The 72,089-nt window shown below is 45.1% G+C and overlaps 1 protein-coding gene, 1 long non-coding RNA gene and 1 pseudogene across 4 annotated transcripts in view; 1 reads left to right on the top strand and 2 right to left on the bottom strand.

The window, feature by feature from the left end:
- Positions 1–58,115: 58,115 nt before the first annotated feature.
- On the top strand, positions 58,116–61,003 carry LOC125529855 (uncharacterized). 3 transcript variants are annotated; one of them, XR_015599152.1, is made up of 6 exons: positions 58,116–58,510; positions 58,602–58,653; positions 58,909–59,026; positions 59,153–59,311; positions 59,437–59,641; positions 60,768–61,003. It is a non-coding gene; the product is annotated as an uncharacterized LOC125529855 (long non-coding RNA). The 3 variants fall into 3 exon arrangements; XR_015599147.1 differs by lacking the exon at positions 58,602–58,653; XR_015599183.1 differs by lacking the exons at positions 58,602–58,653; positions 58,909–59,026.
- A 361-nt stretch (positions 61,004–61,364) lies between these two features.
- LOC125529854 (uncharacterized) lies at positions 61,365–69,400 on the bottom strand (annotated as a pseudogene).
- Positions 69,401–71,966: 2,566 nt separating this feature from the next.
- Positions 71,967–72,089, bottom strand: part of LOC125529853 (uncharacterized) — a 3,095-nt gene continuing 2,972 nt past the window's right edge. Inside the window, exon 3 of the mRNA XM_048694282.2 lies at positions 71,967–72,089. This exon is cut by the window's right edge and continues 696 nt beyond it. The gene's annotated coding sequence lies outside the window, so the exon portion shown is untranslated.

Raw genomic sequence — 72,089 nt, 5'->3', positions numbered from 1 at the left:
TATGTTGTAGCTGTATGATTCTATCGGCAATTAAGCTGTGACGATGAAACATGCTCTATGTACCAATATGTGACACTAGTAGAAAAAGGGCCTGTTGTCCCGGTTCGTAAGGGCCTTTTGTCCCGGTTCCTGAACTGGGACTAAAGGGTCGGTACTAATGCCCTGTCCCTTTAGTCCTGGTTCAATCCAGAACCGGGACAGATGGGCTTCCACGTGGCCTATGCGCGGAGCCCAGGCAGGAGGGCCTTTGGTCCCGGTTGGTGGCACCAACCGGGACCAATAGGCATCCACGCGTCAGCATTTCTGTGGCTGGGGTTTTTGTTTTTTTTGAAAGGGGGGGGGGGTTGGGGGTTTGGGGGGTTAATTTAGGTGTTTCATATATTGTGTTAGCTAGCTATAATTAATAGAGAGAAGTGTCCTCTCTTATGTCCGTGCTTGGTTGACGCTACGTACTATACATACGTATAGAGAGGACTAGACATGCTAGCTAGCTAGTAAGCAAACGAAGGAAACAGAAGATCGTCATGAACATATATGCATACAGAGAGAAATGATATCGACCACCTCTCCTTCTCCGAGAGATTGGCCGAACAACAAGTTCTCGTATATCTATCCGACACTACCGGCTACATATATACAATAATTATCTCTTACAAATATAATCTCCTAACATACGGACTCATGGTCCACATAGTATTCTCCGTCTTCAGCGATCACGTGGTCAAGAAAGAATGCCGCCAATTCCTCTTGAATTGCTTGCATACGAGCTGGTGCTAGGAGTTCATCCCGCTTCCGAAACATCTAATTTGAAGAAGGGGGTCAATACATATATATATATATATATATATATATATATATATATATATGAATGAATGAAACTCAACATAAATGATGGTAATAAAATAAAATTGTGAATGTTGTTATTTACGCACTTCATATTGTTCGTCAGAGTAGCCCCGCTCACAGGTCGTGTGGCGGATGGACTCGCAAACGTGGTATCCACAGAAATTATTCCCTTGTTCCTGCCACAACCACTTTACAAGAAATAGAGGTTAATCAAACTGATAAGAAAGAATGCCAAATGGTATTGATGAAACTAGCGCTTGAATCAATAGGAGATGCACGGAACATGCTACTATAGTACTTACTTTCGGGTGTCTAAATTGCAGCTTCTTTGGGAGTCCCGGAGCTTTTTTGGTGAATTTTTTCCAAACCCTGCCAGACAAAGAAAACAATTACTTGATATATCAGGAAATGAACAAAATTGTATGGTGGATAATGATCGATTTAACTTACTTCTCGAGCATTTGAGTCATGTCCGCATAGTCCTGGGGATCTTTTCGTCTTGAGTCTAAGACGGTTACTAGTCCCTGCTCAAGCTTAATCTCTAGGAGAATATAGTGGAAACTGCACACGCATGCATAACTCATCAATTACATTACTATAACCTTGACTAATATATAAGGAAAACCGAATACGCACAAGACAGTAACACTCACTTGAAGTTGTAAGGAAAGAGTATTATATCTTTGTTTTCATTTATTACCAACGATCGTAGCAAGTTGGCCTCGGTATCTGCGGCATGAAATTTAACCTCAGTTTCATCTACGAGATATGTGTTAATGAACCCAATATCACCGACTTGTCTTTTCTTCAATTCGGCGATCTTCAATTTGCATAATATAGTGAGGATAATTATAAATACATGCAATGAAAGAGCTGAGCTATATAGAGAGACTTAATGACAGAAGTAGTACTACTTACAGACAGTAGCAGGTGACCGTTGCTTTATCGAGGGCCAATTGATTGAAAAACTGATAGAACTCCTCAAATGGAACAGGCAACAGATCAATTCCAACGAGGTCATGCTCCTTTTTAACTCTCACATACAAAGTACTCCTTCCCCTAGACCCTCTGCAGATTTTCAAGTACCAATCATGCAATCTTCGCATCATCGTTGATAGAGATCTTTCATCTTTGACGAGAGGCTTCCTGTACTCGTATCTTTGTATCTGCACCTCCATGAAATCATAATGTACATCGTCGGGCAGGTAATCTCCAAGATTGCTATAACCGGGCACTATCCTTGGATCATTAGCGACGATGTCGCTAGGCACCTTGAGCGGGGGGCACGATTGCTTCGCTTGTTCGCCGAGCTGTGCAATTTGTTTCCCAGCTCGTTGTTCTTTCAGCCTTTGATCACCGACAGTACTTCCCGACCGCTCCGCTTCGACAAATTCCTTTCCAATAATGCACTCATAGTTTCCTTTCGGCGGAGACTTGGGTGGTTTTGTCAGGGCAGCCAGAGTGCGCTTCGCTTTCACCAGATCTACCTTCTCCTCCGGAGGTGGATGTTTCTTTGCTTTCACCCCTTCAAAGAAGTTCCTCACTTCTTCTCGCGCGATCTCGGCATTCTCCTCCAGGGTCCTCTCGTATGGTAACTTCTCTGGAGTCTTTAGAGAAGGACCGAATCTGTATGTCCTCCCGCCTCTGGCTGTACTGCTAGACGCCGGCAGAGCAGACGGAGCGGTTGTCTTCTTTACTTGCTTACGAGGTGGAGGAGAAGGACTATGACGCGCCAGAGCAGCCGGAGCGGCGGCAGGTCTCTTCCGCCCTTGCTGACGAGGCGGAGAAGGAGGAGGCTGGCTGCTCTGGCGCGCCGACACAGGCGGAGAAGGAGGCGGAGTGCCGCCACGCGCCGGAGAAGGAGCCGGCCGAGTGCCCTGATCGTCACTCGCCGGAGGAGGAGGTGGTGGAGGAGGTGGAGTGCCCTGACTCGCCGGAGGAGGAGGAGGAGGCGGAGGCGTCCAGTTCGGAAGGTTAATGAGCTCCTTCCGCCATAGGCATGGAGTCTTCAGAGCAGAACCCAGCCTAGTCTACCCTTCACCGGTAGGGTGGTCAAGCTGGAGGTCCTCAAATCCCTCCGTTATTTCATCCACCATCACCCTAGCATATCCTTCTGGAATCGGCCGGCAGTGAAAAGTTGCGCCGGGTTCAGTAGGATAAACAGAGCCAGCAGCCGCCTTGACCTTCAAATTCATCCATTGCATCATAAGGTGGCAATTTTGAGACTCCGTGATAGCATCCACGGGATAGCTGGCAGGAGCCGTCAAGACATGCTCCGGCTGAAGCAGCTCGGTGGAAGCCACGCTGCTTCTCCGCTAAGATGGTGGGGTAGCTTCGGGGGAAGCTTCGGCAATTCGTTTGCTGCGATTTGCTTCCCGTTCCTCTATCGCTTGTACCCTTGCTTGCAGCGCCTGCATTTGGGTCTGCTGCACTTTTTTCCTCCTCTCCTGGCATTTGTAACCGCCTGCGTCCGGAAACCCAACCTTCCACGGAATGGAGCCTAGCGTGCCTCGTATCCGTCCAGGGTGCTCAGGATTCCCGAGGGCCATTGTGAGCTCGTCGTTCTCTCTGTCTGGAACGAACGTCCCTTGCTGCGCTGCTTCGATATACTGCTGAAGCTTCTTGACTGGTATGTCCATTTGATCGTTCGTCCAAATGCACTTCCCTGATACATGGTCCAAGGTTCTGCCAGCCCCGAAGAACCAAGTCCTGCAACGGTCTGGCCAGTTAATTGTCTCTGGTTCGATCCCTTTATCAGCCAGATCATTCTCAATCTTGGCCCACTTAGGCCGGGCTACGAGGTAGCCAGCTGACCCCGTGCGATGGTGATGCTTCTTCTTTGCAGCATTTTGCTTGTTTGTCGCCGACATCTTCTTACTCTTTTCCGATGTCTTGTGGGCCACAAATGCGGGCCAGTGATCTCTGATCTTCTCATATCTACCCTTGAATTCTGGTGTCTCTTTATTTTCGACAAACTTATTCAGCTCTTTCTTCCACCTCCTGAATAGTTCTGCCATCCTCTTAAGAGCAAAAGACTTGATTAATTGCTCTTTAACTGGCTTCTCCGGATCATCCTCTTGCGGTAGGGTGAAATTTGACTTCAGCTCAGTCCAAAGAACATTTTTCTGCATATCATTTACATAAGACACCTCAGGGTCTTCTGTAGCCGGCTTTAACCATTGCTGGATGCTGATCGGGATCTTGTCCCTAACCAAAACCCCGCACTGAGCAACAAATGCGCTCTTTGTCCGGAGGGGTTCAATCGGTTGGCCGTCGGGCGCGATTGCTATGATCTCAAACTTTTCATCCGAGCTCAAATTTTTCTTCGGGCCTCGTCTCTTTACCGAAGTTGTGCTGGATCCGGAGGGCTAGAAAAAAGAAAAAAGACTTAATTAATATGTGTACATACCAAAACAATGAATGCATCAATTAGCTAGTGAGCAGAAGCTTAACTAATATATATACCTGAAGGAAATATGCCCTAGAGGCAATAATAAAGTTATTATTTATTTCCTTATTTCATGATAAATGTTTATTATTCATGCTAGAATTGTATTAACCGGAAACATAATACATGTGTGAATACATAGACAAACAGAGTGTCACTAGTATGCCTCTACTAGACTAGCTCGTTAATCAAAGATGGTTATGTTTCCTAACCATAGACAAAGAGTTGTTATTTGATTAACGGGATCACATCATTAGGAGAATGATGTGATTGACATGACCCATTCCATTAGCTCAGCACCCGATCGTTTAGTATGTTGCTATTGCTTTCTTCATGACTTATACATGTTCCTATGACTATGAGATTATGCAACTCCCGTTTGCCGGAGGAACACTTTGTGTGCTACCAAACATCACAACGTAACTGGGTGATTATAAAGGAGCTCTACAGGTGTCTCCAAAGGTACATGTTGGGTTGGCGTATTTCGAGATTAGGATTTGTCACTCCGATTGTCGGAGAGGTATCTCTGGGCCCTCTCGGTAATGTACATCACATAAGCCTTGCAAGCATTGCAACTAATGAGTTAGTTGCGAGATGATGTATTACGGAACGAGCAAAGAGACTTGCCGGTAACGAGATTGAACTAGGTATTGAGATACCGACGATCGAATCTTGGGCAAGTAACATACCGATGACAAAGGGAACAACGTATGTTGTTATGCGGTCTGACCGATAAATATCTTCGTAGAATATGTAGGAGCCAATATGAGCATCCAGGTTCCGCTATTGGTTATTGATCGGAGACATGTCTCTATCATGTCTACATTGTTCTCGAACCCATAGGGTCCGCACGCTTAAGGTTTCGATGACAGTTATATTATGAGTTTATGAGTTTTGATGTACCGAAGGAGTTCGGAGTCCCGGATGAGATCGGGGACATGACGAGGAGTCTCGAAATGGTCGAGACGTAAAGATCAATATATTGGACGACTATATTCGGACATCGGAAAGGTTCCGAGTGGTTCGGGTATTTTTCGGAGTACCGGGGAGTTACGGGAATACAGGAGAAGAAGTATATGGGCCTTATTGGGCTTTAGGGGAGAGGGAGAGGCAGGCCGCGCGTGTTGGGTTTCGTAGTAATTTCAAAAAAATTCCTACGCACACGCAAGATCATGGTGATGCATAGCAACGAGGGGGAGAGTATGATCTACGTACCCTTGTAGATCGCAACGGAAGCGTTGACACAACGTAGAGGAAGTAGTCGTACGTCTTCTTCCCAATCCAACCGATCCAAGCACCGTTACTCCGGCACCTCCGAGTTCTTAGCACATGTACAGCTCGATGACGATCCCCGGGCTCCGATCCAGCAAAGCTTCGGGGAGGAGTTCCGTCAGCACGACGGCGTGGTGACGATCTTGATGTTCTACCGACGCAGGGCTTCGCCTAAGCACTACAACGATATGATCGAGGTGGAATATGGTGGCAGGGGGCACCGCACACGGCTAAGGAACGATCTCAATGATCAACTTGTGTGTCCTAGGGTGCCCCTTGCCTCAGTATATAAAGGATCCAAGGGGGAGGGGCTGGCCGGCCAAGGAGGGCGCGCCAGGAGAGTCCTACTCCCTCTGGGAGTAGGATTCCCCCCCAATCCTAGTTGGAATAGGATTCCTCGAGGGGGGGAAGAGAGAGAGGGGGGCCGGCCACCTCTCCTAGTCCTAATAGGACTAGGGGAGGGGGGAGGCGCGCGGCCACCTTGGGCTGCCCCTTTCTCCTTTCCACTAAAGCCCACTAAGGCCCATATAGTTCCCGAGGGGTTCCGGTAACCTCCCGGTACTCCGGTAAAATCCCGATTTCACCCGGAACACTTCCGATATCCAAACATAGGCTTCCAATATATCAATCTTTATGTCTCGACCATTTCGAGACTCCTCGTCATGTCCGTGATCACATCCGGGACTCCGAACAACCTTCGGTACATCAAAATGCATAAACTCATAACAACAGTCATCATAACATTAAGCGTGCGGACCCTACGGTTCGAGAACAATGTAGACATGACCGAGACACGTCTCTGGTCAATAACCAATAGCGGGATCTGGATGCCTATATTGGCTCCTACATATTCTATGAAGATCTTTATCGGTCAGACCGCATAACAACATACGTTGTTCCCTTTGTCATCGGTATGTTTCTTGCCCGAGATTCGATCGTCGGTATCCAATACCTAGTTCAATCTCGTTACCGGCAAGTCTCTTTACTCGTTCCGTAATACATCATCTCACAACTAACATATTAGTTGCAGTGCTTGCAAGGCTTATGTGATGTGCATTACCGAGAGGGCCCAGAGATACCTCCCCGACAATCGGAGTGACAAATCCTAATCTCGAAATACGCAAACCCAACATCTACCTTTGGAGACACCTGTAGTACTCCTTTATAATCACCCAGTTATGTTGTGACGTTTGGTAGTACCCAAAGTGTTCCTCCGGCAAACGGGAGTTGCATAATCTCATAGTCATAGGAACATGTATAAGTCATGAAGAAAGCAATAGCAACATACTAAACGATCAGGTGCTAAGCTAATGGAATGGGTCATGTCAATCAGATCATTCAACTAATGATGTGATCCCGTTAATCAAATAACAACTCTTTGTTCATGGTTAGGAAACATAACCATCTTTGATTAATGAGCTAGTCAAGTAGAGGCATACTAGTGACACTCTGTTTGTCTATGTATTCACACATGTATTATGTTTCCAGTTAATACAATTCTAGCATGAATAATAAACATTTATCATGATATAAGGAAATAAATAATAACTTTATTATTGCCTCTAGGGCATATTTCCTTCAGTCTCCCACTTGCACTAGAGTCAATAATCTAGTTTACACAGTAATGATTCTTACACCCATGGAGTCTTGGTGCTGATCATGTTTTGCTCGTGGAAGAGGCTTAGTCAACGGGTCTGCAACATTCAGATCCGTATGTATCTTGCAAATCTCTATGTCTCCCACCTGGACTAGATCCTGGATGGAATTGAAGCGTCTCTTGATGTGCTTGGTTCTCTTGTGAAATCTGGATTCCTTTGCCAAGGCAATTGCACCAGTATTGTCACAAAAGATTTTCATTGGACCCGATGCACTAGGTATGACACCTAGATCGGATATGAACTCCTTCATCCAGACTCCTTCATTTGCTGCTTCCGAAGCAGCTATGTACTCCGCTTCACATGTAGATCCCGCTACGACGCTTTGTTTCGAACTGCACCAACTGACAGCTCCACCGTTTAATGTAAACACGTATCCGGTTTGCGATTTAGAATCGTCCAGATCAGTGTCAAAGCTTGCATCAACGTAACCTTTTACGATGAGCTCTTTGTCACCTCCATATATGAGAAACATATCCTTAGTCCTTTTCAGGTATTTCAGGATGTTCTTGACCGCTGTCCAGTGATCCACTCCTGGATTACTTTGGTACCTCCCTGCCAGACTTATAGCAAGGCACACATCAGGTCTGGTACACAGCATTGCATACATGATAGAGCCTATGGCTGAAGCATAGGGAACATCTTTCATTTTCTCTCTATCTTCTACAGTGGTCGGGCTTTGAGTCTTACTCAATCTTACACCTTGTAACACAGGCAAGAACCCTTTCTTTGCTTGATCCATTTTGAACTTTTTCAAAACTTTGTCAAGGTATGTGCTTTGTGAAAGTCCAATTAAGCGTCTCGATCTATCTCTATAGATCTTAATGCCCAATATGTAAGCAGCTTCACCAAGGTCTTTCATTGAAAAACTCTTATTCAAGTATCCCTTTATGCTATCCAGAAATTCTATATTATTTCCAATCAGTAATATGTCATCCACATATAATATCAGAAATGCTACAGAGCTCCCACTCACTTTCTTGTAAATACAGGCTTCTCCAAAAGTCTGTATAAAACCAAATGCTTTGATCACACTATCAAAGCGTTTATTCCAACTCTGAGAGGCTTGCACCAGTCCATAAATGGATCACTGGAGCTTGCACACTTTGTTAGCTCCCTTTGGATCGACAAAACCTTCTGGTTGCATCATATACAACTCTTCTTCCAGAAATCCATTCAGGAATGCAGTTTTGACATCCATCTGCCAAATTTCATAATCATAAAATGCGGCAATTGCTAACATGATTCGGACAGACTTAAGCATCGCTACGGGTGAGAAGGTCTCATCGTAGTCAACCCCTTGAACTTGTCAAAAACCTTTCGCGACAAGTCAAGCTTTGTAGACAGTAACATTACCATCAGCGTCAGTCTTCTTCTTGAAGATCCATTTATTCTCAATTGCTTGCCGATCATCGGGCAAGTCAACCAAAGTCCATACTTTGTTCTCATACATGGATCCCATCTCAGATTTCATGGGTTCAAGCCATTTTGCGGAATCTGGGCTCACCATCGCTTCTTCATAGTTCGTAGGTTCATCATGATCTAGTAGCATGACTTCCAGAACAGGATTACCGTACCACTCTGGTGCGGATCTCACTCTGGTTGATCTACGAGGTTCAGTAGTATCTTGATCTAAAGTTTCATGATCATCATCATTAGCTTCCTCACTTATTGGTGTAGGTGTCGCAGAAACAGTTTTCTGTGATGTACTACTTTCCAATAAGGGAGTAGGTACAGTTACCTCATCAAGTTCTACTTTCCTCCCACTCACTTCTTTCGAGAGAAACTCCTTCTCCAGAAAGTTTCCGAATTTAGCAACAGAAGTCTTGCCTTCGGATCTGTGATAGAAGGTGTATCCAATAGTTTCCTCTGGATATCCTATGAAGACACATTTCTCCGATTTGGGTTCGAGCTTATCAGGTTGAAGCTTTTTCACATAAGCATCGCAGCCCCAAACTTTCAGAAACGACAAGTTTGGTTTCTTGCCAAACCACAGTTCATAAGGCGTCGTCTCAACGGATTTTGATGGTGCCCTATTTAACGTGAATGCGGCCGTCTCTAGAGCGTATCCCCAAAACGATAGTGGTAAATCAGTAAGAGACATCATAGATCGCACCATATCTAGTAAAGTACGATTACGACGTTCGGACACACCATTACGCTGTGGTGTTCCGGGTGGCGTGAGTTGCGAAACTATTCCACAATTTTTCAAATGTACACCAAACTCGTAACTCAAATATTCTCCTCCACGATCAGATCGTAGAAACTTTATTTTCTTATTACGATGATTTTCAACTTCACTCTGAAATTCTTTGAACTTTTCAAATGTTTCAGACTTATGTTTCATTAAGTAGATATACCCATATCTGCTTAAGTCATCTGTGAAGGTGAGAAAATAACGATATCCGCCACGAGCCTCAATATTCATTGGACCACATACATCTGTATGTATGATCTCCAACAAACCTGTTGCTCTCTCCATAGTACCAGAGAACGGTGTTTTAGTCATCTTGCCCATGAGGCACGGTTCGCAAGTACCAAGCAATTCATAATCAAGTGGTTCCAAAAGCCCATCAGTATGGAGTTTCTTCATGCGCTTTATACCGATATGACCTAAACGGCAGTGCCACAAATAAGTTGCACCATCATTATCAACTCTGCATCTTTTGGCTTCAACATTATGAATATGTGTATTACTACTCTCGAGATTTAATAAGAATAGACCACTCTTCAAGGGTGCATGACCATAAAAGATATTACTCATATAAATAGAACAACCATTATTCTCTAATTTAAATGAATAACTGTCTCGCATTAAACAAGATCCAGATATAATGTTCATGCTCAACGCTGGCACCAAATAACAATTATTTAGGTCTAATACTAATCCCGAAGGTAGATGTAGAGGTAGCGTGCCGACCGTGATCACATCGACTTTGGGACCATTTCCCACGCGCATCGTCACCTCGTCCTTAGCCAATCTTCGCTTAATCCGTAGTCCCTGTTTCGAGTTGCAAATATTAGCAACAGAACCAGTATCAAATACCCAGGTGCTACTGCGAGCATTAGTAAGGTACACATCAATAACATGTATATCACATATACCTTTGTTCACCTTGCCATCCTTCTTATCCGCCAAATACTTGGGGCAGTTCCGCTTCCAGTGACCAGTCTGCTTGCAGTAGAAGCACTCAGTTTCAGGCTTAGGTCCATACTTGGGTTTCTTCTCTTGAGCAGCAACTTGCTTGCCGTTCTTCTTGAAGTTCCCCTTCTTTTTCCCGTTGCCCTTTTTCTTGAAACTAGTGGTCTTGTTGACCATCAACACTTGATGCTCCTTCTTGATTTCTACCTCCGCAGCTTTCAGCATTGCGAAGAGCTCGGGAATAGTCTTTCATCCCTTGCATATTATAGTTCATCACGAAGCTCTTGTAGCTTGGTGGCAGTGATTGGAGAATTCTGTCAATGACGCAATCATCCGGAAGATTAACTCCCAATTGAATCAAGTGATTATTATACCCAGACATTTTGAGTATATGCTCACTGACAGAACTGTTCTCCTCCATCTTGCAGCTATAGAACTTATTGGAGACTTCATATCTCTCAATCCGGGCATTTGCTTGAAATATTAACTTCAACTCCTGGAACATCTCATATGCTCCATGACGTTCAAAACCACAACGATAGTTTGTCAAATAGACTCCGTTTTAACCTTCGCAAGGACCGGGCATAGCCACACTTGGTTCAACTAAAGTTGGAGAGACAGTCGCCCGCAAGCCACCTGTGTGCAAAGCACGTCGGGGGAACCGGTCTCGCGTAAGCGTACGCGTAATGTTGGTCCGGGTCGTCTCGTCCAACAATACCGCCGAACCAAAGTATGACATGCTGGTAGGCAGTATGACTTATATCGCCCACAACTCACTTGTGTTCTACTCGTGCAAATAACATCAAACCATAAAACCTAGGCTCGGATGCCACTGTTGGGTTTCGTAGTAATTTCAAAAAATTTCCTATGCACACGCAAGATCATGGTGATGCATAGCAACGAGGGGGAGAGTATGATCTACGTACCCTTGTAGATTGCAACGGAAGCGTTGACACAACGTAGAGGAAGTAGTCGTACGTCTTCTTCCCTATCCAACCGATCCAAGCACCGTTACTCCGGCACCTCCGAGTTCTTAGCACACGTACAGCTCGATGACGATCCCCGGGCTCCGATCCAGCAAAGCTTCGGGGAGGAGTTCCGTCAGCATGACGGCGTGGTGACGATCTTGATGTTCTACCGACGCAGGGCTTCGCCTAAGCACTACAACGATATGATCGAGGTGGAATATGGTGGCAGGGGGCACCGCACACGGCTAAGGAACGATCTCAATGATCAACTTGTGTGTCCTAGGGTGCCCCTTGCCTCAGTATATAAAGGATCCAAGGGGGAGGGGCTGGCCGGCCAAGGAGGGCGTGCCAGGAGAGTCCTACTCCCTCTGGGAGTAGGATCCCCCCCCAATCCTAGTTGGAATAGGATTCCTCGAGGGGGGGAAGAGAGAGAGGGGGGCCGGCCACCTCTCCTAGTCCTAATAGGACTAGGGGAGGGGGGAGGCGCGCGGCCACCTTGGGCTGCCCCTTTCTCCTTTCCACTAAAGCCCACTAAGGCCCATATAGTTCCCAGGGGGTTCCGGTAACCTCCCGGTACTCTGGTAAAATCCCGATTTCACCCGGAACACTTCCGGTATCCAAACATAGGCTTCCAATATATCATTCTTTATGTCTCGACCATTTCGAGACTCCTCGTCATGTCCGTGATCACATCTGGGACTCCGAACAACCTTCGGTACATCAAAATTCATAAACTCATAACAACAGTCATCGTAACGTTAAGCGTGCGGACCCTACGGTTCGAGAACAATGTAGACATGACTGAGACACGTCTCTGGTCAATAACCAATAGCGGGACCTGGATGCCCATATTGGCTCCTACATATTCTATGAACATCTTTATCGGTCAGACCGCATAACAACATACGTTGTTCCCTTTGTCATCGGTATGTTACTTGCCCGAGATTCGATCGTCGGTATCCAATACCTAGTTCAATCTCGTTACCGGCAAGTCTCTTTACTCGTTCCGTAATACATCATCTCACAACTAACATATTAGTTGCAGTGCTTGCAAGGCTTATGTGATGTGCATTACCGAGAGGGCCCAGAAATACCTCTCTGACAATCGGAGTGACAAATCCTAATCTCGAAATACGCCAACCCAACATCTACCTTTGGAGACACCTGTAGTACTCCTTTATAATCACCCAGTTGCGTTGTGACGTTTGGTAGTACCCAAAGTGTTCCTCCGGCAAACGGGAGTTGCATAATCTCATAGTCATAGGAACATGTATAAGTCATGAAGAAAGCAATAGCAACATACTAAACGATCGGGTGCTAAGCTAATGGAATGGGTCATGTCAATCAGATCATTCAACTAATGATGTGATCCCGTTAATCAAATAACAACTCTTTGTTCATGGTTAGGAAACATAACCATCTTTGATTAACGAGCTAGTCAAGTAGAGGCATACTAGTGACACTCTGTTTGTCTATGTATTCACACATGTATTATGTTTCCGGTTAATACAATTCTAGCATGAATAATAAACATTTATCATGATATAAGGAAATAAATAATAACTTTATTATTGCCTCTAGGGCATATTTCCTTCAGCGCCCCCCCAAGGCCTAGTCCGAATTGGACTAGGGGGAGGGGCTGCGCCCCCTCCTTCCTTCTCTTCCCTCTTCCCCTTCCTTGTCTCCTACTCCTACTACTTGGAAGGACTCCTAGTTGGACTAGGAAAGGGGGAATCCTACTCCCGGTTGGAGTAGGACTCCCCTAGGGCACGCCATAGAGAGGGCCGGCCCTCTCCTCCTCCACTCCTTTATATACGGGGCAGGGGGCACCCCATAGACACACAAGTTGATCTTCATGATCGTTCCTTAGCCGTCTGCAGTGCCCCCCTCCACCATATTCCACCTCGGTCATATTGTAGCGGTGCTTAGGCGAAGCCCTGCGACGGTTGAACATCAAGATCGTCACCACGCCGTCGTGCTGACGGAACTCCTCCCTAAAGCTTTGCTGTGGTGGAGCCCGGGGAGCGTCATCGAGCTGAACGTGTGCTAAGAACTCGGAGGTGCCGGAGTAACGGTGCTTGGATCGGTTGGACCGGGAAGACGTACGACTACTTCCTCTACGTTGCGTCAACGCTTCCGCTTCGGTCTACAAGGGTACGTAGACAACACTCTCCCCTCTCGTTGCTATGAATCACCATGATCTTGCGTGTGCGTAGGAATTTTTTTGAAATTACTACATTCCCCAACAGTGGCATCCGAGCCTAGGTTTTATGTGTTGATGTTATATGCACGAGTAGAACACAAGTGAGTTGTGGGCGATATAAGTCATACTGCTTACCAGCATGTCATACATTGGTTCGGCGGTATTGTTGGATGAAGCGGCCCGGACCGACTTTACGCGTATGCTTACGCGAGACTGGTTCTACTGACGTGCTTTGCACACAGGTGGCAGGCAGGTGTCAGTTTCTCCAACTTTAGTTGAACCGAGTGTGGATATGCCTGGTCCTTGCGAAGGTTAAAACAGCACCAACTTGACAAACTATCCTTGTGGTTTTGATGCGTAGGTAAGATTGGTTCTTGCTTAGCCCATAGCAGCCATGTAAAACTTGCAACAACAAAGTAGAGGACATCTAACTTGTTTTTGCAGGGCATGTTGTGATGTGATATGGTCAAGACGTGATGAGATATAAGTTGTTGTATGAGATGATCATGTTTTGTTGAAGTTATCGGCAACTGGCAAAAGCCTTATGGTCGTCTCTTTATTGCATAAGATGCAAGCGCCAAATAATTGCTTTACTTTATCGCTATGCAATAGCAATAGTTGCAAGAGCAATAGTTGGCGAGACGTCCACGTGACGACACATTGATATAGATCAAGATGATGGAGATCATGGTGTCATTGTGACACCCCAAAATTTTGACCTTGTTTTATTAATTAAAATTTTGCCAGGAATTAAAAACTTTTATTTTCGGGGCCCCCTTTTGATTTTTGAACCATTTTCTCCCTTGTTATTATGAAGCTTTCCCCTAAGTGAAAACTTTTCAAATATGTTGTTGGACTTGTTTAACCTCTCAAGAAAAACTTTTCTTTTATCAGTAGAGCTAATTACATAATTAATTTGCTTAATCTTTATTTTCTTGAAAAATGGATTTTTTTCCATGGTTTTATGGCCATATTTGAACTACAACCAATTGATAAATTCATTCAAGATTTCAACCAAAAATTTGGAAATGTCAGGTGATGTTTTTAAATCACTCTTGTGCAAAAACATCTTTATTTCATGAAATATTTTGAGCTCTACACCAAATATTCTTCCCTGGTCCAGTGGGCAATTTTGCACTACAACCCACTTAAATATTTCATTCTAGCTTCCACCAAAATTATGGTATGATAGTAGTAGCATATGATTCAACTTTATGCAAAAACCCAGTGATGTCCTTTGAAAAATTTGAGTGAATCAACCTCTTTTGCATTCTGGTCCTACTTGATGGTTTGTACAGCAACCATATTTTTGCTTGCTCTTTTGCCCTTGATTCTTTCTCCTTCTCATAGACCACCCTACAAAACCCCTAAGTCCAGGAGCATGCAACCATTGGAATAATTTTGGTTCATGAGATGATACCATTTACCTCCTGTCCAGAATTGAAGTTTTGAAAAACTTGCGCTAACAAGTTTGTGCTTTTTACAAACTAACCTCACCACCCTCTTGTGCATCCAAAGAGACCTCAATCTGGAAGAGTTGGCCACACCAAGAAATGCCTAGGTGCCTGTGGCATTTTGCCAAACACCCTGAGAGCATGGACAGAATTGGCATCAGTTTTTATTTGCATTATAAACTTGAACACCTGACCTAACCACCATGTCCATTTACCTTCTTGCTAACTCTAACCTAGCCCTGTTTCTTGCCAGCCTCAACCGTGACCTCTAGCATGCACTGGCAATTCGTCGAACACATCCCGGGCGTGCTCTGGGCGCGCCCAGAGCGTGCGTTTTGCACGCACGTGCACCCGAGCCGCCGCGTCGTGCCCACTTCGCGCCACCAACCCCTGCTCGCCTGCAGAGCCGCCCCCGACCTCATCCACTCGCAGGAAACGCCCAAGCTCTTCCCTGGAGCCGCACAGGGCCACCGTCAGGTCGGCCACGACGGCTAGCGGCCGGCCACAGTGGCTCCTGCCCCGGTCGGCGCCACCCGAGCCACCCCGGCTCGCCACCTGCCCCCGGGAGCCGTGCAAGCTTATCCCCTCGCTCGTCAGCAAGCTCTCGTCGCCGCCACGTCGCCCTGACCACTACAGAGAGGCAGTTCGCCGGCGACCTTATCCTCGACCGCAGAACCGCCATGGATGCACTATAAATAGTACCCCCGAGCTCGTCCAGGCCTCACGCAGCCTCTCTCACTCCCTCACCGACCCACCCGTAGCAGTAGGAAGACTAGGGGGTCGTCTTCTTCCTCTCCGGCAACTCCTGCCGCCGCCACTGCCCCGGCCATTCCGGCGCCACCAGGGCCTCCCCCTCTCCACTCTCTTCACCAGGAGCTTCCTCTCCCTCTCGTGAGTCCAACCCCCTACTCAATTTTTCTTGGGACTCGCCGCAGGCGAAAACTCACTTTGCCCGACGGCCACCACCCGCTGCGGAGCTCGCCGCCGGCAGCTCCGACCACCCCAGGGACCGTGACGACCATCGGAGGGACCGCCTCGCCCCCCTGAGCCCGCGGGTGGCCTCCGTTTCTCGAGAGGTGCCGCCGTTCGCCGGCGAGCGTCACCGGAGCCCCGCCTCCCGCTCGGGCAAAGGAAGAAGAGGGGAAGGGGCCTGGTCAAACCTGACCAGTGGGCCCCCTAGACCCACTGTCAGTGACCCCCGCACCGGTCCACGTGTTTAAGTGAAAACGTAAACCACCCCAGTACGTTTCCTCCGCTCCGAAAACGTATTCCTGTCTGAAGCGTTTTCTTTTATATCTTTATTTAAAAACAGATTTTGACCAAATCTTTGACTGGCTATAACTTTTTAAATATAACTCCAAATGAATTGATTCTTTTTCCTACATCTCTCAAATGCTGTCTAGTTTATTTTAAGATTTATTTGAATAAAATTTCAAACAACTTTTTTCCGCTGTTTTGAAATTGTGTGTTAATTCCAATATTTTCAAAATAGGATTTTTGGAAGAGAAGAAAACTTTCAAAAAGTTTTGGACAGCACCCCCACCTCTCCACAACTTGAAGGCAAGCATTTTGAACCCTGGCGTAATATTTTGGGGACTGTTTGATGCGGTTAAATACCACCTCGACATGGAGCATTAATTATTTTTATAACGACATGATCATACACATTGAGTGCATAATGAAAATACTTGCTGTTGGAAATGGATATGCTTATGATAGCAATCACCCCCATATGCCTCTCATGCCTACCGGGAAGGACCCCGGAAAGCCTTTGTCTTGGGTAGACCCGAGCTTGTCCCTAGTCGAGACGGTTATGACCGGTAGGGCAGGGGAAGGTATGATGAGTGGTGGTGGTGTCTGATGGATGTGAAATATTATTCTTGAGCTAATCATGCAGGAAATACTTAAGCCTCCTGAGTCGTCCGTAGATCGAGTCTTGTTCCGGTAACCCCCATACTTGTTTCGTGCTGCCACTTGTCCCTGCCGTAGGTAGTGTTGGGGAACGTAGCAGAATTCAAAAATTTTCCTACGTGTCACCAAGATCTATCTATGGAGAGACCAGCAATGAGGGGAAGGAGAGTGCCTCTACATACCCTTGTAGATCGCTAAGCGGAAGCGTTCAAGTGAACGGGGTTGATGGAGTCGTACTCGTCGTGATTCAAATCACCGGAGATCCTAGTGCCGAACGGACGGCACCTCCGCGTTCAACACACGTACAGCCCGACGATGTCTCCCACGCCTTGATCCAGCAAGGAGAGAGGGAGAGGTTGAGGAAGACTCCATCCAGCAGCAGCACAACGGCGTGGTGGTGATGGAGGAGTGTGGCTATCCTGCAGGGCTTCGCCAAGCACCGCGGGAGAGGAGGAGGTGTTGGAGAAGGGAGAAGGAGGCAACCAAAGGCATGGATGAAAAAGCCCTCCTTCCCCCACTATATATAGGAGGGCCTAGGGGGGGGGCGCCGGCCCTAGGAGATCCAATCTCCTAGGGGTGCGGCGGCCAAGGGAGGTTTCCCTCCCCCCCAAGGCACCTAGGGGGTGCCTTCCACTAGTGGGACTCTTCCCCTTTGGAAACCCTAGGCGCATGGGCCCCTTGGGGCTGGTGCCCTTGGCCCATGTAGGCCAAGGCACACCCCCTACAGCCCATGTGGCCCCCCGGGGCAGGTGGACCCACCCGGTGGACCCCCGGGACCCTTCCGGTGGTCCCGGTACAATACCGATGACCCCGAAACTTGTCCCGATGGCCGAAACAGGATTTCCTATATATAAATCTTTACCTCCGGACCATTCCGGAACTCCTCGTGACGTCCGAGATCTCATCCGGGACTCCGGATAACATTCAGTAACCACATACAAACTTCCTTTATAACCCTAGCGTCATCGAACCTTAAGTGTGTAGACCCTACGGGTTCGGGAACCATCCAGACATGACCGAGACGTTCTCCGGTCAATAACCAACAGCGGGATCTGGATACCCATGTTGGCTCCTACATGTTCCACGATGATCTCATCGGATGAACAACGATGTCAAGGACTTAATCAATCCCGTATACAATTCCCTTTGTCTATCGGTACGATACTTGCCCGAGATTCGATCGTCGGTATCCCGATACCTTGTTCAATCTCGTTACCGGCAGGTCTCTTTACTCGTTCCATAACACATCATCCCGTGATCAACTCCTTGGTCACATTGTGCACATTTATGATGATGTCCTAACGAGTGGGCCCAGAGATACCTCTTCGTCACACGGAGTGACAAATCCCAGTCTCGATTCGTGCCAACCCAACAGACACTTTCGGAGATACCCGTAGTGTACCTTTATAGCCACCCAGTTACGTTGTGACGTTTGGCACACCCAAAGCACTCCTACGGTATCCGGGAGTTGCACAATCTCATGGTCTAAGGAAATGATACTTGACATTAGAAAAGCTTCAGCATACGAACTACACAATCTTTGCTATGCTTAGGATTGGGTCTTGTCCATCACATCATTCTCCTAATGATGTGATCCCGTTATCAACGACATCCAATGTCCATGGTCAGGAAACCGTAACCATCTATTGATCAACGAGCTAGTCAACTAGAGGCTTACTAGGGACATGGTGTTGTCTATGTATCCACACATGTATCTGAGTTTCCTATCAATACAATTCCAGCATGGATAATAAACAATTATCATGAACTAGGAAATATAATAATAACCAATTTATTATTGCCTCTAGGGCATATTTCCAACAGTCTCCCACTTGCACTAGAGTCAATAATCTAGTTCACATCGCCATGTGATTAACACTCACAGGTCACGTCGCCATGTAACCAACATCCAAAGAGTTTACTAGAGTCAATAATATAGTTCACATCACTATGAGATTAACACTCAATGAGTTCTGGGTTTGATCATGTTGCTTGTGAGAGAGGTTTTAGTCAACGGGTCTGCAACATTCAGATCCGTATGTACTTCGCAAATCTCTATGTCATCTCCTAGATGTAGCTACCACGTTCTATTTGGAGCTATTCCAAATAACTGTTCTACTTGGAGCTATTCTAAATTGTTGCTCCATTATACGTATCCGGTATCTCTACTCAGAGCTATCCGGATAGGTGTTAAGCTTGCATTGACGTAACCCTTTACGACGAACTCTTTTACCACCTCCATAATCGAGAAAATTCCTTAGTCCACTAGTTACTAAGGATAACTTTGACCGCTGTCCTGTGATCCATTCTTGGACCACTCTTGTACCCCTTGACTGACTCATGGCAAGGCACACTTCAGGTGCGGTACACAGCATAGCATACTGTAGAGCCTACGTCTTAAGTATAGGGGACGACCTTCGTCCTTTCTCTCTATTCTGCCATGGTCGAGCTTTTAAGTCTTAACTTCATACCTTACAACTCAGGCAAGAACTCCTTCTTTGACTGATCCATCTTGAACACCTTCAAGATCATGTCAAGGTATGTGCTAATTTGAAAGTACCATTAAGCGTTTTGATCTATCCTTATAGATCTTGATGCTCAATGTTCAAGTAGCTTAATCCAGGCTTTCCATTGAAAAACACTTTCCAAATAACCCTATATGCTTTCCAGAAATTCTACGTCATTTCTGATCAACAATATGTCAACAACATATACTCATCAGAAATTCTATAGTGCTCCCACTCACTTCTTTGGAAATACAAGTTTCTCATAAACTTTGTATACACCCAAAATCTTTGATCATCTCATCAAAGCATACATTCCAACTCCGAGATGCTTACTCCAATCCTCAGAAGGATTGCTGGAGCTTTGCATACTTATTAGCATATTTCAGGATTGACAAAACCTTCCGGTTGTATCACATACAACCTTTCCTCAAAAATCGTCGAGGAAACAATGTTTTGATATCCTATCTGCAAGATTTCATAAATGATGCAGTAATTGCTAATATAATTCCAACAGATTCTTAGCATCGCTACGGGTGAGAAAGTCTCATTGTAGTCAACTCCTTGAACTTGTCGGAAAACATCTTAATGACAAGTCGAGCTTTCTTAATGGTGACATTTACCATCATTGTCCGTCTTCCTTTTAAATCCATCTGTACCCAACAGCCTTACGACCATCAAGTAGTTCTTCCAAAGTCTACACTTTGTTTTCATATATGGATCCTCTCTCGGATTATATGGCCTCGAGCCATTTATCGGAATCCAGGCCCACCACCGCTTCTCCATAGCTCGTAGGTTCATTGTTGTCTAGAAACATGACTTCCAAAACAGGATTACGTACCACTCTGAAGTAGTACGCATCCTTGTCATGCCACGAGGTTTGGGAGTGACTTGATCCGAAGTCTCATGATCAATATCATAAGCTTCCACTTCAATTGGTGTAGGTGCCACAGGAACAACTTCCTGTGCCCTGCTACACACCAGTTGTAGTGACGGTTCAATAACCTCATCAAGTCTCCACCATCCTCCCACTCAATTCTCGAGACAAACTTTTCCTCGAGAAAGGACCCGATTCTAGAAACAATCCCTATTGCTTTCGGATCTGAGACAGGAGGTATACCCAACTATTTTGGGTGTCCTATGAAGATGCATTTATCCGCTTTGGGTTCGAGCTTATCAGCCTGAAACATTTTCACATAAGCGTCGCAGCCCCAAACTTTTAAGAAATGACAGCTTAGGTTTCTCTAAACCATAGTTCATACGGTGTCATCTCATCGGAATTACGTGGTGCCCTATTTAAAGTGAATGTGGTTGTCTCTAATGCCTAACCCATAAACTATCGTGGTAATTCGATAAGAGACATCATGGCATGCATCATATCCAATAGGGTGCAGTTATGATGTTCGGACACACCATCACACTATGGTGTTCCAGGCTGTATCAGTTGTGAAACAATTTCCACAATGTCTTAATTCTGTGCCAAACTCGTAATTCAGATATTCATCTCTATGATCATATCATAGATACTTTATCCTGTTGTCACGACGATCTTTCAACTTCACCCTGAAATTATTTGAACCTTTCAATAATTCAGACTCATGATTCATCAAGTAAATATACTCAACATCTACTCAAATCACCTGTGAAGTAAGAACATAACGATATCCACTACATGCCTCAGCACTCATTGGACTGCACACATCAAAATGTATTACTTCCAACAAGTTGCTTTCTGGTTCCATTTTACTGAAAACGAGGCTTTCAGTCATCTTGCCCATGTGGTATGATTTGCATGTCTCAAGTGATTCAAAACCAAGTGAGTCCAAATGGTCCATTTGCATGGAGTTTCTTCATGCATATACACCAATAGACACGGTTCGCATGTCTCAAACTTTTCAAAAACGAGTGAGCCCAAAGATCCATCAACATGGAGCTTCTTCATGCGTTTTATACCGATATGACTTACGTGGCAGTGCCACAAGTAGGTGGTACTATCATTACTATCTTTTGGCATGAACATGTGTATCACTACGATCGAGATTCAATAAACCATTCATCTTAGGTGCAAGACCATTGAAGGTATTATTCAAATAAACAGAGTAACCATTATTCTCCTTAAATGAATAACCGTATTGCGATAGGCATAATCCAATCATGTCTATGCTCAACGCAAACACCAATCTCGATGGTAGAGGGAGCGTGCGATGCTTGATCATATCAACATTGGAAACACTTCCAACACATATCGACAGCTCACCTTTAGCTAGTCTCCGTTTATTCCGTACCTTTTATTTCGAGTTACTAACACTTAGCAACCGAACCGGTATCTAATACCCTGGTGCTACTAGGAGTACTCGTAAAGTACACATCAACACAATGTATATCCAATATACTTCTATCGACCTTGCCAGCCTTCTAATCTACCAAGTATCTAGGGTAATTCTGCTCCAGTGGCTGTTCCCCTTATTACAGAAGCACTTAGTCTCGGGTTTGGGTTCAACCTTGGGTTTCTTCACTAGAGCAGCAGCTGATTTGCCGTTTCATGAAGTATCCCTTCTTGCCCTTGCCCTTCTTGAAACTAGTGGTTTCACCAACCATCAACAATTGATGCTCCTTCTTGATTTCTACTTTTGTGGTGTCAAACATCGCAAATATCTCAAGGATCATCATATATGTCCCCGACATTTTATAGTTCATCACGAAGCTCTAGCAGCTTGGTGGTAATGACTTTGGAGAAACATCACTATCTCATTTGGAAGATCAACTCCCACTTGATTCAAATGATTGTTGTACTCAGACAATATGAGCACAAGCTCAACAATTGAGCTTTTCTCCCTTAGTTTGTAGGTTAAGAAAATCGTCAGAGGTCTTATACCTCTTGACGTGGGCATGAGCCTGAAATCCCAATTTTAGCCCTTGAAACATCTCATATGTTTCGCGACGTTTCAAAACGTCTTTGGTGCCTCAACTCTAAACCGTTTAACTGAACTATCACGTAGTTATCAAAACGTGTATGTCAGATGTTCGCAACATCCACAGACGCCGTTCGAGGTTCAGCACACTGAGCGGTGCATTAAGGACATAAGCCTTCTATGAAGCAATGAGGACAATCCTCAGTTTACGGACCTAGTCCGCATAATTGCTACTATCAACTTTCAACTAATTTTTCTCTAGGAACATATCTAAACAGTAGAACTATAGCGTGAGCTACGACATAATTTGCAAAATCCTTTTGACTATGTTCAGGATAATTAAGTTCATCTTATGAACTCCCACTTAGATAGACATCCCTCTAGTCATCTAAGTGATTACATGATCCGAGTTAACTAGGCCGTGTCCGATCATCACGTGAGACGGACTAGTCAACATCGGTGAACATCTTCATGCTGATCGTATCTACCATACGACTAATGCTCGACCTTTCGGTCTTCTGTGTTCCGAGGCCATGTCTGTACACATGCTAGGCTCGTCAAGTCAACCTAAGTGTTTGCACGTGTAAATCTGTCTTACACCCATTGTATGTGAACGTTTGGATCAAACACCCGATCATCTCGTGGTGCATTGAAACAACGAACTGTCGCAACGGTGCACAGTTAGGGGGAACACTTTCTTGAAATTTTAATGAGGGATCATCTTATTTACTACCGTCGTTCTAAGCAAATAAGATGTATAAACATGATAAACATCACATGCAATCAAATAGTGACATGATATGGCCAATATCACATTGCTCCTTTTGATCTCCATCTTCGGGGCTCCATGATCATCATCGTCACCGGCATGACACCATAATCTCCATCATCATGATCTCCATCATCGTGTCTTCATGAAGTTGTCTCGCCAACTATTACTTCTACTACTACAGCTAACGGTTAGCAATAAAGTAAAGTAATTACATGATGTTTATGTTGACACGCAGGTCATAAATAAATTAAGACAACTCCTATGGCTCCTGCCGGTTGTCATACTCATCGACATGCAAGTCATGATTCCTATTACAAGAACATGATCAATCTCATACATCACATATATCATTCATCACATCCTTTGGCCATATCACATCACATAGCATACCCTGCAAAAACAAGTTAGACGTCCTCTAATTGTTGTTTGCATGTTTTACGTGGCTGCTATGGGTTTCTAGCAAGAACGTTTCTTACCTACGCAAAAACCACAACATGATATGCCAATTGCTATTTACCCTTCATAAGGACCCTTTTCATCGAATCCGATCCGACTAAAGTGGGAGAGACAGACACCCGCTAGCCACCTTATGCAACTAGTGCATGTTAGTCGGTGGAACCTGTCTCACGTAAGCGTACGTGTAAGGTTGGTCCGGGCCGCTTCATCCCACAATGCGGCCGAATCAAGATTGGACTAGTAACGGTAAGCATATTGAACAAAATCAACGCCCACAACTACTTTGTGTTCTACTCGTGCATAGAATCTACGCAATAGACCTAGCTCATGATGCCACTGTTGGGGAACGTAGCAGAATTCAAAAATTTTCCTACGTGCCACCAAGATCTATCTATGGAGAGACCAGCAACAAGGGGAAGGAGAGTGCATCTACATACCCTTGTACATCGCTAAGCGGAAGCATTCAAGTGAACGGGGTTGATGGAGTCGTACTCGTCGTGATTCAAATCACCGGAGATCCTAGTGCTGAACGGACGGCACCTCCGCGTTCAACACACGTACAGCCCGACGATGTCTCCCACGCCTTGATCCAGCAAGGAGAGAGGGAGAGGTTGAGGAAGACTCCATCCAGCAGCAGCACAACGGCGTGGTGGTGATGGAGGAGCGTGGCTATCCTGCAGGGCTTCGCCAAGCACCGCGGGAGAGGAGGAGGTGTTGGAGAAGGGAGAAGGAGGCAACCAAAGGCATGGATGAAAAAGCCCTCCTTCCCCCACTATATATAGGAGGGCCTGGGGGGGGGCGCCGGCCCTAGGAGATCCAATCTCCTAGGGGGGCGGCGGCCAAGGGAGGTTTCCCTCCCCCCCAAGGCACCTAGGGGGTGCCTTCCACTAGCGGGACTCTTCCCCTTTGGAAACCCTAGGCGCATGGGCCCCTTTGGGCTGGTGCCCTTGGCCCATGTAGGCCAAGGTGCACCCCCTACAGCCCATGTGGCCCCCGGGGCAGGTGGACCCACCCGGTGGACTCCCGGGACCCTTCCGGTGGTCCCGGTACAATACCGATGACCCCGAAACTTGTCCCGATGGCCGAAACAGGATTTCCTATATATAAATCTTTACCTCCGGACCATTCCGGAACTCCTCGTGACGTCCGGGATCTCATACGGTACTCCAAACAACATTCGGTAACCACATACGAACTTCCTTTATAACCCTAGTGTAGCGACCTGACCCGAATGGATCAAGTCTCTGTGCTTAAGTGTCATCCCTGGATCGGTATGCTGACACACACAGTACTCGAGGATTTATAACAGAGGTAAATCACATGTAAAAGTAACGTAAATACTATTACCTCAATCCAAAATAGCGGAAGCAACAAGGTTGTGGATTCCCATCAACACCAACGGCAAAGTTGAGTGTAGAAATTGTAACCCTAACGTATCACTTACTCGTCGTAAGAAACCTGCAACATGAGATGTTGCAGCCCGAAACGGGTCAGTACATTGAATGTACTGGCAAATTCACACCATAGAGAATGATGAACAATGGCTATAACTACATGCATATTTGGCTGATGGAAAAGCTCTATGGTTATAGTTTTGCGTAAAGCCAATTTTTCCCTACTGCAAAGGAATAAATTTTATTTAACTATCATGGTGGTTGTTGAACATTGAGAATGGTTGACAGCATTCTCAATCCCAATTAAGTAACATCATTAAAATCCCACAAAATTAATTTAGGGTAACATGTTGAGATTCACATAATAATCCAGGTACTAGATACTCAAGATGTCCATAACCGGGGACACGGCTAATCATGATTAGTTTATACACTCTGCAGAGGTTTGCGCACTTTCCCCCACAAGACTCGATCGCCTCCGTTGGATTTCTCGCACTACATGGTGTTTGAGAAACGGATGACCGAGACACAGTCTTTCAGAAGCGCTAGCACCTTACGACGGATAGACCGGTACACCTACTTTCCCCTACATCTGCTAGTCTACCCTGTAAGAGTTCGCACAACTTAGTCAACTATGCCAGAGCCCATAATGGCTTGTGGCTGCACACAGAAGTTTCTAGTATGAATAATCTCATGATCCCTTTGAGCCTGGGTGGCGGTCCAAAATAAAAACAGGCAAGTCCTGGAATCCCCAGGTGCCTCAATCCACCCAGATGTGTGTTAGGTTGCCACCTTAGATAAACCCTTAATTATGAATCTCACATCTGTCATGGATATCACTCACCCAATCCACGTCTACTGGCATAGCATGGCATAATAAGCAAACGTAGAAGTAACTCCCAAAGGTTTGATAATAAACAGGTAATAGGTACTACCTCATCTACTTCCCATCCCACAGTTTAATTAGATCCTAATCATGCAATGTGTGAGGATTGATCTAATGCAATAAAACTGGGTTGTAGAAAAGTATGATCAAAGTGTGAACTTGCCTTGCAGATGATCCGCGAGACCTAGGGTTTCGAAGTAACAAGCGGCGCAATCCGGGTGATCTATCGCAGACAACAACAAGCACACAATAAGTACTCATCTAATGCACAAGTAAAACTCGAACAAGAGATCGAACCAGAAAGTTCAACTTAAGAACTCCGGTTGCAAAGAAAGAACGAACCGAACAAAGGAACGGAAAACAAACGGCGGAAGAAAACAACTCGGTTCTAGCAAGTTGAAACTAGGTCAAATTTTACCGGGGCAAAAGCTTGTTTAAGTTGATTAGACGGAACGGCGGTTTCGAAACGAAACTCCAGGCGTTTGAATCACCTGATTCCGATAAACGAGCGAGAAGAAAGACTAGAACGAAGGTCGGATCTGAGATCGCGTTCGCGAAATAAATCCGACGAGAAGAAAAAGATGAACGGTTATACGAATGGACGTTCATTAACCTAGAAGAATCTGGTGATTACGTTCGTTGAGACGAACGGTCCGAAAGAAAAACGAAAACTGATCTAGGTTTTTTTTCCGGAAAAGAAACCGAAAAAGAAACAAAAAACCGATCTAGAAAACAGGAACGGTTTAGAAAAGAACCGGAAAGAAAACGAATCGGAAGAGAAGAAAAGAATCGGAACGATTAGAAGAAAATGATCCGAGGAAAAGAAACGCGGGGCAACCTCCGGCGAGGTCTCCGGCGAGAGGCTCCGGCGGCGTGGCGTAGGGCGGCGGCGGCGTGGGCAAGGTGCGGCGGTGGCGTGGGCAAGGTGCGGCGGCGCGGGTGTGGGGTGGCGCGGTGGCGGCGACTTGGGGCGCGGCGCGGGTGTGGGGTGCGGTGGAGGGCTTGGGGTTTGATTTGATGGGTTTAGAGGGGGGGTGTTGGGGTATTTATATAGGTGAGGGGAGAGGAGACTTGGGGTAGGGGACAAGAAAAAGAAAGGAAAAAGGAAAACGAAACAAAGGAAAGGGGAGGGGGCTAACCGGCCAGAGTCCTTTTAGGACTCGGCTTGAGCAAGAGGCGGCGGCGGCTGGCGCCTGCCTTGCCTGGCGCGCGTGACGGGGAGGCTGGGGCCTGGCCGGCTGGCTGGGCCTTGGCCCGGCTGGCCTGCTGAATTTTTTTTAAACGGTTTCGCGCGCAGAAAAACACAGAAAAGAAAATCTAAACGGGCTCCAAAATTTCTAAAGTAAACTTTCCCCGACTCCTAAAAATGAGCCGAACAAAACGAACTTTTCTCCGGACCTAAAATGCAATTTTGAAAACACGCATTTTTCCCTATCCAAATAAAATGCAAATAAAACTCCGGCAAACAAAAATTTGATCTATTTATTAAATCTTCATTTTTCCTCAATTTTGGGAAAGTCATATTATTCCCTCTCTTATATTTTTGATATCGGAAAAATTATTGAAGATGAAATAAATAAATCAAATGATCCTCTTTTTCAAATTCGAGAAAACTCTCAAATATGAAAATAACAAAATCTCCAACTCTCTCCGAAGGTCCTTGAGTTGCGTGAAATTTCTAGGATCGACCAAAATGCAAGAAAATAAGATATGCATGATGATCTAATGTATAACATTCCAAATTGAAAATTTGGGATGTTACAAACCTACCACCCTTAAAAGGAATCTCGTCCTCGAGATTCGGAGAGGCTATCAAGAAAAGGTTAGGGTTTGGGGGTCTTCTCAAAATCCATCGATCATCACACGGTGTCTGGGGTGCTACCACCCTTAGAATCATTGTTACGGTTCCATCAAAACTCATATACTCCATCCTTATTCTTGACAGTGCCGTCTTCTCAGATCGTAAGGATAATTCCTTCTCTAGGCGCTTCAGGTAGTGGCATGACCTTTTACTCAATTCTTCTGTACTTTCATCCTGGTAAGGTTATTCCGAGACTGGGTCTTCTTAGATGACGGTCTGGCGCCAATTCTAAATAACTATCGATATCTCATGGTGGTTAACAATTTATGGCTTCTCCTGTAGGAAATGAGTCCGGGTTGATCCTCACCGTATAACCTACGGTTGGCAAAAGCTGCCTTGTACAAGGGAAAAATACCTATACCATTCTAAGGTTTAAACAAGGTTTAATATCGCCGTCTCTCTACTATAGGTAAGTCACTCAGATTTACCATCCCATATAGCAAGGCGAATAATAAGAGTAAGTCGGTATGGTGATCAATCCATCCCGCACCCAAATCATTACCTTGTATACGGTTTAGCGAATCTCGCATTGTAACACTCGGTCATCCTCACAAGCATTGCAGAATTTCTCTCGTCGACGAACTAAGTTCGGATAATTCCATGGATTCTGCAAGCCAAACAAACATCTATCGTTCCTTCACAACTCTCAGGTTTTGCGTTACTCCTATAAAATCGTCTGTCGACAAAGGTATATCCACTTCCAGGTTTTTCCTTTAGCAAGAGTGTGCTTGCTTCTTGGCAGGTCCTGGGGCCTGTGGGTTATGGCCCATCTCATCACTTGTAGTCCTTGAACTTATCATCAGGCAACGGATCATTATTCCAACTTCCAACTTTCTAGTATTCTTAAATCCATCCAATTGTATTGTCTTCCTTCCTTCTATTGGCACCAAACTAGGACATGATTACTTAGACTCATCATGGAATTTCCATTGATCCATATTTCCAACATCATACCTCCTTTATATCCAATGGTAACTCATCTCTTCATCCGCGTGGGGTATCCCTCATACCGAGATAAAAACTTATACTTATGAAGTCCATATTCCACTTTGTGGTACATCATTATCCTTTCTGCGGTCACGCGTGCTTACAGGGGAATATTGGCCATCTCTGCATGGCATTTCTTCAACTGGGAAACGTGAAACACATCCTGAACTCCTGACAGTACATCGGGTAATTCCAACTTGTAGGCCACTTCTCTCATACGCTCCAAAACTCGGTATGGTCCTAAAAATCTCGGGGCTAACTGTCCCTTAACTCCAAATCGTTTAACTCCTCGCAGAGGGGTCACACGAAGACATGCTCTGTCTCCAATTTCATAGACTACCTCCTTGAGTCTACATAACTCTTCTGCCTGGACTGAGCTACCTTCAGTCTATCTCGAATCAACTTAACATTCTCTTCTGACTCCTTGATCACATTTGGTCCAAACAACTGTCGGTCTCCAACTTCATCCCACATACTCTTGGGGCATCACACATATCGAGACAAAACTCGTATTTATTTTGTCCGAAATCCATTATAGGGTACTACCACCCTTAAAATGCACAAATCTTCCATAGACCATATTTCTTTTATCCTCAAAAATGGTCAAAATCCTTCTTCATAGAGTAACAACTCATGAAATCCATATCAGTACCAATGATGCTAACTTTATTCACTCTCAATTAATTACAATCTCTCGCTTCTCCATTACATGTCTCAACTCAACACCTCAATATAAAAGAAAAATGTTCTCACTTCTACTACTCCATTTCTTTTGTTGCAAACTCAACTATCTAGCACAGGTTTCCTTCTCCTTGGGGCATTCTCTGGCAAAGTGCCCTGCTTCATTACAACGGAAACATATTACTTCTAGGAAGATTCGAGGTTTCCTTGTGATTATATAGCCTACTTGGGTCCTTGGCTTCCTTTTTGGGCAATTGTTGTGGTAGTGCCCTGACTCCTTGCACCTATAACAGGTGATATGACTCAGGTTCCTCCTGGGATCCAATCGGTTTCTCTTCCTGGACTTTTTCCATTCCAATCAGGGCTTCTATTTCCTGTGGGTCATATTCTACTTCCTCTGTCGGGAATTCTACTAGATCCCCATTCATGCAATTCTGGGAGATGTGACCTTCTTCTCCACATGAATAGCATGACTTGGTGTAGGGTTTAATTGGTTCTTCTTTGGGCATGTCCTCCACCTCTTCCTTCATCACAATTTCTTCTAAAATTTCCATGAGGGCTCCTTTCATTACTTCTTTCTTCTGCTGGATGGTTCGTTGTACCATGGGGTAAATGTGACACTGAGCAGGATAGTGGGTAGTCCCTTCACACAAGAAACAAGAAATCTGCCTAGTTGGGCATTCTTCAACTGGGTGACTTCCTTCACAATTAGGGCATTCATCCTTGTGTTCTTTATGGGTGTGTCCTATTTCTCCACAAATCTTGCATGCACAAGATTTCTTCATATCCTTTCCATAAGGCTTCAACTTCTAGGACACAAGTCGAGACTTTGGCAAAGTCAACTTAAATTCTTTCCAAGTGGTTACGCCTTGCCATCCATTGATGGTTTGATACATCCTCCACCAAGTAGCAGCACCTCTTTCAAAGCATTGTAGAGCATGCTGGGCCATATCCTTTCCGACTATAGGGTTGTTCTCCATATGATCCTCCATGTTCTGAATCCATCGGTCTGCCTCCAACTGACTCATCGGTCCAGAAAATACAAGCTCATCTCCATTCATCCTCTATTGGGTCCATGTGGGTTTGGGGTAAGATAAGAGAGATAGAGGGGGATGCACACAATACAAACAAAAGTTTTGAAAAAGACAGATTATTGTTGTGGCTGTTGAAAAACATCAAACAAATGACAGCTCACAATCGTCGCATCTAACGTAGGTATATAACAGGGGTTTGGTCTTCTAAGGTCAATAAATCTTTAACGTCTCCAAACTCTTCAAGCCTTGTTCATGCCTCCAATGGCTTCTTCCGATCGTGTTTATCCTTCTCAATTTCTTTTGCCAGATCCTCTGTTGACAAAAAGTTTCTCGTGACGTCCTTTAATATTTCTGGAGTGGCATTCCAAACTTCTGGGTTTCAACATTGGCATGAACCATGGTACTAATGACCTTCAGTTCCTGATGAATCTCCTGTATCTCGAGGTTTTGCTCCTCCAGCTGGGCTACTTTCAGCTTTTGGATCCTGAGTTCCTCATGAAATACTTCCTTGTCTAATACGACTTCCTGGAGCTCCATTTTAAACTTCTTGATGTACTACTCCAGATCCTGGTGATACACTAGCTAAGTTTAAAACTACATCCTTTGCTGATAGATGCTCCATCAGCCTTCTACCATCCAATCCTTCCGAAGGAATGCATGCTTAGCTCAGCTCGGTGACCACAGCATTAGCGGGTGATGACATCACGGATAACCGTGTTTCTGCTCTTGTCATTTCCATGAGCTATCTCTCCACAGTTGATATCTCCTGCCTTAGGGTTTTCTTGACAAAACTTTGAGTTCTCAACTCTCCATGTTTTGGTCTTTCTCCGATACACCTTGATCTCGGGTATTGACAACTTCCATAGTCTGCCAAGTTCCATAAGGGTAGCCTTCCTAGGTCTTATAAATCCGGGAATTCTTCAGAGCCTTCAAATTCTCCTAGTCTTTAGAGTCTTCAACAGCTGTAGTTTCCATTATCATATTGTATGGTAAAATCCTCTTCATTCCGAATGGTCTTACTAGTCTGATATCCTGTACTTCTTGGAGTGGTCTCATCAGTCGAATCTTCGTGGTCAAAAGGGAAAAGGGGCATGGTCTCACTAAAAAAGGAATTTTTGAATAAGCTCAGAAGAGAAGAGAGGTAAAAGATCTTTTTGAAAGGGAAAGTTGTAGAGAAAAGTCTTTGCTATGGGCTTGGCAGTTTCTAGGGTCACGTCCTACAGTCAACATGTGCTCTGATACCATCTTGTAGCGACCTGACCCAAATGGATCAAGTCTCTGTGCTTAAGTGTCATCCCTGGATCGGTATGCTGACACACACAGTACTCGAGGATTTATAACAGAGGTAAATCACATGTAAAAGTAACGTAAATACTATTACCTCAATCCAAAATAGCGGAAGCAACAAGGTTGTGGATTCCCATCAACACCAACGGCAAAGTTGAGTGTAGAAATCGTAACCCTAACGTATCACTTGCTCGTCGTAAGAAACCTTCAACATGAGACGTTGCAGCCCGAAACGGGTCAGTACATTGAATGTACTAGCAAATTCACACCATAGAGAATGATGAACAATGGCTATAACTACATGCATATTTGGCTGATGAAAAAGCTCTATGGTTATAGTTTTGCGTAAAGCCAATTTTTCCCTACTGCAAAGGAATAAATTTTATTTAACTATCATGGTGGTTGTTGAACATTGAGAATGGTTGACAGCATTCTCAATCCCAATTAAGTAACATCATTAAAATCCCACAAAATTAATTTAGGGTAACATGTTGAGATTCACATAATAATCCAGGTACTAGATACTCAAGATGTCCATAACCGGGGACACGGCTAATCATGATTAGTTTATACACTCTGCAGAGGTTTGCGCACTTTCCCCCACAAGACTTGATCGCCTCCGTTGGATTTCTCGCACTACATGGTGTTTGAGAAACGGATGACCGAGACACAGTCTTTCAGAAGCGCTAGCACCTTACGACGGATAGACCGGTACACCTACTTTCCCCTACATCTGCTAGTCTACCCTGTAAGAGTTCGCACAACTTAGTCAACTATGCCAGAGCCCATAATGGCTTGTGGCTGCACACAGAAGTTTCTAGTATGAATAATCTCATGATCCCTTTGAGCCTGGGTGGCGGTCCAAAATAAAAACAGGCAAGTCCTGGAATCCCCAGGTGCCTCAATCCACCCAGATGTGTGTTAGGTTGCCACCTTAGATAAACCCTTAATTATCAATCTCACATCTGTCATGGATATCACTCACCCAATCCACGTCTACTGGCATAGCATGGCATAATAAGCAAACGTAGAAGTAACTCCCAAAGGTTTGATAATAAACAGGTAATAGGTACTACCTCATCTACTTCCCATCCCACAGTTTAATTAGATCCTAATCATGCAATGTGTGAGGATTGATCTAATGCAATAAAACTGGGTTGTAGAAAAGTATGATCAAAGTGTGAACTTGCCTTGCTGATGATCCGCGAGACCTAGGGTTTCGAAGTAACAAGCGGCGCAATCCGGGTGATCTATCGCAAACAACAACAAGCACACAATAAGTACTCATCTAATGCACAGGTAAAACTCGAACAAGAGATCGAACCAGAAAGTTCAACTTAAGAACTCCGGTTGCAAAGAAAGAACGAACCGAACAAAGGAACGGAAAACAAACGGCGGAAGAAAACAACTCGGTTTTAGCAAGTTGAAACTAGGTCAAATTTTACCGGGGCAAAAGCTTGTTTAAGTTGATTAGACGGAACGGCGGTTTCGAAACGAAACTCCAGGCGTTTGAATCACCTGATTCCGATAAACGAGCGAGAAGAAAGACTAGAACGAAGGTCGGATCTGAGATCGCGTTCGCGAAATAAATCCGACGAGAAGAAAAAGATGAACGGTTATACGAACGGATGTTCATTAACCTAGAAGAATCCGGTGATCACGTTCGTTGAGATGAACGGTCCGAAAGAAAAACGAAAACCGATCTAGGTTTTTTTCGGAAAAGAAACTGAAAAAGAAACGAAAAACCAATCTAGAAAACAGGAACGGTTTAGAAAAGAACCGGAAAGAAAACGAATCGGAAGAGAAGAAAAGAATCGGAACGATTAGAAGAAAACGATCCGAGGAAAAGAGACGCGGGGCAACCTCCGGCGAGAGGCTCCGGCGGCATGGCGTAGGGCGGCGGTGGCGTGGGCAAGGTGCCGCGGTGGCGTCGGCAAGGTGCGGCGGCGCGGGTGTGGGGTGGCGCGGTGGTGGCGACTTGTGGCGGGAAGGATCCGGGAAAGCCTCTGTCTTGGGTAGACCCGAGCTTGTCCCTAGTCGAGACGGTTATGACCGGTAGGGCAGGGGAAGGTATGATGAGTGGTGGTGGTGTCTGATGGATGTGAAATATTATTCTTGAGCTAATCATGCAGGAAATACTTAAGCCTCCTGAGTCGGCCGTAGATCGAGTCTTGTTCCGGTAACCCCCATACTTGTTTCGTGCTGCCACTTGTCCCTGCCGTAGGTAGTGTTGGGGAACGTAGCAGAATTCAAAAATTTTCCTACGTGTCACAAAGATCTATCTATGGAGAGACCAGCAACGAGGGGAAGGAGAGTGCATCTACATACCCTTGTAGATCGCTAAGCGGAAGCGTTCAAGTGAACGGGGTTGATGGAGTCGTACTCGTCGTGATTCAAATCACCGGAGATCCTAGTGCCGAACGGACGGCACCTCCGCATTCAACACACGTACAGACCGACGATGTCTCCCACGCCTTGATCCAGCAAGGAGAGAGGGAGAGGTTGAGGAAGACTCCATCCAGCAGCAGCACAACGGCGTGGTGGTGATGGAGGAGCGTGGCTATCCTGCAGGGCTTCGCCAAGCACCGCGGGAGAGGAGGAGGTGTTGGAGAAGGGAGAAGGAGGCAACCAAAGGCATGGATGAAAAAGCCCTCCTTCCCCCACTATATATAGGAGGGCCTAGGGGGGGGCGCCGGCCCTAGGAGATCCAATCTCCTAGGGGGGCGGCGGCCAAGGGAGGTTTCCCTCCCCCCCAAGGCACCTAGGGGGTGCCTTCCACTAGTGGGACTCTTCCCCTTTGGAAACCCTAGGCGCATGGGCCCCTTGGGGCTGGTGCCCTTGGCCCATGTAGGCCAAGGCGCACCCCCTACAGCCCGTGTGGCCCCTCGGGGCAGGTGGACCCACCCGGTGGACCCCCGGGACCCTTCCGGTGGTCCCGGTACAATACCGATGACCCTGAAACTTGTCCCGATGGCCGAAACAGGATTTCCTATATATAGATCTTTACCTCCGGACCATTACGGAACTCCTCGTGACGTCCGGGATCTCATCCGGGACTCCGAACAACATTCGGTAACCACATACAAACTTCCTTTATAACCCTAGCGTCATCGAACCTTAAGTGTGTAGACCCTACGGGTTCGGGAGTCATGCAGACATGGCCGAGACAACTCTCCAGTCAATAACCAACAGCGGGATCTGGATACCCATGTTGGCTCCCACATGCTCCACGATGATCTCATCGGATGAACCATGATGTCAAGGACTTAATCAATCACGTATACAATTCCCTTTGTCTATCGGTACGATACTTGCCCGAGATTCGATCGTCGGTATCCCGATACCTTGTTCAATCTCGTTACCGGCAAGTCTCTTTACTCGTTCCGTAACACATCATCCCGTGATCAACTCCTTGGTCACATTGTGCACATTTATGATGATGTCCTACCGAGTGGGCCCAGAGATACCTCTCCGTCACACGAAGTGACAAATCCCAGTCTCGATTCGTGCCAACCCAACAGACACTTTCGGAGATACCCGTAGTGTACCTTTATAGCCACCCAGTTACGTTGTGACGGTTGGCACACCCAAAGCACTCCTACGGTATCCGGTAGTTGCACAATCTCATGGTCTAAGGAAATGATACTTGACATTAGAAAAGCTTCAGCATACGAACTACACGATCTTTGCTATGCTTAGGATTGGGTCTTGTCCATCACATCATTCTCCTAATGATGTGATCCCGTTATCAACGACATCAAATGTCCATGGTCAGGAAACCGTAACCATCTATTGATCAATGAGCTAGTCAACTAGAGGCTTACTAGGGACATGGTGTTGTCTATGTATCCACACATGTATCTGAGTTTCCTATCAATACAATTCCAGCATGGATAATAAACAATTATCATGAACTAGGAAATATAATAATAACCAATTTATTATTGCCTCTAGGGCATATTTCCAACAGGTAGGGTACGGTTCAGTAAGTTGTCAACCCCTGTCTTAGCACACACCGTACAGAGAGGCCATGGTGGAAGATACCGGTTGTAGCCGGTAGGCATGCCACCTGGTCCGGGGGCATGGGTGTTTCCGGTTGGGACCGAGAGGGGGGCACCCCTTAGAGCGCGCGATAGAAATTTGATCCCATGCTACGCGAGGTTGTAGCCTCCCCACTTAGAGTTTTGCTTAATAGGTGTCATGGGTGATTCCAAACACGAGTAAAGTTAAGCTGGTGTGTGCAAGTCAGGCGTGTTTTCGACTAAAAGACCGTAGACAGAATTAGTTCCGATGGACTAAAGAATTCCGTTACTCGTGGGTAAAGAGTACACCCTCTGCAGAGGTATTAAACCTATTCGAATAGCCGTGTCCATGGTTAAGGACTACAGTCTGGGATGGGTCAAGTGTCGGTCTTAGTGTCGATCTTCGGAGGTGAAACTGTTAAACCAGAACATATGGAATTTTGCTTGTGATATATGATTGTTATGATTTTTATTGTTGTGGAGTAACCAAGTATATTGTTTGAAGTAATGAATATCCCTGGGACGGTTCTACCTCCCGGATATTCACGGTGATTATTTATTTAATTTATAAGCCCTTTATGTGGTGTCGCTCAGACGCCCGACTGTGGCATGCTTGTTATTTTATTCACTTTATAAGCCCTTTATGTGGTGTCGCTCAGAAGCCCGACTGTGGCATGCTTGTTATTTATTTACTTTATAAGCCCTTTATGTGGTGTCGCTCAGACGCCCGACTGTGGCATGCTTGTTATTTTATTCACTTTATAAGCCCTTTATGTGGTGTCGCTGAGACGCCCGACTGAGGCATGCTCACTTTTACTATCCTTTCGAGACGTCGCATCAGACATCCGATCGGTGCACTTTATTACTATTCTATTATTGCCTATACATGTTGCATATAAATAACCTGCTTGCATACATCAGGGATTCCATTTTCATGACTGACATCGTGATTGTAGAGTGTTTTCAGAGCATGATTATCGGTTGCTATATTATACCCTTGTTCATAATGTTTGCAAGTACATTCAAAAGTACTCACTGGCTTGTCCCTGGCTATTGTCTTGGCCAGATTGCTTGCTTGGAGAGGAGCGTTGCGATGACAGTCTCGGAACCTAAGCAATGGTGATAGCAGCCTCGCGAAGATATGAGTTAACCTGGTCAGCTGTTCTTGTGGGAAATGGAGTCCCATAGACCGTGGTGAACCACAAACCGCTTCCGCCATCAACCCCTAGAAACCTTTTGTTGTACTCACAGGCTAGAGTGGTCTTGTACTACATATTATGTACTTTTGCTTGGAATTTCTGTATCAAGTTGGTGCCTCATCAGCTAACAGTAATCCTGGGGCTGGTGAGCACAAGGGCCATTTTCTGGAAATTATATCCCGAAAATCCGGTCCTGACAAACTTGGTATCAGAGCAGGCTGACCATTGGCTAATCCTATCTTAGCCGGGTAAAAAAACCTAGGTATACCAACCCACCAGACATTAACCAAACCCCGGCCAAGCTTCCCATGCAAGATAGCCACACAGTGACCCGACACCTTGTGGCAGTCGGTGCCCAACCTATCAGCCTACCCTGTCGATCACCCTCTAGTGATCGGCCCCTGAATAGTCTTTTTCGCAAACGTGCGAAGGAAGACTCCGTCCCTTTTTCTATAAAAGGGCACACTAGCCTCATCCCGGCACAGCACAGCCTCTACCCCCAAACCCAGCTAAAATGCCAGGACCCATTGTTCACAATGAGACCACAGCGACCAACCTTGGAGGTTTTGTGACCGTGCTAGCAAACCTCACCTGCCGTGCCCTTGCATTAGAAGAGCCCCAAAATATGTCGTGTACCAAGGGTCCATGAGCGGTGAAAGCCGTCAATTTTGGGCCACTGTGCACGTCTATGGTAGGGGTCTATCACCAGAACGCCCCTACAGGTTCACTGGAAGGACAACTTCCTTTGAGCCACAAGCCATCCAACTAGCTGCTCGAGAAGCCATAGTTCAACTCTGGCACTTGTCGCCCCGAGTTAACTGTCTCTCCTACTACTACCCCAGTCGTGACGGGTATGGTAGACCACCACAAGTCGCCAACGGAGACCACGAGACGGATCCAGCGTTATTGCATCTGGTGCGCTATGTAAGTACACTAGAGGGACTGTTCGATCAAATCACCCTTGATCTGATCGCAGCTCGTGGAGAACTGATCCGCCGAGCCCCAGCAAGAAGAGAAGATGAGCCCGACACCGACAACCCTGTCGTGCTATTCGGACAACCAATCGAGACCCTAAGGTCAGCCCCAGCCATCAACCAAGGTGCCTTGATGACCCCAGAAGTGCTTCGTCGCCTTTTGGGAACCCACTCCAACGGGATTGTGGCCAACAATCCCCGCGATGGTCATCATCGCTACCCCGACCCTGCAGTTCCTCAACCCCCTCTAGCTAACCCCGACGGTGAAGCCAATGGACAAGCCTCGGCGTCCACAAGGCACGCCCGCTTGGATATGAACGAGGTAGACTAATCTGCTCGAGTAGTACCGAGCCTTAGTACGGCCACGCCCTGTAATTGTGTGATCTGGTGTCGCCATGAATGAAGGTTGTTTGGTTGAGCGCCCCGATTTTTAATTATAACCATGCTTGAGTACGTCGGTGAACGGTTGCATTTTACTTCGAGCGTAGCTACCAAAAACCAACCCCGGCCACACAAAGTTTGTGCTATGAGTAAGCTTTTTGATTCCAACTAACAGGGAAGATTTTTTCGAAAAACAACCCTTATCAAATCTCGAGGACGAGATTTTTCTTAAGGGGGGTAGTGTTGTGACACCCCAAAATTTTGACCTTGTTTTATTAATTAAAATTTTGCCAGGAATTAAAAACTTTTATTTTCTGGGCTCCCTTTTGATTTTTGAACCATTTTCTCCCTTGTTATTATGGAGTTTTCCCCTAAGTGAAATTTTTTCAAATATGTTATTGGACTTGTTTAACCTCTCAAGAAAAACTTTTCTTTTATCAGTAGAGCTAATTACATAATTAATTTGCTTAATCTTTATTTTCCTGAAAAATGGAATTTTTCCATGGTTTTATGGCCATATTTGAACTACAACCAATTGATAAATTCATTCAAGATTTCAACCAAAAATTTGGAAATGTCAGGTGATGTTTTTAAATCACTTTTGTGCAAAAACATCTTTATTTCATGAAATATTTTGAGCTCTACACCAAATTTTCTTCCCTGGTCTAGTGGGCAATTTTGCACTACAACCCACTTAAATATTTCATTCTAGCTTCCACCAAAATTATGATATGATAGTAGTAGCATATGATTCAACTTTATGCAAAAACCCAGTCATGTCCTTTGAAAAATTTGAGTGAACCAACCTATTTTGCATTCTGGTCCAACTTGATGGTTTGTACAGCAACCATATTTTTGCTTGCTCTTTTGCCCTTGATTCTTTCTCCTTCTCATAGACCACCCTACAAAACCCCTAAGTCCAGGAGCATGCAACCATTGGAATAATTTTGGTTCATGAGATGATACCATTTACCTCCTGTCCAGAATTGAAGTTTTGAAAAACTTGCGCTAACAAGTTTGTGCTTTTTACAAACTAACCTCACCACCCTCTTGTGCATCCAAAGAGACCTCAATCTGGAAGAGTTGGCCACACCAAGAAATGCCTAGGTGCCTGTGGCATTTTGTCAAACACACTGAGAGCATGGACAGAATTGGCATCAGTTTTTATTTGCATTATAAACTTGAACACCTGACCTAACCACCATGTCCATTTACCTTCTTGCTAACTCTAACCTAGCCCTGTTTCTTGCCAGCCTCACCCACGACTTCTAGCATGCACTGGCAATTCGTCGAACACATCCCGGGCGTGCTCTGGGCGCGCCCAGAGCATGCGTTTTGCACGCACGTGCACCCGAGCCGCCGCGTCGCGCCCACTTCGCGCCACCAACCCCTGCTCGCCCGCAGAGCCGCCCCCGACCTCATCCACTCGCAGGAAACGCCCAAGCTCTTCCCTGGAGCCGCACAGGGCCGCCGTCAGGTCGGCCACGGCGGCAGCGGCCGGCCACAGTGGCTCCTGCCCCGGTCGGCGCCGCCCGAGCCACCCCGGCTCACCACTTTCCCCTAGAAGTCACGCAAGCTTATCCCCTCGCTTGTCAGTAAGCTCTCGTCGCCGCCACATCGCCCTGACCACTACAGAGAGGCAGTTCGCCGGCGACCTTATCCTCGACCACGGAACCGCCATGGATGCACTATAAATAGTACCCCCGAGCTCGTCCAGGCCTCAAGCAGCCTCTCTCACTCCCTCACCGACCCACCCGTAGCAGTAGGAAGACCAGGGGGGTCGTCTTCTTCCTCTCCGGCAACTCCTGCCGCCACCACTGCCCCGGCCATTCCGGCGCCACCAGGGCCTCCCCCTCTCCACTCTCTTCACCAGGAGCTTCCTCTCCCTCTCGTGAGTCCAACCCCCTACTCAATTTTGCTCGGGGCTCGCCGCAGGCGAAAACTCACTTTGCCCGACGGCCACCACCCGCTGCGGAGCCCGCCGCCGGCAGCTCCGACCACCCCAGGGACCGTGATGACCACCGGAGGGACCGCCTCGATCCCCTGAGCCCGCGGGTGGCCTCCGTTTCTCGAGAGGTGCCGCCGTTCGCCGGCGAGCGTCGCCGGAGCCCCGCCTCCCGCTCGGGCAAAGGAAGAAGAGGGAAAGGGGCCTGGTCAAACCTGACTAGTGGGCCCCCTGGGCCCACTGTCAGTGACCCCCGCACCGGTCCACGTGTTTAAGTGAAAACATAAACCACCCCAGTACGTTTCCTCCGCTCCGAAAATGTATTCCTGTCTGAAGCGTTTTCTTTTATATCTTTATTTAAAAACAGATTTTGACCAAATCTTTGACTGGCTATAACTTTTTAAATATAACTCCAAATGAATTGATTCTTTTTCCTACATCTCTCAAATGCTGTCTAGTTTATTTTAAGATTTATTTGAAAAAAATTCAAATAACTTTTTTCTGCTGTTTTGAAATTGTGTGTTAATTCCAATATTTTCAAAATAGGATTTTTGGAAGAGAAGATAACTTTCAAAAAGTTTTGGAGAGCACCCCCACCTCTCCACAACTTGAAGGCAAGCATTCTGAACCCTGGCGTAATATTTTGGGGACTGTTTGATGCGGTTAAATACCACCTCGACATGGAGCATTAATTATTTTTATAACGACATGATCATACGCATTGAGTGCATAATGAAAATACATGCTGTTGGAAATGGATATGCTTATGATAGCAATCACCCCCATATGCCTCTCATGCCTACCGGGAAGGATCCGGGAAAGCCTCTGTCTTGAGTAGACCCGAGCTTATCCCTAGTCGAGACGGTTATGACCGGTAGGGCAGGGGAAGGTATGATGAGTGGTGGTGGTGTATGATGGATGTGAAATATTATTCTTGAGCTAATCATGCAGGAAATACTTAAGCCTCCTGAGTCGGCCGTAGATCGAGTCTTGTTCCGGTAACCCCCATACTTGTTTCGTGCTGCCACTTGTCCCTGCCGTAGGTAGGGTACGGTTCAGTAAGTTGTCAACCCCTGTCTTAGCACACACCGTACAGAGAGGCCATGGTGGAAGATACCGGTTGTAGCCGGTAGGCATGCCACCTGGTCCGGGGGCATGGGTGTTTCCAGTTGGGACCGGGAGGGGGGCACCCCTTAGAGCGCGCGATAGAAATTTGATCCCATGCTACGCGAGGTTGTAGCCTCCCCACTTAGAGTTTTGCTTAATAGGTGTCATGGGTGATTCCAAACACGAGTAAAGTTAAGCTGGTGTGTGCAAGTCAGGCGTGTTTTCGACTAAAAGACCATAGACGGAATTAGTTCCGATGGACTAAAGAATTCCGTTACTCGTGGGTAAAGAGTACACCCTCTGCAGAGGTATTAAACCTATTCGAATAGCCGTGTCCATGGTTAAGGACTACAGTCTGGGATGGGTCAAGTGTCGGTCTTAGTGTCGATCTTCGGAGGTGAAACTGTTAAACCAGAACATATGGATTTTTACTTGTGATATATGATTGTTATGACTTTTATTGTTGTGGAGTAACCAAGTATATTGTTTGAAGTAATGAATATCCTTGGGACGGTTCTACCTCCCGGATATTCACGGTGATTATTTATTTAATTTATAAGCCCTTTATGTGGTGTCGCTCAGACGCCCGACTATGGCATGCTTGTTATTTTATTCAGTTTCTAAGCCCTTTATGTGGTGTCGCTCAGACGCCCGACTGTGGCATGCTTGTTATTTATTTACTTTATAAGCCCTTTATGTGGTGTCGCTCAGACGCCCGACTGTGGCATGCTTGTTATTTTATTCACTTTATAAGCCCTTTATGTGGTGTCGCTGAGACGCCCGACTGAGGCATGCTCACTTTTACTATCCTTTCGAGACGTCGCATCAGACATCCGATCGGTGCACTTTATTACTATTCTATTATTGCCTATACATCTTGCATATAAATAACCTACTTGCATACATCAGGGATTCCATTTTCATGACTGACGTCGTGATTGTAGAGTGTTTTCAGAGCATGGTTATCGGTTGCTATATTATACCCGTGTTCATAATGTTTGCGAGTACATTCAAAATTACTCACTGGCTTGTCCCTGGCTATTGTCTTGGCCAGATTGCTTGCTTGGAGAGGAGCGTTGCGATGACAGTCTCGGAACCTAAGCAACGGTGATAGCAGCCTCGCGAAGATAGGAGTTAACCTGGTCAGCTGTTCCTGTGGGAAATGGAGTCCCATAGACCGTGGTGAACCACAAACCGCTTCCGCCATCAACCCCTAGAAACCTTTTGTTGTACTCACAGGCCAGAGTGGTCTTGTACTACATATTATGTACTTTTGCTTGGAATTTCTATATCAAGTTGGTGCCTCATCAGCTAACAGTAATCCTGGGGCTGGTGAGCACAAGGTCCATTTTCTGGAAATTATATCCCGAAAATCCGGTCCTGACAGTCATGTCGGTGACGATAGAGATCATGACGGTACTTTGGAGATGGAGATCATAGGCACAAGATGATGATGGCCATATCATGTCACATATTTTGATTACATATGATGTTTATCTTTTATGCATCTTATTTTGCTTTGATTGACGGTAGCATTATAAGATGATCTCTCACTAAATTTCAAGATAAAACTGTTCTCCCTGTGTATGCACCGTTGCCAAAGTTCGTCGTGCCCAGACACCACGTGATGATCGGGTGTGATAAGCTCTACGTCCATCTACAACGGGTGCAAGACAGTTTTGCACACGCGGAATACTCAGGTTAAACTTGACGAGCCTAGCATATGCAGATATGGCCTCGGGACACTGAGACCGAAAGGTCGAGCGTGAATCATATAGTAGATATGATCAACATAGTGATGTTCACCATTGAAAGGTACTCCATTTCATGTGATGATCGGTTATGGTTTAGTTGATTTGGATCACGTGATTACTTAGAGGATTAGAGAGATTTCTATCTAAGTGGGAGTTCTTAAGTAATATGATTAATTGAACTTAAATTTATCATGAACTTAGTCCTGATAGTATTAGCATATCTATGTTGTAGATCAATAGCACGCGTTGTTGCTTCCCTATGTTTATTTTGATATGTTCCTAGAGAAAAACTATGTTGAAAGATGTTAGTAGCAATGATGCGGATTGGATCTGTGATCTGAGGTTTATCCTCATTGCTGCACAGAAGAATTATGTCCTTGATGCACCGCTAGGTGACAGACCTATTGCAGGAGCAGATGCAGACGTTATGAACGTTTGGCTAGCTCAATATGATGACTACTTGATAGTTTAGTGCACCATGCTTAATGGCTTAGAATCGGGACTTCAAAGACGTTTTGAACGTCATGGACCATATGAGATGTTCCAGGAGTTGAAGTTAATATTTCAAGCAAATACCCGAGTTGAGAGATATGAAGTTTCCAACAAGTTCTATAGCTAAAAGATGGAGGAGAATCGCTCAACTAGTGAGCATGTGCTCAGATTGTCTGGGTACTACAATCGCTTGAAACAAGTGGGAGTTAATCTTCCAGATAAGATAGTGATTGACAGAATTCTCTAGTCACCATCACCAAGTTAGTAGAACTTCGTGATGAACTATAATATGCAAGGGATAATGGAAACAACTCCCAAGCTCTTCGTGATGCTGAAATCAACGAAGGTAGAAATCAAGAAAAACATCAAGTGTTGATGGTTGACAAGACCACTAGTTTCAAGAAAAGGGCAAAGGGAAGAAGGGGGACTTCAAGAAGAACGGCAAGCAAGTTGCTGCTCAAGTGAAGAAGCCCAAGTCTGATCCTAAGCCTGAGACTAAGTGCTTCTACTGCAAAGGGACTGGTCACTGGAAGCGGAACTGCCCCAAGTATTTGGCGGATAAGAAGGATGGCAAAGTGAACATAAGTATATTTGATATACATGTTATTGATGTGTACTTTACTAGTGTTTATAGCAACCCCTCAGTATTTGATACTAGTTCAGTTGCTAAGAGTAGTAACTCGAAACGGGAGTTGCAGAATGAACAGAGACTAGTTAAGGGTGAAGTGACGATGTGTGTTGGAAGTGGTTTCAAGATTGATATGATCATCATCGCACACTCCCTATACTTTCGGGATTAGTGTTGAACCTAAATAAGTGTTATTTGGTGTTTGCGTTGAGCATAAATTGTTGCAATGCGGTTATTCATTTAAGTAAGAGAATAAATTGTTGTTCTGTTTATATGAATAAAACCTTATATGGTTACACACCCAATGAAAATGGTTCGTTGGATCTCGATCGTAGTGATACACATATTCATGATATTGAAGCCAAAAGATGCAAAGTTAATAATGATAGTGCAACTTATTTGTGGCACTGCCGTTTAGGTCATATTGGTGTAAAGCGCATGAAGAAACTCCATGCTGATGGGCTTTTGGAATCACTTGATTATGAATCAGTTGATGCTTGCGAACCATGCCTCATGGGCAAGATGACTAAGACTCCGTTCTCCGGAACAATGGAGCGAGCGACAGATTTGTTGGAAATCATACATACTGATGTATGTGGTCCGATGAATATTAAGGCTCGTGGCAGGTATCATTATTTTTCTTCACAGATGATTTGAGCAGATATGGGTATATCTACTTAATGAAACACAAGTCTGAAACAGTTGAAAAATTCAAAGAATTTCAGAGTGAAGTGGAGAATCATCGTAACAAAAATGAAAGTTTCTACGATATGATCGCAGAATTAAAATATTTGAGTTACGAGTTTGGCCTTCAGTTAAAAACAATGTGAAATAGTTTCACTACTCACGCCACCTAGAACACCACAGCATAATGGTGTGTCCGAACGTCATAACTGTACTTTATTAGATATGGTGCGATCTATGATGTCTCTTACCGATCTACCACTATCGTTTTGGGGTTATGTATTAGAGACAGCTGCATTCACGTTAAATAGGGCACCATCTAAGTCCGTTGAGACGACACAATCTGAACTGTGGTTTGGCAAGAAACCAAAGTTGTCGTTTCTTAAAGTTTGGGGTTGTGATGCTTATATGAAAAGTTTCATCCTAATAAGCTCAAACCCAAATCGGAGAAATATGTCTTCATAGGATACCCAAAGGAGACTGTTGGGTACACCTTCTATCACAAATCCGAAGGCAAGACTTTTGTTGCTAAATTCGGAGTTTTTCTAGAGAAGGATTTTCTCTCGAAAGAAGTGAGTGGGAGGAAAGTATAACTTGATGAGGTAACTGTACCTGCTCCCTTATTGGAAAGTAGTTTATACAGAAGTCTGTTCCTGTGACTACTACACCAATTAGTGAGGAAGCTAATGATGATGATCATGTAACTTCAGATCAAGTTACTACCGAATCTCATAGGTAAACCAGAGTGAGATCCGCACCAGAGTGGTACGGTAATCCTGTTCTGGAAGTCATGTTACTAGACCATGACGAACTTGCGAACTATGAGGAAGCGATGATGAGCCCAGATTCCGCGAAATGGTTTGAGGCCATGAAATCTGAGATATGATCCATGTATGAGAACAAAGTATGGACTTTGATGGATTTGCCCGATGATCGGCAAGCCATAGAAAATAAATGGATCTTCAAGAGGAATACGGACGCTGATAGTAGTGTTACTATCTACAAAGCTAGAATTGTCGCAAAAGGTTTTCGACAAGTTCAAGGTGTTGACTACGATGAGATTTTCTCACTCGTATCTATGCTTAAGTCTGTCCGAATCATGTTAGCAATTGCCGCATTTTATGAAATCTGGCAAATGGATAAACAAAACTGCATTCCTTAATGGATTTACTAAAGAAGAGTTGTATATGATGCAACTAGAAGGTTTTGTCAATCCTAAAGGTGTTAACTAAATATGCAAGCTCCAGCGATCCATCTATGGACTGGTGCAAGAATCTCGGAGTTGGAATATACGCTTTGATAAGTTGATCAAAGCATATAGTTTTATACAGACTTGCGGTGAAGCCTGTATTTACAAGAAAGTGAGTGGGAGTACTACAGCATTTCTGATAAGTATATGTGAACGACATATTGTTGATCGGAAATAATGTATAATTTTCTGGAAATCATAAAGGAATATTTGAAAGGAGTTTTTCAAAGAAAGACCTCAGTAAAGCTGCTTACATATTGAGCATCAAGATCTATAGAGATAGATCAAGACGCTTGATAAGTTTTTTCAATGAGTACATACCTTGACAAGATTTTGAAGTAGTTCAAAATGGAACAGTCAAAGAAAGAGTTCTTGCCTGTGTTGCATGGTGTGAAATTGAGTAAGACTCAAAGCCCAACCACGACAGAAGATAGAAAGAGAATGAAAGTCATTCCCTATGCCTCGGCCATAGATTCTATAAAGTATGCCATGCTGTGTACCAGATCTGTTGTATACCCTACACTGTGTTAAGCGAGGGAATACAATAGTGATCTAGGAAGTAGATCACTAGACAGCGGTCAAAATTATCCTTAGTGGAATAAGGATATGTTTCTCGATTATGGAGGTGACAAAAGGTTCGTCGTAAAGGGTTACGTTGATGCAAACTATGACACTGATCCAGATGATTCTAAGTCTCAATCTGGATGCATATTGAAAGTGGGAGCAATTAGCTAGAGTAGCTCTGTGCAGAGCATTATTGACATGGAAATTTGGAAAATACATACGGATCGGAATATGGCAGACCCGTTGACTAAACTTCTCTCACAGGCAAAACATAATCACACCTTAGTACTCTTTGGGTGTTAATCACATAGCGATGTGAACTAGATTATTGACTCTAGTAAACCCTTTGAGTGTTGGTCACATAATGATGTGAACTATTGGTGTTAAATCACATAGAAATGTGAACTAGATTATTGACTCTAGTGCAAGTGGGAGACTGAAGGAAATATGCCCTAGAGGCAATAATAAAGTTATTATTTATTTCCTTATTTCATGATAAATGTTTATTATTCATGCTAGAATTGTATTAACCGGAAACATAATACATGTGTGAATACATAGACAAACAGAGTGTCACTAGTATGCCTCTACTAGACTAGCTCGTTAATCAAAGATGGTTATGTTTCCTAACCATAGACAAAGAGTTGTTATTTGATTAACGGGATCACATCATTAGGAGAATGATGTGATTGACATGACCCATTCCATTAGCTTAGCACCCGATCATTTAGTATGTGGTTATTGCTTTCTTCATGACTTATACATGTTCCTATGACTATGAGATTATGCAACTCCCGTTTGTCGGAGGAACACTTTGTGTGCTACCAAACGTCAGAACGTAACTGGGTTATTATAAAGGAGCTCTACAGGTGTCTCCAAAGGTACATGTTGGGTTGGCGTATTTCAAGATTAGGATTTGTCACTCCGATTGTTGGAGAGGTTTCTCTGGGCCCTCTCGGTAATGCACATCACATAAGCCTTGCAAGCATTGCAACTAATGAGTTAGTTGTGAGATGATGTATTACCGAACGAGTAAAGAGACTTGCCGGTAACGAGATTGAACTAGGTATTGAGATACCGACGATCGAATCTCGGGCAAGTAACATACCGATGACAAAGGGAACAACGTATGTTGTTATGCGGTCTGACCGATAAAGATCTTCGTAGAATATGTAGGAGCCAATATGAGCATCCAGGTTCCGCTATTGGTTATTGACCGGAGACATGTCTCGGTCATGTCTACATTGTTCTCAAACCCGTAGGGTCCGCACGCTTAAGGTTTCGATGACAGTTATATTATGAGTTTATGAGTTTTGATGTACAGAAGGAGTTCGGAGTCCTGGATGAGATCGGGGACATGACGAGGAGTCTCGAAATGGTCGAGACGTAAAGATCGATATATTGGGCGACTATATTTGGACATCGGAAAGGTTCCGAGTGGTTCGGGTATTTTTCGGAGTACCGGGGAGTTACGGGAATACAAGAGAAGAAGTATATGGGCCTTATTGGGCTTTAGGGGAGAGGGAGAGGCAGGCCGCGCGCCCCCCCAAGGCCTAGTCCGAATTGGACTAGGGGGAGGGGCTGCGCCCCCTCCTTCCTTCTCTTCCCTCTTCCCCTTCCTTGTCTCCTACTCCTACTACTTGGAAGGACTCCTAGTTGGACTAGGAAAGGGGTAATCCTACTCCCGGTGGGAGTAGGACTCCCCTAGGGCGCGCCATAGAGAGGGTCGGCCCTCCCCTCCTCCACTCCTTTATATACGGGGGCAGGGGGCACCCCATAGACACACAAGTTGATCTTCGTGATCGTTCCTTAGCCGTGTGCGGTGCCCCCCTCCACCATATTCCACCTCGGTCATATTGTAGCGGTGCTTAGGCGAAGCCCTGCGATGGTTGAACATCAAGATCGTCACCACGCCGTCGTGCTGACGGAACTCCTCCCCGAAGCTTTGCTGGATCGGAGCCCGGGGAGCGTCATCGAGCTGAATGTGTGCCAAGAACTCGGAGGTGCCGGAGTAACGGTGCTTGGATCGGTTGGACCGGGAAGACGTACGACTACTTCCTCTACGTTGCGTCAACGCTTCCGCTTCGGTCTACGAGGGTACGTAGACAACACTCTCCCCTCTCGTTGCTATGCATCACCATGATCTTGCGTGTGCGTAGGAATTTTTTTGAAATTACTACGTTCCCCAACAATACCTGGCCGGACTCGGTTCGGTCACCGGAGACGTCATCACGGTCTCCTTCTTGCACTGGCATTGGGTCACCGGAGCCGTCCTCACGGTCTCCTTCTTGCACCGGCATTAGGTCACCGGAGCCATCATAATCATAGCCAGCTACTTCCAGACCATCGGTGTCGTTGAGAAACAACGAGCAGACGGCATCACTTCCTCGTGCGATTATGTCCCCCAACAACTCTACTTGTACTTCGTCTCGGGCGGTGTCCATAGTTTCTACAAATATTTACAACATGGCAATTATTATTCAAACATGACAGATGGATATATTAGTGGCAAACGTAGAACTAATATTAATTAGTGGCCTCGACGCTGCTTCTCTAGGGTTTGGGGTGGCCTCGACGCTGCTTCTCTAGGGTTTGGGGTGGCCTCGACAACGCTTCAAGGATAAAAAAAGAAGAGGAAGAAGAAAAAAAAGAGAAAGAATAGAGGAGTAAGAACTCCTCTATTCTTTCTTCTCCTCTTTTTTTCTTCTTCTTCCTCTTTTTTTTATCGGGAACGAGGGTCGTCGAGGGTCACCGAGCGGTAGAGGAAACCCTAAATAGCAAGTATCATGGGTGTGAGATACATGTGGCCGTCGGTGTCGGACACTACATCCACATTCCACAAGTGACGTGGGCGTCGAAGCCCGCGTCACTTGTGGGACGTGGATGTACTATCCGACACCGACGGCCACATGTATCTCACATCGACGATACTTGCTATTTAGGGTTTCCTCTACCGCTCGGCGACCCTGACCCTCGACGACCCTCGTTCCCGATAAAATAAAGAGGAAGAAGAAGAAGAAAAAGAGAAGAAGAAATCTTTCTTCTCCACTTTTTTTCTTCTTCTTCCTCTTTTTTTATCGGAAATGAGGGTCGTCGAGGGTCGCCGAACGGTAGAGGAAACCCTAAATAGCAAGTATCGTGGGTGTGAGATACATGTGGCCGTCGGTGTCGGACACTACATCCACGTCCCACAAGTGACGTGGGCGTCGAAGCCCGCGTCACTTGTGGGACGTGGATGTACTGTCCGACACCGACGGCCACATGTATCTCACACCGACGATACTTGCTATTTAGGGTTTCCTCTACCGCTCGGCGACCCTCGACGACCCTCGTTCCCGATAAAAAAAGAGGAAGAAGAAAAAAAGAGGAGAAGAAAGAATAGAGGAGAAGAACTCCTCTATTCTTTCTTCTCTTCTTTTTCTTCTTCTTCCTCTTCTTTTTTTATCCTCTTCTTCCTCTCATGTTCGACGACCCTCGACCCCTCGGCGACCCTAGACCCCCACTCGACCCTCGACCCCTTCGCGTCTGTCGACCCCCTCTCGACCCTCGACCCCTCGGCGACCCTCGACGACCCTTGTTCCCGATAAAAAAAGAGGAAGAAGAATAAAAAAAAGAGGAGAAGAAAGAATAGAGGAGAAGAACTCCTCTATTCTTTCCTCTCCTCTTTTTTCTCTTTTCCCTCTTCTTTTTTTATCCTCTTCTTCCTCTCATGTTCGGCGACCCTTGACGACCCTCGTTCCTCATAAAAAAAGAGGAAGAAGAAGGAAAAAAAAGAGGAGAAGAAAGAATAAAGGAGAAGATCTCCTCTATTCTTTCTTCTCCTCTTTTTTTCTTCTGCCGCTTCTTTTTTTATCCTTTTCTTCCTCTCATGTTCGACGACCCCCTCTCGACCGTCGACCCCCTCTCGACCCTCATATATAAAACATTTTCTTCCTTCTTCTTCCTTCTATTCCTTCTTCCTAAATATATAAAACTTTTTTTAAAATGAAACTAACCTAAAATGTACTAAATCAGAGAACATATATAGATAAAAAATTTCTAATTAAAAATCTAATTTTTGCATATATGTATTTTTAAAACATCATTACAATTGAAAAAAATACATACATACATACAAAAAACATGTAAAAAATACATACATACATCTATGAACATACATCAAAAAATACATATATCTAAAAAATACATACATACATATATATATGAAAAATCTAAAAACATGTAAAAAATAGCATGTATAATAAAAAATTGCACGGCGGCGGCGGGGGCGGCAGACGTGCGGTGCTCACAGAGGCAGGGGACGGCGGCACGGCGACGACGACGGGGCAGGGGCGGCGCGCGTCGGGGTAGGGGACGGCGGCGCGTGGCGACGGTGTCAGGCGAGGGCGCGGGCGACAGCGTCGGGTGAGGGCGCGGGCGACGGCGACTCGGGGCGCGGGCGACGGCGACTCGGGGCGCGGGCGACGGCGACGGCGGGGGCAGCGGGCGGCGTTGGGGCAGCCTGGCGGCGTCGATGTGCTCGGCGTCGTCGGGGGCAACTGCGAGGGAAATGTGAAAATTTCCTAAGTGCTGGCTTATATACCAAAGGCATTGGTAACGGTTCGTGGCACAAACCGTGACCAATGCCCCCCTTTAGTCCCAGCGGCCTTTGGTCCCGGTTGGTGGCACCAACCGGGACCAAAGGCCTCTTTTCAGCAGCCCAAAGGGCGGGAATCGGTGGCCTTTGGTCCCGGTTGGTGGCACCAACCGGGACTAAAGGGGGGCATTGGTCACGGTTTGTGCCACGAACCGTGACCAATGCCCCCTTTAGTCCCGGTTGCTGGCACCAACCGGGACCAAAGGCCTTATGCTAGAACTGGCGCAGTGCGGTGGGATGTTTAGTCCCACCTCGCTAGCCGAGAGGGGCTTGGAGTGGTTTATAAGCTCTGCCGAGCCGACCACTTCGAGCTCCTCTCTACTGCAGGCTTACGGGCCTAAATCCACTGTCTGTGCCTGTGGGCCTACTAGGTCTCCTACAGGCCTGAATCCTGGCCCATGGTAGGGTTTCTAGTCGTATTCGGGCCGTGGGGGCTCAGTAGGAGGCATTTTTTTGTTTTTTTGCTTTCTTTACTTATTGTTGCTATTTTTAATTTTTTCCCAGTTTTTTTGTTTTGTTTTCTGCATTATTTATTTTCTTTTGTTTTTTGCTTTATTTTTTAATTCTTTTTGCTTTTAGTTTTAGAAAAATTATAAACTTTCTGTTAGTGCCATTAGTTTTCAAATTTGAAAACACTTTTTTGTTTTTTTGTTTTCTTTACTTATTGTTGCTATTTTTAATTTTTTTCTAGTTTTTTTGTTTTGTTTTCTGCATTATTTATTTTCTTTTGTTTTTTGCTTTATTTTTTAATTCTTTTTGCTTTTAGTTTTAGAAAAATTATGAACTTTCTGTTAGTGCCATTAGTTTTCAAATTTGAAAACACTTTTTTAGTTTTTTAGTTTTCTTTGTTGCTTTATCTATTTTATTTTGTTTCTACTTACAACAAAATACTTATTATTGCTATTTTTTCCAGTTTTTTTGTTTTGTTTTCTGCATTATTTATTTTGTTTTGTTTTTTGCTTTATTTTTTTATTCTTTTTTGCTTTTAGTTTTAGAAAAATTATAAACTTTCTGTTAGTGCCATTAGTTTTCAAATTTGAAAACACTTTTTTTAGTTTTTTGTTTTCTTTGTTGCTTAATTTATTTTATTTTTTTTCTATTTACAAAAAAATACTTATTGTTGCTATTTTTTTGTTTTCCAGATTTTTTGTTTTGTTTTCTAGATTATTTATTTTCTTTTGTTTTTTGCTTTATTTTTTATTTCTTTTTGCTTTTAGGTCAGCAAAATTATAAACTTTCTGTTAGTGCCATTAGTTTTAAAAAAATTATATACTTTTTGTTAGTGCCATTAGTTTTCAAATTTGAATAGTTAAAATTTGAATTCTTTGAAATTTGTGTGAATCACAAGTTTGTGATTAACTTTACTAAAAAAATGAACATAGATGCACCTATAGAGAAAATTCGACCTAAATTCATAGTTTTCAAATGAACTCTGAAAAAGTTGGCATAGCATACTCGTGTATTACAAAGTTGGCATCGTATCATCATAATAGTTGCGGGAGAAAGTCTTCACTTTTTCTTCGCTTGTATCATTTGCTTATTGCGCCGTAACCATGGATAATCTTCATCGTTTATCAGGATGCTTGGGTCAGCCTTGACATTGAAGGGAGGAATTTCATGAAACTTTTCATAATCTTCAGACATGTTTGTCTTGCCATCCACTCCCAGGATGTCCCTTTTTCCTGAAAGAACTATGTGGCGCTTGGGCTCATCGTATGATGTATTCGCTTCCTTATCTTTTCTTTTTCTCGGTTTGGTAGACATGTCCTTCACATAGATAACCTATGCCACATCATTGGCTAGGACGAACGGTTCGTCAGTGTACCCAAGATTTTTCAGATCCACTGTTGTCATTCCGTACTGTGGGTCTACCTATACCCCACCGCCTAACAGATTGACCCATTTGCACTTAAACAAAGGGACCTTAAAATCAGGTCCGTAGTCAAGTTCCCATATGTCCACTATGTAACCATAATATGTGTCCTTTCCGCTCTCAGTTGCTGCATCAAAGCGGACACCGCTGTTTTGGTTGGTGCTCTTTTGATCTTGGGCATCGTGTAAAATGTATTCCCATTTATCTCGTATCCTTTGTAAGTCAATACAGTCAAAGATGGTCCCCTGGACAACAAGTACAACTCATCACAAAAAGTGTTGTCACATCTGAGACGTGTTTCCAACCAACTGCTGAAAGTCCTGATGTGTTCACATGTAATCCAGTCGTCGCACTGCTCCGGGTGTTTGGAGCGCAGACTGTTCTTGTGTTCATCGACATACGGGGTCACCAAGGTCGAGTTCTGTAGAACTGTGTAGTGTGCTTGAGACCAAGAATATCCGTCCCTGCATATTATTGAGTCACTTCCAAGAGTGACTTTTCCAGTCAGTCTCCCCTCATACCGCGATTTAGGGAGACCTATCTTCTTAAGGCCAGGAATGAAGTCAACACAAAACCCGATAACATCCTCTATTTGATGGCCCATGGAGATGCTTCCTTCTGGCCTAGCACGGTTATGGACATATTTCTTTAGGACTCCCATGAACCTCTCAAAGGGGAACATATTGTATAGAAATACGGGCCCCAGGATGACAATCTCGTTGACTAGATGAACTAGGACGTGCATCATGATATTGAAGAAGGATGGTGGGAACACCAGCTCGAAACTGACAAAACATTGTGCCACATCACTCCTTAGCCTTGGTACGATTTCTGGATCGATCACCTTCTGAGAGATTGCATTAAGGAATGCACATAGCTTCACAATGGCTAATCGGACATTTTTCGGTAGAAGCCCCCTCAATGCAACCGGAAGCAGTTGTGTCATAATCACATGGCAGTCATGAGACTTTAGGTTCTGAAACTTTTCTCTGGCATATTTATTATTCCCTTTATATTCGACGAGAAGCCAGTTGTGACCTTCATACTGAGCAGGCATTCAAAGAAGATTTCTTTCTCTTCTTCCGTAAGAGCGTAGCTGGCAGGACCTTTATACTGCTTCGGAGGCATGCCGTCTTTTTGGTGCAAACGTTGCAGGTCCTCCCGTGCCTCAGGTGTATCTTTTGTCTTCCCATACACGCCCAAGAAGCCTAGCAGGTTCACGCAAAGGTTCTTCGTCACGTGCATCACGTCGATTGAAGAGCGAACCTCTAGGTCTTTCCAGTAGGGTTGGTCCCAAAATATAGATTTCTTCTTCCACATGGGTGCGTGTCCCTCAGCGTCATTCGGAACAGCTAGTCCGTCGGGACCCTTTCCAAAGATTACGTGTAAATCATTGACCATATCAAGTACGTGATCACCGGTACGCATGGCGGGCTTCTTCCGGTGATCTGCCTCGCCTTTGAAATGCTTGCCTTTCTTTCGACATTGATGGTTGGTCGAAAGAAATCGACGATGGCCCATGTACACATTCTTCCTGCATTTGTCCAGGTATATACTTTCAGTGTCATCTAAACAGCGCGTGCATGCGTGGTATCCTTTGTTTGTCTGTCCTGAAAGATTACTGAGAGTGGGCCAATCGTTGATGGTCACGAACAGCAACGCCTTTAGGTTAAATTCCTCCTGTCTGTTCTCATCCCACGTACGTACATCGTCTCCATTCCACATCTATAGAAGTTCTTCATCTAATGGCCTTAGGTACACATCAATGTCGTTGCCGGGTTGCGTAGGGCCTTGGATGAGAACTGGCATCATAATGAACTTCCGTTTCATGCACATCCAAGGAGGAAGGTTATACATACATAGAGTCACGGGCCAGGTGCTGTGATTGCTGCTCTGCTCCCCGAAAGGATTAATGCCATCCGCGCTTAAAGAAAACCATACATTCCTTGGGTCCTTTGCAAACTCATCCCAGTACTTTCTCTCGATTTTTCTCCACTACGACCCGTCAGCGGGTGCTCTCAACTTCCCATCTTTCTTTCGGCTCTTACTGTGCCATCGCATCAACTTGGCATGCTCTTCATTTCTGAACAGACGTTTCAACCGTGGTATTATAGGAGCATACCACATCACCTTCGCAGGAACCCTCTTCCTGGGGGGCTCGCCTCAACATCACCAGGGTCATCTCGTCTGATCTTATACCGCAATGCACCGCATACCGGGCATGCGTTCAGATCCTTGTATGCACCGCGGTAGAGGATGCAGTCATTAGGGCATGCATGTATCTTCTCCACCTCCAATCCTAGAGGGCATACGACCTTCTTTGCTGCGATGTACTGTCGGGCAATTCGTTATCCTTTGGAAGCTTCTTCTTCAATATTTTCAGTAGCTTCTCAAATCCTTTGTCAGTCACAGCATTCTCTGACTTCCACTGCAGCAATTCCAGTACGGTATCGAGCTTTGTGTTGCCATCTTCGCAATTGGGATACAACCCTTTTTTGTGATCCTCTAACAATGCGATCGAACTTCAGCTTCTCCTTTTGACTTTCGCATTGCGTCCTTGCATCGACAATGACCCGCCGGAGATCATCATCATCGGGCACATCGTCTGGTTCCTCTTGATCTTCAGCAGCTTCACCCATTGCAGCATCATTGGGCACATCGTCTGGTTCCTCTCGATCTTCACCAGCTCCCCTCGTTGCAGCATCACCGTATTCAGGGGGCACATAGTTGTCATCGTACTCTTCTTCTTCGCCGTCTTCCATCATAACCCCTATTTCTCCGTGCATCGTCCAAACATTATAGTGTGGCATGAAACCCTTGTAAAGCAGGTGGGAGTGAAGGATTTTCCGGTTAGAGTAAGACCTCGTATTCCCACATTCAGTGCATGAACAACACATAAAACCATTATGCTTGTTTGTCTCAGCCGCATCGAGAAACTCATACACGCCCTTAATGTACTCGCAGGTGTGTCTGTCACCGTACATCCATTGTCGGTTCATCTGCGTGCATTATATATAATTAAGTATCCAAATTAATAGAAGTTCATCATCACATTAAAAGCAAAGTGCATACATAGTTCTCATCTAACAACATATAGCTCTCCAGAGCATCTAATTAATTAAACCATACATTGAAACTATGTAAAACATTTCAATGCGAAAACAAATGCGATCATAATCGCAACCAAGGTAACAATTGATCCAACGGCATAATGATACCAAGCCTCGGTATGAATGGCATATTTTCTAATCTTTCTAATCTTCAAGCGCACTGTATTCATCTTGATCTTGTGATCATCGACGACATCCGCAACATGCAACTCCAATATCATCTTCTCCTCCTCAATTTTTTTATTTTTTCCTTCAACAAATTGTTTTCTTCTTCAACTAAATTTAACCTCTCGACAATAGGGTCGGTTGGCATTTCCGATTCACATACATCCTACATAAATAAAATCTATGTCACGTTGGTCGGCATAATTTTCATAAACAATAAATGAACCAATAGTTATAAAGATAATATATATACCACATCCGAATCATAGACAGGACGAGGGCCGACGGGGGCGGATACCAAAACCATCGCACTATATAAGATGCAATAATAAAAGTAAGAAAATAATACAAGTATCTATGTAAACATACAAGTAAGAATATTTTTCCTTTCAAAAAGAAGATAAGAACAAGAGGCTCACCACGGTGGTGCCGGCGATGAGCTCGGCGCGGGTAATCGACGGCGGTGAAGACAGGGACGGGGCGTGACAGACCGCTAAACCTAGACAAATATTGTGGAAAATGGAGATTGGAGGTCGAGCTTGGAGAGGAGAAAGCTTAAGTAGTGTGGCTCGGGCATTCTATCGAACACCTTGTGTGCATAGGAGGTGAGCTAGAGCACCACCAAGCCCTCTCCCCCTCGGCCAGAAAAAAACAGAGCAGTGTGCTCTGCTCTTACGCGAGGGGGTATATGTAGGCACCTCATTGGTCCCAGTTGGTGGCACGAACCGAGACTAAAGGGGAGTCTTTGGTCCCGGTTCAAGCCACCAACCGGGACCAATGGTGGTGGGCCAGGAGCGAGGCCCATTGGTCCCGGTTCGTCCCACCAACCGGGACCAAAAGGTCCAGATGAACCGGGACCAATGGCCCACGTGGCCCGGCCGGCCCCCTGGGCTCACGAACCGGGTCCAATGCCCCCATTGGTCCCGGTTCTGGACTGAACCGGGACTAATGGGCTGACCCGGCCTGGACCAAAGCCCTGTTTTCTACTAGTGTGATGAAACAAATAAACTAGAAAGTATAGAGTTAAAAGTAAAGTTGAGATCAAAGGGGAGAATGTTAGGTTGATCTCTCTCCCGTTCGAACCCAACGGGTCGAACGGGCCCATGACTCGCGCCCTGATCAGGGGCGCCCAACCAAACCATGGTTGGTGGGCCCCTGTGACCCGCGCTATATAACAGAGATGGGGGCCGGGGCACGACTCACGAGGTTAATCGCTGCCACAATCCCCACTGACACTCCCTACCGATCTAGGGTTAGCGCGGTGCTCACGGGAAGCTCCACCGCCGCCACTACTCTCTGCCTCCTCACCACTGCCGTCCACTCGCCGCCATGGCCGGAACAGGGAGTTCGTCGGCTCAGGGAGAAGGTAGTTAATCCTACTCCTCCTATCTGCCCTTAACAGTCTTGCCTAGACGATCCTACAGAATCTGTCAGATGTAACATGTACAATATACAGGTTAGCAGTTTCAACCTCAAGGAAAAAGACAAGAGATAGTTTTGATCAATGATAATTGTCACTTGCTACAGATGGGAAATGAAGTACAACAAAAACCCACCTATACCAACGCATATCTACCAACGAAATAACAATATGTGTTGTTTGTTTTAATCTCCAACCTCCCGAACTTATCCCACCCACCCATACTTAGCGCTAACCTCCTCTCCTAGGGAAAATCTAACCTCCCTATACGGACGTACCTACCCACGCCCTCCCAAATTTTCCCCATCTCCCCTCCCCCACGATTCCTCTCACTCAAGCTCCATGACCACGAATCCAGGATGTTGATCGCCACCAGCAATTGCAGCTAGCTCGGGCGCTCTTCCACGGCGTCGCTCACTAGCCCGGCTGGCCCGCAGTCCTCTCCTCCGACCCTCCGCCGTCGCAACTTCCTCCGCGCTGCTGCACATGCCCTGCAGCAACCCTAGCCGCCACGGGCCGCCGGTGCGACTCCCGCGTAGGCCCTCTACCCCGCGTCTCCGCACGCGCAGGTGATGGCTTGGGCTCGCCGGTGCTGCTCCGCCTCGGCTACATCGCCTCTGACACCGACAATTTAGTAAGGCACTTCTCTCCTCTGCTCGTACCCTCTGTCCCTCTCTGATTCTTTGTGCTGACATGCATCGGTCCATGGTTTGCTTCTTTGCCAGAAATCACAAACGTGATCTGCGCTACCTAATGTTACTCACTTCATCAATCTAGGTATTTTAGTTTCGTCCTTGCATTTTTCAGTGTGCACTGCTATCTAGTTCTGCACATGCAAGCCAGTCGTTTCCAGTTCGGATGATCTATTTGGATGTATGTTTGAGTCCATATATGTTTTATTCTGAAAGAATCCTCGCCAATTTCACTGTCGCATGTTGTGTAATACTATAGGAATTAGTCTCGCATCGGTCCATCTGTCCTAATATTCCTCTTTATTGTCTATATAATCCTTAATTTCACCTTCACTTGCAGGTTCTGAAACTGACCTTGCTTCAGCCAACATGTGCGTATTTGTTGGATTGCATTGTCATTCTAGTAGTAGTTCGATCTGTTGTGTTGATGAACATCCACGTGAGGCTGCAGGATTGTTGTGCGTTACCAAAACATTGTCTCCCTTATAATCATCTAATTGCTGACTCAGTTTCAATTGTTGATCCGCTAGCTGAGTTGATGAGCATGATGTTTTGGTTTGACCTTTTCATTACGGTGCTTGCAGAATGGCGTCGTAGCAGCACTGCACAATTAATTATTGATGGCGAGCAACATCACAGCTCTTCTCATCGTGCTCACAGGCTGTGGAGCCGCCAGCCTGCTGGAGCTACTGGCCTGCTTGAGGCGCCCTCGATCAGTGCCAACATGGCGAGAGAAAACTATGGTACAGATTTCTTAGGTTGCAAGGTTCTGTGTTCCCCTAGGATTTAAGATGGTGTTGTTACTTGATGTAGGAACTATGGTATACTATGACTATAACACGTTTTGTTGTTTCTTGTATTGTTTCAGTGCATGAGCCAGAACCCTGTAAGATTGATTTCACCTTTCTCCAATTACTCTTATCAGAACTTGTGGTTCTACATGTTGCTGGCTCCCAACTTTTCTTCAATCGACATCTAATTATTCACAAGATCATGAAATATTGATGTCTCACTGGTTCTTCATCTATCAATTTCCCAGATTAGGAGTTGATATAAACATCAATATGCTCAAGGTAATTCACCCTACTTTGCATAGTAAACCGTATTGAGCTATTTTAAATGCAAAGCATCTTTAATAAATTGAAGATGGTTTCACAACGCTAGTTTGGTTTATAGATTACAATGCGATTTCCCAATATAGAAAAGAAAAGGTCGAGGCCGAGGTGAACTGTGGTGTGATCTCTGTACTGACATTTTGTATAACTTCTTTTGGCTTGCTCTCAAATATTAACGTCTTTCGTACGCGCGCACTGATGCAGAAATAACAAATATCTCAAATATGTTCTGTAAGCGCATGTGCTGATGATATTTGAGCAAAGAAGTGTGTAATTTCTCTATCTGCAGTACTACTAATGCTATTTTGATGCAATACTACATCTGATATCTTCTAGCGTTCCCTATAAATTTTATGTTTATCTAAATATTATACAAACTTATTTGTACAGTTGAATACGGAGTTGCTAAGGGTCTTTTAGCTTACAGAGGCTAATATCCCATTTGGTCAACATAGTTAGACTTCTTGTACTAAAGTTTAGTATATCAATTTTGTACTAAAATTTACCTTGTTTTACTAAATTATCTTGTGACTAATTTTTGCATTGTTATACTACTAAAATTGCCTTGATACTGTTGTACTAAAATTTAACCATTGAGTGGGTAGGAAGAATTCCAATGGAGCAAAAGTAGTGAGACAGGAGAAGTTAACTCAAAATGCACTTAGATGTGACCTTCACATAACTCACAAATCATAGCGAGTACATAATTCATGATAGAATTGCACTAGGACACATGACATCTAGATGTATAACTGTATGTAGTAGAGTATACTTAATGCCTATATTGTTCCTTTTTAACTTGTTCGTAGAAATTGGTTTGGTTTGAATCACATATGATGAAATTTAGTTATGTACCTTCATTTGATAAATGGCACTTTATCAAAATTCAGCATTTGTTTTCATAGTTGTCGCTTGGATTTATGAGGAGAATATAGTGGGTAGAAAAATGTTGACTGTGTTTCATTTAAATATGTCATCCGATGTACATGTTGATCCCCAAAAATATTTTTATGTTTGACATAGTTAATGTTGAACCTGATTTTCTCTAGAGTAAGTTACTCATCTCATTTATTTATTTTTGTAGATTGCCAAGATAAACTGGATGATGCATGGCTCCAATGTTGATTGCAAGGATGAGAATGGGGCTACTACTAGATAATTAGAATGTAATTTTCAAGACAACATTTCAAATATATAGTTGATGGCAAGGTCGAGAATTCGGCTACTACTAGATAGTTTCACATCTTGTAATCTCTGGATCGTGTTCTTTGTAATGCAACATATTTGATTCAATATATGAGACCCTCCTGTTCATTATAATATTGTGGCTCATGTACACTATCGATATTGACCTAATAATTCCGGATAGCTATCTATAAAATATCATCAATTATTCATGCTAAGTAGGGAAGGCTCTAGTCGTTGCCATGATATGTCATTGGACAGGGTAGCCACCAACGCTTATGTTGTGTTGTTAGTCTCTAACTCTATACGTTGCTACATTACAACGCTTCTACATGTTGTTTACCAACGGATGCATATACGTTGTTGTATACCCTAGCAACGCCACCTACGGCAACACATCGTAATCCATTGATGTAGACCTTAGCAACGCATATATGGACATACGACAATGCATCGATGCGTTGCTAAAGGGGGGTTCCTGTTGTAGTGAAATTAATTAGTACACCTAATGAATTAACATGCAAGCAAAATAAGTTATCCAATAAAGCATCATTCACATCATATGAGTTTTCAGGAACGGATCTTAGACCGCAAAGCAGGCACAGCGAAAACACGGGCGCATTGACCAGTTCTTGATCCATGAAGTTTTAGCTAAATATTGATGCCAACATTGCTTAGAGTTAACATGGGACAAAATTGTTATGAGTGCAAAGAAAATTTGCTACCATGACATACCTCAAGCTGCTTGATTTCCATCTTCACATGACTAATGATTCCGTCAACGCTCCAATTTGTCACAGTTGAAATTGGCAAGGTGGAAGGAAAGAGCATCTCAACGTCTTCCCGTGTACCATACTCAGCAGCCAACTCTATTGGCAATCTACCAAACTGTTGAGAAACAACAAAAACTTTACAAAAAGTAATATTCAACATTAGGAAATAGGCAAATGTTCATGACACATATTTACAAAGAGAGCATAAAGGTGAAATGGTGAAACTGTAACAAGGTTATTCAGAAAAGTTCACTTAGCACAGCCTTTTATTTTCATAGTACTACAGATAGCATCATGTAGGTCTACTTGCATCATAACTCCTATAGTTATGGTCATTGCATATCAGTGTAAGACAAGTCTATTGATTCACTATCCCACCAAATTAACAAAAAGATGGCACAAAGTGGGAAAGGCGAAACAGTAGCACGCTTATGTAAGAAAGGTAACTTAGCACAGCCTTTTATTTTTACATTACATATAGCATCATGTAGGTGTACTCACATAACTCGTATAGTTGTTGCATATCACTACAGAGCCAAGGAAAACACGAATATGTGACAAAATGAGCATTCTGACCTCGTCAAGAACATTTGAATTTGCACCAGCTTCCAACAAGCACTTGATAGCTTCAGTTAACCCCTTCTCTGCAGCCGTTACCAAGGGATTATAACAAGGACCAGCACCACTCATATTAGCTCCACCCTATGAGATGCAAGTATGAAAAGCCAATCATTTGTTTAGTTGTTAATACAAAAATGACTAAATCAAACATCAGTTTATAGAAATCTAGATTCCTACTGTTAGAGTTATATTTATGGTGTCCTTTGGCTTTTTGCATTCTGGCCTTTGGCCTCCCCTGTATATATGTATATATGATGGCGTTTGCCTCCTGATAATATTAAGTTGCATGTTTCCTAACATGGTATCAAAGCTTTAGGTTCTTTTTTCGCACGCTGCAACTCGTGCTAGATCCAATCACGTCGTGACGATCATCCTTTTCCGGCTCTGCTGCTCCAAATCTTCTCATCCCTCTACTTGGCCGTTGCCTTTGCGCGTGCAGTTTTCTCTGCTGCCGCTGCTCTACTCTCGTCCCCGTCCGTGCGAGATCGATCTCGAACTGGAAAACGGAGCAACTGCTATCGTAGGTCACGATCTTCGTTCCCACCCGGATTCCATCTCTGCTGCCGGTTGCTCGCCGGTTCTCTGCTGCCGGCGACGGTTCCGCCCCAAGTCGCCGTTCCTAGACGATTTTCTGCCGCCCGCTGCAGCTCAGATCGGGGCGCGCTCCCGATTTCGTCACACTCGATCGAGACGCCCGCCACCGACCTGATTCCCGCCGCCGTTCGCCGGTTCCCGTCGCCGGCCACTTTCAGATCGGGCGCTCATCTGGCCGCCGCCTGCTCAGATCAGACCTGATTCCCGCCGCCGTCCGCCGGTTCCTGTCGCCGGCCGCCTCCAGATTGGGCATTCATCAGGCCGCCGCCTGCTGCCCATCGGGCGCTTTCCGCCCGCTTCCTCCATCGAGGCGCTTGGCTGGGCGGCTGCGATCGGGCTTTTTCGGCCCGCTGGCTTCCTGCCTCGTGCCTGTGATCTACCTTTCAGCTGCATTTTGGATGATTTTGCTGGTCGTTTTTCTGTGTTAAAAAAAGAGAGAAAAAAAAGAAAAAGAAAAAGAAAAGGTACTATGTCGTTGTCTTCAGGCGCTGGTTGTCTATCCAACATCAGCTCACACATGCACCTTCCATCTTTACTCGGTGCCCCTCCTCACGCCTTGCACTCTATTACTCTGATATTTTTGGATGGCAATGGCCGCTTTGTGTCGACTCCTCTCGACGCGTCCATAGGTGGTGGTGGTCACTCTTCGTCGGCTCTCTTTGCGGCTTTTACACGTCGTGGTGGCTGCTCTTCGTCGACTCTTGCAGCTTCCGCGCACGGTGGTGATCTCTCTACATCGACTTCTCTCGCGGTTTCCGCGCGCGGCAGTGGTCGCTCGACGTCGACTCGTCTCGCGGCTTCTCCGCGCGACGGTGGTCGCTCGACGCCGACTCCTCTTGCGGCTTCTGCGCGCGGCGGTGGTCACGCTACGTCGACTCCTCTCGCGGCCTCCGCGCGTGGCGGTGGTCGTTCTACATCGACTCGCTACTCTCGGTCGACTCTACAAGCGGCCGGTGTTCCTACCTCGACCTCTTTCGCTGTGTCCCTGTCTGCGCGCGAAATTGCGCAGCTCCGAAGTCTGCTTGCTGCTTCAGAGTCTTCACCAACTGGTTCTGCAGGTTCTGTGACTGACTCTTCTGGCATTGAGAAACCACCTTCTACTCATTCAGGTACATCCCCATGGATTCTTGATACTAGAGCATCTTTTCATATGACTTATGATTCTTCTACTTTGACCTCCGTTCGACCCGTCGAGTCTCCTATTCGTGTTCTTACAGCTGATGGTACTCCCCTCCCTGTAGCTAGTCGAGGCACTCTTAACACTTCTTCATTTCATGTTCCTTCTGTCGCTCATGTTCCTCGACTTACTATGCAGCTCATATCTGGTGGTCAGATTGTTGACTCTAGTTGTAGGGTCATTCTCGACTTTGATTCATGTTCTGTTCAGGATCGTCGCACGGGCACTCTGCTTGGTGCTGGCCCTCGACGCTCTGATGGTCTCTGGGAGCTTGACTGGCTTCGTCTTCCCTCCGCTGCCACCGCCGCCAGTCTCGCAGCTCCTGTTGCTGCATCTACCAGCTCTTTTCAGTAGTGGCATCATCGTCTTGGCCATTTGTGTGGTTCTCGTCTCTCGTCTTTGGTTCACCGTGGTGTTCTGGGATCTGTCTCCAGTAACGCTTCGTTGGATTGTCTGGGTTGTAGGCTTGGTAAGCAGATTCAACTACTTTATCCTCATAGTGAGTCAGTGTCCGAGTGCCCTTTTGATCTTGTTCACTCTGATGTTTGGGGTCCGGCTCCCTTCGCTTCGAAAGGGGGTCATCGCTACTATATTATCTTTATAGATGATTTTTCTCGGTACACTTGGATCTATTTCATGTCTTCTCGTAGTGAGGTCTTATCTATATATAAAAAATTTGCTACCATGGTTCATACCCAGTTTTCTACTCCTATTCGTGTTTTTCGTGCAGATTCGGCTGGTGAGTATATCTCCCATGCGCTGTGGGGATTCCTTGCTGAGCAAGGTACTCTTGCTCAGTTCTCTTGTCCTGGTGCTCATGCTCAGAATGGTGTGGCCGAGCGCAAGCATCGTCACCTTCTTGAGACGACGCGATGATGATCGCTGCCTCTCTCCCGCCACACTTCTGGGCTGAGGCTATTACCACTTCCACCTATCTCATCAACATTCGGCCATCTGCTGCTCTACAGGGTGGTATTCCTCTTGAGCGTCTTTCTGGTCGTTCTCCTGATTATTCGGCGCTTCGCTTGTTTGGTTGTGTTTGCTATGTTTTGCTTGCCCCTCGTGAACGCACCAAACTGACCGCTCAGTCTTTTGAGTGTGTCTTTCTCGGATACAGTGATGAGCATAAGGGCTATCGGTGTTGGGATCCTGCCGGTCGTCGGGTGCGTATTTCCCGGGATGTCACCTTTGATGAGTCTCGTCCCTACTACCCTCGTCCATCCTCCTCGGCCTTTTCCACGGAGGACATCTCCTTTCTTACCTTTCCGGATACACCTCCCTTTGTGCCCAATAGTATTCCTACTCCTCGTCTCGTTGTTGCAGATCTGACGCAATCCTCTCCTATGGTTTCTTCTCCTCCCTCATCGCATGACTCACCACCTTCATCACCGATACCTTCCTCTTCTCCACCTTCATCACCGATACATTCCCCGTCTCCACATCCAGTGATTCCACCTCTCCCCTCCTTTCCATTCCATTATACTCGTCGTCGCCGTGTTGTGGATGAGTCTACTGATGTGCCCTCTACTTCTGATGTGTCGTCTTCCTCCTCTCAGCCGACTTATGGTCTCCGTTCTTGGCCTTGTCCACCCCCTGATCGATATTCTCCTTCTCGCTATGGTCTTTCGACCGTTGTTGAGCCGACTTCTTATCAAGATGCTATTGTTCATCCTGAATGGCAGTTTGCCATGGCAGAGGAGATTGCTGCCCTTGAACGCACCGGCACGTGGGATCCGGTTTCTCTTCCTCCCCGTGTTCGCCCCATCACTTGTAAGTGGGTCTATAAGATTAAGATTCGCTCTGATGGTTCTCTTGAGCGTTATAAAGCTCGTCTTGTGGCTCGTGGCTTTTAGCAAGAGCATGGTCGTGATTACGATGAGACATTTGCTCCTGTGGCCCATATGACCACTGTTCGCACACTTCTTGCCGTGGCCTCTGTTCGCCACTGGTCTGTGTCTCAGCTTGACGTTAAGAATGCTTTTCTTAATGGTGAGTTGTGTGAGGAAGTTTATATGCAGCCACCACCTGGGTATTCAGTTCCCGATGGCATGGTTTGTCGTCTTCGTCGCTCTCTCTATGGCCTTAAGCAAGCCCCCCGCGCCTGGTTTGAGCGTTTTGCCTCGGTTGTCACGGCAGCTGGTTTTTCACCCAGTGTTCATGATCCAGCGCTGTTTGTCCACCTTTCTGCTCGTGGTCGCACTCTTCTTCTTCTATATGTTGATGACATGATCATCACCGGCGATGATCTTGAGTACATTGCCTTTGTCAAGGCTCGTCTTAGTGAGCAGTTTTCTATGTCTGATCTTGGTCCACTTCGTTACTTTCTTGGGATTGAGATTTCCTCCACCTCTGATGGCTTTTTTTATTTCCCAAGAAAAGTATATCCAGGATCTTCTTGCTCGTGCGGCTCTTAGTGATGAGCGCACTGTTGAGACTCCTATGGAGCTTAATGTTCACCTTCGTGCTACTGATGGTGAGCTCTTGTCTGATCCGACTCGTTATCGTCATCTTGTTGGGAGTCTTGTCTATCTCGCCGTCACTCGTCCGGGTATCTCCTATCCTGTCCATATCCTGAGTCAGTTTGTTTCTTCTCCCACTTCGGTTCACTATAGTCACCTTCTTCGTGTTCTACGATATCTTCATGGCACGATCTCTCACCGTCTCTTCTTTCCTCGTTCTAGCTCGTTATAGCTCCAAGCCTATTCGGATGCTACCTGGGCTAGTGATCCTTCGGATCGTCGTTCACTTTCTGCTTACTGTGTCTTTCTTGGTGGTTCTCTCATTGCCTGGAAGGCGAAGAAACAGACCGCAGTTTCCCGTTCAAGTGCAGAGGCTGAGTTGCGAGCTATGGCTCTTCTCACAGCAGAGGTGACTTGGTTACGTTGGTTACTTGAGGATTTTGGTGTTACTGTTACCGCACCTACTACACTCTTGTCAGACAGTACAGGCGCTATCAGTATTGCGCGGGACCCAGTGAAGCATGAGCTTACCAAGCATATTGGTGTTGATGCTTTCTTTGTGCGTGCTGGCGTGCAGGACCATGTTATTGCTCTTCAGTATGTGCCTTCAGAGTTACAGCTGGCGGACTTCTTCACGAAGGCCCAGACTAGAGCGCAACATGGATTTTATCTCTCCAAACTCAGTGTTGTGGATCCACCATGAGTTTGAGGGGGGGTGTTAGAGTTATATTTATGGTGTCCTTTGTGCTGCAAAAGTATCTTCACAACAGTAGCATATCCTTTCTAAGCAGCAAAAGAGAGTGGTGTCCCAAGAATTGATTGTGCATCAATATCCACTCCTCTAGAGAGAAGATACTTTACTATTTCAGAGTGCCCTGAAAAAAGAAAAGAAAATGAAGGTCATAACACTATGAAGAGTATATGAACAAAAACGTTTTTGTGCAACAAAGTTTCAATTACTATTGGTGGGAAGCAACTTGGCTGGTTCGCATTTCCCTGACAGACACACGGAAGGAGTTGCCATAAACAGATACCATAAGAAGCAGGTAATCATACTAAATGAACACCATTTGTGAGGAAAATAGTGTATGAAACAAATACCCGGGAAACTTGCATATCATCTAAGTAAGCAGGCATTGCTTGGGAAACTAGTTTCAATGGCTAAAACAAAATAATATACGAAATAGATATCCTGAGAGAAGCTCCACAGACTATAAGTATAAATAGTACAGTGCCAAAATAGATTGGTCGCAACAAGATGCCACATGGACTTTTTACACCAATATGAGCAGAAAAATCAAACTAATATGACAACTATGTTTAGAGTTGTTAGGAATATGCAACTTGTATTCCCGTAGGGTCATAGGCCAGTATATATACATGTACAGGTGCAGGACATATGCAAGAAACCCCTTATACAATGGGGTAAACACAAAAGGCTACATGGCTATATATGTAGTTATGTACTACTCTAACAAGAGTTTCATAAAGCTAATCACTATTCAGAAGCCGATGGACATGAGAAGCAAATAATATCAGCCTTGTTTTAATATATCTACAGCAACAAGAAAATTGTTTATATTTCTCGCCAAAAAAGACAATTGTTTATATTATGTTGGCTGGGCTTGGTAAAATAAATCAACTTATATTTATCGGGATGGCATTCCCTCCAGATTCAGCTAAAGGTTCTCCAACATAACATCTGATGCTACATGCATGATCTGTATAACACAAGACAATGCTCAAACATAAAAAGGTCCAGCACAAAACAAGGGAGCAAGGCAACCTGAGCATGAAGCCAAGGCATAGTCTTGCCTTGCGACAGAGGAAAGTAACAACGAAGGGAAGATCCTTGTGTTTATACCATGAGCTGCAGCTGAATGAAGAAGAGTGATGTTTCCTGAACGTTGTTGATGCAGACCGGCGCCATGATCAAGCAGGTACCTGACGGCAGGAAGGTTGCCATAGCCCATAGGTAACGGCCTGCTCCACGGGTGAATAATCTGGCAATAAGATCCACATGAGCACATTGCAGACAGCCCAGCTATAACTGATGATGATCGTTTCACGAAACTATGGGTTTAGAACCAGACAAGCGTGAACTGAAAACGAACAAATTGCCTACCCTGGGAGGTGTCAGGCTTGTTGATGTCCATCTTGAGTTCTTGACCTCCTCGACGAGGTACTGGTACGCGGGCAGCCTGCCGCGGCCGCCAGCGGTGTGGAGCGCGTTCATGCCCATGTAGCTCGTGCTGGCCACCGTCACCGGGATCCCGTGCCCGTGCACGTCCAGCTCCTTTGCAATCTCTGAAGTTGACACAAAGTAGGGTGCAATCTCTTATTTTGGATTCATCGACCATGACAGAAGGTGGCCAATTTTACCCCCAAATCGGGAAGAAATGGCCACTGCTACTTCTTAAGAAGCGCCAATTTCAGCCACAAGTCGCGACGAGAGAAATCCCCCGAGGAATCATCAAGCCTCAGCATGCGTTCAAGCTTAAATCACAGATGAAATCGACATCCGGGAGCTGGTGTCCCGCGGTCAGATCGGAAGCCTCGCGGTGACAAAACCCTAAGCCCCCGAGTGTAGCGAGGGAGCGAACTGGCACGGGAGGTGAGGGAGGGTGATTGGATACGGAGGGCCTTACCCTTGATGTCGCGGATGTCGCCGCGGTGGGCGGCCTCGATGAACCTGCCCTCCGGCGGCCACCGGCCGCGGTCTGCACGAGCAGCAAATCCAAGGATCGGAATGCCGGCGGGAGAGGTGTAGCAGGTCGACTGGGTTAGGTTGCGTACCTTCGCCGAGGAGGAGCTCGAATTGGCATGGGAGCTGAAATTGGCGCTTCTTAAGAAGTAGCAGTGGCCATTTCTTCCCGATTTGGGGGTAAAATTGGCCACCTTCTGTCATGGTCGTCAGCGGTGGTGGTGGCGAGGAAGAAGCTTCTGGAATGTTCGCGGGGTAAAAAGGGCGGGAAATGGGCGGGTGAGAGTGAGACCCAGTAGCAGGCCAAGACCCGAAAGCCAAGGGACGGCCACGGGCCCACGGCCTTTCCCTTGCCTTGCTTCTGACTTCATTCAAAATATGAATTCCGAATTTGAACTTGCTCTATCGACCTCTTCTTCGGTGACGATCAAGTTAATTTTATCAACAACATGTTGGACGACATCGGCGCGGAAGACAAAATCTAGATCATGTTGTTGAACAATGCGATTGAGCGCCCCTCTCGTAGTCTCAAGCTTTCGTGCCTGCATGTTACATCTAGTTGTTTGCTTTGGTTGACACACAACATCATTATGTATTACTCTCACCGTCCAAAAGTATAAGATGTTTTGGCTCTTTTTTTCTTATTCTGTAAAATATGTATCTAAATGTGTTTCATTATGTAGATTCACTCCTTTTAGCCTGTATATAGTTCACATTGAAATATCCAAAACATCTTATAATTGTGAATGAACGCGGTAGGCTCGACCCGGGTTATAACTGTGCAACCCTCCGCTAATACCAAACCAATTGTAAACATTTACATATGTTCGCCAAAACATCCAAGAAATGAAAACCAAAATGTATCTTCTCACCAGTAAAATTGTCGCAGTGGGCCAATGGCACCTCAGTTTTGAATGCCTTTGCTGGTGTCTACGAGTGACAACGACAAACATCACAATGCAACTTTGGACCATGAATCTAGTCCCTCTTTCTCAAAAATATAAGACGTATTCGGCTGTTAAGTCTTCATAACGCAAGATTTTGACTACAACTTTGACATATTACATGTCTAAAAAAGATAGTGAAAGGACACATGAGAAATATATTTTGCAAAAAAAAATACAGCAGTTGTATACTTACATGGGAGATCCATATATTGTAGGGGAAATCTAACTGCCACACCACATCACACTAGTAGAATGCCCCGTGTGTTGCCATGGGTTTCTGAAATAGTTTGCTGAAGTCATATAAAGATAATGCATGTTGAATATCGCAGGTAGAGACAATATAACACGGTCACAATTACATAATAATTGAAGTCCACTTCACTTATAACGTAAACTGATAACAAGATATCAAATTGACAACGTATACGTATAAAGTGATGATCCAACTAAAAATCTATTACATATTATTGAGATCTACTTGATGCGCTTAAGAAATTCTCGCACAATATCAGACAAGTTGTCTCTAGCTTCATCCGGACGATGTTTGAGTAAGTATAATAAAAACTGTTTCCTCAACTCATACCCATCCTGCAAAAGCAATATATGTAGTTAGTACGAATACTTCACGTGGAAGGTTGTAAAACATGTGTAAAGCACAATACTGACCGCACTAAACCGCTACACAAGGTCTTTACCGTTCCAGCAGAGCATAAAATAAAAGATAAAAAAGCCAGACAAATCCCTGCAAGTTACTAAATTGTTATTGTATTAAATATGGTGATAACAAAAAAAAATGTTTGTATTCTGAATTTATTACCCGCCTACGCTCGTTGGAATACCATTAGCAATGTTGAAACGATAATTGTCCATAGACTGCTCCATGTTAAGTATGCCTGAAGTTTTTTGAGACTTAAGCCCATTGGACGGGGTGTCGAGCTTTGAACCCATTCCTTACTGAGAATTGGATGGTAAGAATAACAACAATGTATACTGGCACCTTACATATTGATAAATGATACTTACTCCAAACACTTGGCATCATCGATCGACATATATAGTTGCAGAGGCCGGCAAGCAATTCACGTTGATAGGTGGGCATGGTGGGAATTGGGCTAGGACATCTGTCTTTGACTACATCAGGTGGATTCTCAAGGAGCTCGTGATCAGAATTAGATAAACTTTCTTCATTGTCTGATTGATGGTATATCGGACATCCTTTTAGCTTATTCAGTTCTGAATCGAGCAAAATGACAACTAATTTCCACCAAAGTGTTTGATATCCTCCTGCAAGATATAAAAAACAAATTTGATATAACATTTTTTGAGATAAAATAATAATGAGATAATGTACGTCATGGTGAATGAAAGTAGCATAGTATTGACAAATTGACTGATTGAACAAGATATTTAATTCTCAAAAAATATCAATAAGAGAGGCGATTCGCAAAATAAGAAGTGTTTACTGACTGACGGAAACTGCGTACTGTTTCCATTTCCATGCACCTCTAAGCAATTATTACCGTCCCTCTACTTTTAAGTGTCCTTCATTCGCGCCATCTCCAGGCCAAACGAGACCAAGACCACAAATTGGCATTGCTTCTCTCAATGCAAGAATCGTTGACCGAGACAATTTACTATTACTATGAAAAAAATCTAGTGCTCCCTCGATCCAAATTAATTGACAAACACTTAATACAACTTTAGTACTACAAATTTTTATACCAACAATTGTGCATCAATTAATATGGATCGGAGGGAGTAACTTAATTTGCCCACATTATTACATAGTCAAGTCTATCTTAATCTGCCTACATGGTCAAATCAAACTTAACTTGCCCACATTACATAGTCAAGTCTATCTTAATACTTAATATGCCCACATTACATAGTCAAATGTATCTTAATCTGCCCACGTTACATATAATATAGTACTTGACACTAATCTA

This window comes from Triticum urartu, chromosome 1A (genome assembly GCF_056163025.1).
Source record: "Triticum urartu cultivar PI428250 chromosome 1A, HENAU_Tu73, whole genome shotgun sequence".
In the NCBI taxonomy this organism is placed as follows: Eukaryota; Viridiplantae; Streptophyta; class Magnoliopsida; order Poales; family Poaceae; genus Triticum; species Triticum urartu.
Note: the sequence above shows the minus strand (reverse complement) of the source record. Positions and strands in the feature narration are given on the sequence as shown.